This window comes from Nelumbo nucifera, chromosome 4 (genome assembly GCF_055504915.1).
Source record: "Nelumbo nucifera cultivar China Antique chromosome 4, China Antique-T2T, whole genome shotgun sequence".
NCBI classification, from domain to species: domain Eukaryota; kingdom Viridiplantae; phylum Streptophyta; class Magnoliopsida; order Proteales; family Nelumbonaceae; genus Nelumbo; species Nelumbo nucifera.
The window spans coordinates 43,026,293-43,092,381 of record NC_142652.1 but is presented as its reverse complement, the minus strand read 5'-3'; the positions used below and the strand labels follow the sequence as shown (position 1 = coordinate 43,092,381).

Genomic DNA, 66,089 nt, shown 5'->3' with positions numbered 1-66,089 from the left:
AAAAAATAAAACTTATACAAAATACAAAGCAATAGTTCACTTAATTTACATGGACTTTATGCTCAAAGAGCGCTTACTCAATAAGGACAATAAAATATTCTACACAGAATTACAATGCTATTACCCATAGCGCACAACATTGGCTGCATCCAAACTAATTAACTAAACCTTAACCCTTTTTGCACACTTTATATTGAACATTGAGACCAACTAGACACATTAAGTAGACCACAAAACCCTAAATCCATAACCGACTAAATAGAGCATCAATGAGAAGACAGCAAAAGCCCCCTTATTAATTGGCATTGACTACTTTATCTCCATTATGAAAAAGGTTTTCAAGGAAATAACAAATAAACCAAAGAAACTATTTGAGATTTATAGTTCTAAGGTCAAAAGTCCCATAACAGAAAACCAATTGACTTGATTGGGATAATTATAGAGTACGTTTCTGCAACAGAAGTCCTCTACTGTTTTGGTTATATAAAAGCTTGGAAGAGATGGACGTGCACATGCAGATATCGGATTTGAAGTTTCAGATCAAATACAAATTTGCCTTGAGTTCAATTTGATATAGTGTTTATTCTAGTTCAATCTCAATGAAGAAGATAATGAATAGTATCTTCTTTCAAAGGGTAGTTTTGATATTTTTAAAAGTTTTAAGTTGTACATGTCATGGTGTGATACAAATAATTGATGGACTACCAACAACAGGAACTAAATTGACAGTTTTTAAGAGTTCAAGTACTATAGTGGCACATTTTGAAGTTTTGGTGCTAAACTGAGACTATCCCTAAAGTATAGGGTAGTAGTCTAGAATTTTCCCTTTAGTTTTTCAAAAGGTTTTCTCTTGCTAGCTACAAAGGTAAAAATGGGGTCAATTGATAATAAATAATAACAATATATACAATCAAAGATAAGGTGTTGGTACATTGATTGGTTTGAACCTGCTAGAGGCTAAGGCTCTTAGCCTTAAAGGAAAAAGGTTTAGATAGTGGTGGAATAGACAAAAAAAGTTCTTATGCTTATGCTTAGAGGTAATATGGAGATGATTATATAAAGAAAATAAAAATGTTGTTTTTCTAGGAAATTATCAATATAGTGACAATTAAATAAATAGAAGTTGGGCTTGGGGAAATTATTTATAAATAAATAAATAATTTAGTAAATTAAATAGATAAAAGTTTATAAATAATAAGTTAGTTAATTTAATCAAATAAATAAATGAATAAATAAAAGTTCCTTAGGATAGGACTGGTGCAAACTACCCTAAACCAGACTTGTCCCATTAATAGTCCTATATATTGGGCTTATATATATAGAGAGAGAGAGAGAAGGAGAGAGAGAGAATTTAATAAAACAAATAAACAAATACATAAAGGTTTATTAGGACAAGAGTATTACAATCTATCTCAAACCAGACTCAAACTGTTAAGTAGCCCTAAATATAGGGTTATAGAGCCATGTTAGGCTTTCAACCTATGATAATTTCAATAGCCTAGGACCCACCTAACCCAGTTTCGAAGCCTAAAACATAAGCCATAGTCATACACTTTTTTACATATAAAATAAACACACACACACATATAGATAGATTGATAGATAGATAGGGTAATTTTGTCATGAAAAATACTTAATAAGCTTGGCTGGTCATTTAGGAGTAATTTGACCATGCAATATCTTTAAATGCTTATTAAAATTCTATCATTTTCTATATTTTATTGGTATTAGCTGAAAACGTGTGATATTTTTGATTTTTTATATTGTAAGTACTTTTCTGTAATTTATTATTTTTGGCTAAAATATGTAATTTTTGGAAAGTTTTATCATTTTATGTATTTTATGCATTTTATCATTTTTTGTTTTTCTACAATTTCTCAGTTGAAATATATATTTATTTTGATTTTTTATTAATTTATGTATTTTATGCAATTTCTACTTTTTTGAAATATATTTTGGAATTTTATCATTTTCTTTGTTTTTTTGTAAATTTTAATGTTTTTTTTTGCTATATTTTGTTTTTTCTTTGCAAACTTATGTCAAATTTTGTGTTATTATTTTTTTTTTGCATTTTTTTTATATATTTTGTAATTTTCTTGATATTTGTAGTTTTGTTTGGAATAATATTTATATATTTTTAATATTTACATTGGTTAGTGGGTCATATGCGTGGATAGTCAAGGTGGGTTGTAAGCCACTAATACCCAATAAATATGGGTGGCAATGGGTCAGTGGGTCAACATGGGTGAGTTGGTACTCGACTCACACTCAACCCACCCATTTGCCACCCTACTTGGGGGTGTATTCATTGTTGTTCCAGCTTGAAACAACTTAGGACCTCATTGCTAAGAGCTTGGATTGAGCCATCTATTCAGAAAAGTCATCGCCATGGGTCTCACCTCACCTAAACTCAGTAGCTAGTGGGACTTAAGGTCCCCTTATCTAGGCCTGAATTTCGTGTAAAGTCTCCCCTTCGGCTTAGGAGAACCTGAGTTAGCTTCTGCATTCGATGCTACTTACCAGGAGATCAAGAGTTTGGTGAGTTTTAGGTATTTAATCTTTACCTTGATTCTATAATTGGACCAACATGGTTTGAAATAGGGAGGGAAAACTTACATAGGCTCCGTGAGTGGTGATAATACTATCTTGGATAGAGCAATCCCAGTTGCAAGAGGGAGCTTAAAGGTGTTCAACATGTTTGGTGTTGTTTACTGTTCATGGTTGCAACCAAGATGAGAAGCCGAGCTTAAAATCAAACTAATTAGCAGTAACCAATCAATTGATTAGTCAATCAAATCAATCAAACTTTTTTATCTTTTATTTTTTCTAATGTCCCCCATGACACTCATCCTTGCCGAGAAGTTTTATTCAAGCATACAAATTTCACTTTTGCACAATATCGATCATTTCCAAAAATCCGTTTAGCACTCAACCACGATGAGAAAATTTTAGCACAGATAGTTTTGTAGCATAGATAGTTTTGCTTAGCATCTTAAAAGAGCGATTCAACCCTGTTGATCTCTTACATCCTTTCCATCAAGTATTCAAACACTATAATACATGAAATGGAAAAAAAGTTGGGTCCTTAAGTTTTCTTATGTTTTTAAAATGTTTTGCTTGTATTTGTGCACTTTGTCTCATTCCCTACTAACACACAATTCCATGGGGGCTAAATAGGTATACAACAATAAAGCCAGCCTTCGACCAATACTACCTATGGGAGCATGCTTCGCATAGCCCTCACAAAAATCTTATCGTGCTTTTTTTTTTTCCGTCTCTAGTGTTCCGTAGCTTGCAACCACACAACAAATTAAGAGGGGTAGCTATCAACACTTGATTTTTGATCGATCCCCCATTTGACCCACTTTTCACACTCTAAATGTTCGATCAGATCCCACCATTCTCTCTAGAACATATTAAAACCCCCAAAGACCAAATTTCGACTCAAATACTCTCAAATTCATTGCTAAAACAACAAGATTCCCTTCTAACGGTCATGATTATACCACATCACCACACCCGTGACACAACCAGACTCCATCATACGAAACAAAACCTTTGAATAATCAACCACACTAAATCTCAACTTTAAATTCATTGATTTCACCTTCCATACATTAAAGATTCCATTTTGATGAAGTAAATTCTACAACTTTAAATTCATTGATTTTACATGATCAAAATCTTCATCAACTTTCCGATCGAAGATCCATCAAATTTCAGACCATAAAATGACCATTTTACTGTTCGTATAAAATATTCTAAATAGAACATTCTTATTCTTATTAGACATTGCTATCCAAATTCAAGATCTCCATTGTAACACATAATTAGACACCTTTAAACCCATCAAAACCTTAATCAACCTCCCTATTGACTACCTTTCGAATTTCAGCCCCTAAAATTCTCATTTTATCCCTCATCTAAAAAGACTTCAGATTAGACCTGTTCATGGGCTGGGTGGCCCGAAGGGTCGGCCCGGCCTGACCCGACCCCCAGACAGGCTTGAACATGCTTATAGGCCCGCGGGCTTAAATTCGGGCCAAAAAGCCCGGCCCACAATAAATTCGAGCCGGGCTTGGGTTTTGTCAAAATAGCCCGGCCCGACCTAATATCAAACTTAAATTTAGTTATGTGATTATGTCCATTTGAATAAATTTTTTGATTTAGGAATGTAAAATTGTGTTTTAAAATATAAAAGAAAGGGAAAAATACCATCTTGTAGTTCCATTGTTCATTTAAATAGAAAAAAAATACTATCTGAATTTTTAATTCTAATTTGAATAGGGAAAATTGTTTTTTTTTTTCTATTAGGTCGGGCTTCAGGCTCGAGCTTGGGTTTCGGGCTTTTTACCAGGGCCGGGCTCGAGCCCAAGTTATAGGCCCATTGGTCGGGCCGGGCTCGGGCTCGGGCTCGGGCCTAGTATATTTTCATTAGTGACAAGTGAAAGCCTGGACCGGCCTGACCCATGAACATGCCTACTTCAGATTAAGCACCTTAATTGGACGAAATACCTGTAACCCAAATTCTCATGATTCCAACACCTTTAAAGCCATCAAACACTTTCACCATACTCCAAATATCCTAAGTTACCCATCCATTGAATTTCAGACCTAAAATTTCTATTTTGCCCATTCTACGGACAAGATTCTAATTCGAACCCTTTCATTATCCGCTACTATCCATATTTAAGATTTACATTGCAACATGCCTCCTAAGACACCCAGACCCTGTCGTCACCTTCTTAGACAACATGATTGACCATCCTCTAGTTTGTAGACCCAAAATACCCATTTTACCCCTCCCCAAGAAAGATGTTGATTCGACGGCTCTCGCTGCTCACAACTTTCTAAATCATGATTTCTCACCCCAACACCCCCAAGACTATTTAATCCCATTGTTACCTTTTATTAGATACATTAGAGCCCCTAGGAAAATTTTCATCACAAAACATTCTATTTTCTATTTCGAGCCATTTTATTGGTTGGACCACTTGTATCCTAAATTCCCCTAAGTTGAATACAAAAACACCATCATATTCCTGCTAATTCATCTAGGACACTTAGAAACACCATCCTATAAAATTTCAAGTAAAAATTCCTTTATTTGCTTATCTATCAAACAAAGATTCCATGTCTAACCTTCGCATTGATCGAACAACCCATATCCCAAACTCCCTTGATCTAAACACATTTGAATCAATCAAACCTCACCAATTCGTCAAAGCCCCTTGGAAACACCATCTTATGAAATTTCATCTCAAAATTTTTCCATTTGCCTATCTATTAGATAGAAGATTCCATATTGAACATTTTCATTGGTTGGACCACCTATACCCTGAACTCCCCTAATCCAAACATATTTGAATCAATCAAACCATGCAAATTCGTCCAAAACCCTTAGTAATGCCATCCTGTCAAATTTTAACTCAAAATTCCTCCATTTTCCCATCTATTAGATAAAGATTTCATTACGAGCTTTCTTATTGGTTGGACCACTCGTACCTTTGATTCCCCCAATCTAAACACATCTAAATTGATCAAACCTTGTGAATTCATCCAGGCCCCTTAGAAATCCCATCTTGTAAATTTTCAACTCAAAATTCCTCCATTTGCCCATCCATCAAAATAAGATTTCATTCCTGACTTTTTTTGCATATTAAATTGCTCGTACCTATATTCCCTTGATTTAAGCACTGCTAGGTTAATCTAACCCCACCAATCAATATGAAATTTGCAAAAAGTTCACCTTGCAAAATTTCAACAAAAAATACCCTTGTTTGCTTACTTATTTAAAAAGATCCCATTTTGGCCAATCTCATTGGCCCACACATACAAAACCTCCTTGTACACTTAGACCCATATCAACCCTTCATACTTGGAACTAGAATCCCCACCATCATATGACAATTTTAGTTTGACCTTCTTATCCCCAAATGACCAAACTACCCCCTCAAATTTTAGAAAATTACCAAAATGCCCTTGAATTTCTCCAAAATTATGAAAGCACCCTAACTGCCCTAATATAGATAGGACCGAGATTCTTGGAATGAGGGGCAGCATTCATCTCCTTCAACCTCTAGACACATCGGCGGCGAAACCCAATTCCTCCCTAAAAAACCTAAGTTTTCACCTATTTTTTGTTGGGAAATCGGGTCACTAAAACTTGGAGGAAAAGCTCTGAGGCGTGTCTGAATACACTGTCTTTAGAGCTATATTTTCCCCCACTCAGTTCCATTGAGTTTGTTGTTGGGTTACTGGCAAATCCATTCCCAGGATACAACAGAGCCTTGGGCGATAATCTGCAACCAGCAAAGTTGAGTCTCCGAAGAAACCTTTTGTGAGACTATAGCAGACCGGATTGAGAGAGAGAGAAAGTGATTTTCGAAAATGTTGTGTATGTGTGTAAATGATTGATATGTACTCCTTTAATAATCTCTGAAGAGTCATGAATGTGCTATTCCAGAAAAAGGCACATTGAACAATCACAATTTCAAACGTTGTTATTGTTTAAAAGGTAGTTAACAATTAATGATTGTTAACTTTGAATTGTGCCTTTTGATCACACCCGATTGAATCATGACCGTTGATCACATTAACAGTCATCATCACACCAAAACCAAAGCTGCCCTTCATAGGCCACACGGGTGCGAGCAAAGTGCGCCTCTACAGCGCCGCACACGTTGCACGTTAGCAAGCCTCCATACTCTCCTCTATTTAAGGATTATAAATCAGCTCCTATTAAAATACTTAAAAAAAAGACTTGTAATTTTCCAATGTGGGACAAGCTCAAAACTGGTTTTAGTAAGAGAAAAGCTATTTTCCAAAACAAGTGTGTTGGTGTAATTTCTCATGTAATTGACCAATCAAACCCATTGGTTTTAATCTGTACTGAGATTAAAATCCAACATTTTCTAAGACCCAGTTTGTTCTCTTCACTTCATTTCTCATTTCTACCCTTCACCTTAGCCTTTCTTGCATATGTAGCAACTTTGTTTATTTTCTTCTTCAATGCAAACAGAGCACACCGGTGGTGGGAAAACAACGTTCCTCTCTCATCACCTCATTTATATTCTACTTTTTTTAATATTATTCTCCTCTTATACCCTCCTCTCCTTGCCTTCTTCGTCCTTCTTATCCGCTCATTGTTCTCTATGGAATACACGGGTGTTTACTCCTCCTAGGCTGTCTTATCTATAGTTAGAAGCACGAGAGATCATCCTCCTTGTCGGTGGTGGAAAGAGGGGTATGCAACTATGAATCGACACAGTTGAAGGGTTACAGGTGCATCCCATCATACTAAAGGACTATTTATACTAATTCAATCAGGCTTCTTTGATTCGGAATGGCATTGTATTATGGAATGATATTTTTCCACTCTCAACTCCCCATTATAGCTAACTAGAATAGAGCAACCACTACTTTGGTTGCTGCCATTAAATCAGTTTGACACCCTAGTCATTGAATCCCTGCATCAAATCATCGATCTCTTCATAATCCTTCCACCTGACACTGGTTGCAGCTTTAAGTATCCAAACCATCCTTGCTTGGAAGCTTCCATTATGATCAATCAATCAATCATGCTTGATCTATTGGGGGTAACATCAATTGTTCAAACATGTCTTTATTCTTATATTTTATTTCGAGAATCATCCTCATTTTGCTTTTAGGGTTTTGATTTTGTATTGGCCTCCAAACCTTTCTTTTATTTTTCCTGATTTTCTTGGTTATTTCCTTTTAACTAGTGAATCTATGTGTTTTTGTATTCATGTATTTCTTTGTTTTTTTGGATTTACCTCTTGTTAGCTCCTATTCATTTTAATTGCTAGTGTTATTGGTAGCAATCCCATAGTTCATAGTTGTTTGTTGAACACCTATGATCTTTTTGTTGATAGGAAAAGTTGAGAGGCTACACAAGATGGGGGTAGCCCTTCCCCAGGAATTAAAAAAAAAAAGAAACCTGACTGAAATCCTTTAGGACTGAACCTAAATTAGTTGGACATAGGAAGGGGCATTGCATGTTGGCCAATAAATTGCCTGGTTTGCTTCACGATAGGTATGCTAGAAGGAGATGCTTGATCTAAACTCAGTCTTGAGGAAGTGACACTCGCTGATGATGCTTTCCAATCTCCATGGGGGCTTTACTCTTCCCTTGAGGTAGTCAACCATGAGCTTTGAATCTCCTTTAATAATGATAGGGGAATCTTTAAAATTCAAAGCAATGTTGATGGATTCCTAAGCAGTTGGGCCTTAGCAATGCACCCTATGGAGCACAAACTATTTGACTTTTAAGATGCATCAAAATTAACTTTGATAGTCCTAGGATTGGGATTATGCCATTTTATAAAATTCCCTTCTTTAGAAATCTCATTGGCACCAGAAGAAAAACAAGATTTGATTTCTCCCCAATAAGCAAGAGTCCTTTCTACAATAATTTGGGGATGAGCAAATTTATTGTTAAAGAACTTATCATTTCTATTCTTCCAAATAAACCAAAGCAACACTACGGCCTTTTCTTTAACAAATTGTTCGCTAATAAAATATTGGTTTCTCAAAGCACTGGACCACCAGTCATTTATCGAATTATCATTAGAACTTGGGATCGATAGCAAGGATCCCACCATTAACCAAATTTGCTTAGTAAAGGGGCACATAATAAACAAATGCTTAGATGTTTCATTTTCATTGCAAAATTCACATTTGGGATTCAAATTCATGCCTCTAGAAATGAACTTACTTTTAGTTGGAAGCTTGTCATTGAATAGGAGGAATAAGAGTACTTTAATTTTTGGAGGAATCTTAAGATTCAAGGCAAGAACACCTCTTCAAGCCCAAGAGATACCACTCTTAGACTCCACCTACATAAAGTCTAAGTTATTTAAATACTTGGTTTTGACCACCTTAACCGATAAATTATCTTTGCTTGTAACAATCTTCCTCCCTATTTTAGTAAGGAGGGCCTTGTTAACCCATTTCAGGTTTTTCAATCCTAGACCCCCCATATTCTTGGTCGTACAGATTCTCTTCTAGTTAACATGATGAATAGGATTTTGACTTCTAGAATTGGACCAAATAAAATCCTTTTGGGGTTTTTTCTAGCTCTTTAATGACATTATTTGGGATTTTGAAGGATTTAATTGCAAATTAGGGGATCATAGAGGGAACAGAATTGACCAGAGTCAACTTGCCAGCAAGGAAGAGAGGATTTTTCTTCCAACTGGCAAGTTTACTAGCCATTTTCTCGCTAAGAGATCTAAGTACCTCTTTTAAGACTCTTCCATTAATAATAGGAGCACCCAAGTAACTTTTATTTTTTCTTCTAAAGGAATTTTAAGAATTTTGGCCATAATCTTCTGAAGCTTACTAGGAATATTCTTGGAAAAGGAAATAGAAGACTTAGAGTAATTTGGATGCTGACTCGAAGCCAAAGCGAAACTATCAAAGATATTTTTCACCTTAAGACAAGCATTAGTTGAAGTTTTCATAAAAATCATACAATTATTAGCAAATTGCAAAATAGGGATGATGGGCCCATTTCTTGATGCCTTAACAACTAGGAATGGCAATGGGGCGGGGTGGGGACGGGGAGCCTCTCCCCATCCCCATCCCCATGGGGATCCCTATCCTCGCGGGGATCCCCATTCCCCATGATTCTTTTATAATGCTAAACATTTTGTTTTTTTTTTAATTTTATTTAAAAAATAAAAATAAAATAATTGACATTTACAGTCCTATTAGATAATATTCAAATATATTCAACCATATTTTTAAAAATATTAATATAGATGTATGTTTACATATTTACATATATAACATATGCATACATATATACATATATATTAGTGGGATCCCATGAAGCGGGGATTGGGGTCCCCACAGGGCGGGAACGGGGAGAGCACACCCCATGGGGCGGATCCCCACGAGGATTGGGGAAATGGGGAAAATTGACATCCCTATTAACAACCAACAAGCTTATCCTCACTTGTGGCTTCTTTCACTAGCATACTAGTGAGGGCTTCAACGCAAAGCACAAAGATGTAGGGAGATAGGGGGTCCTCTTGCCTGATTCCCCTATTAGCTCTCACCTCATTAAAAGGAGAACCATTAATAAGAATCTGAAAGAAAGTAGATTTTATGCATTCCATGACACAATTTATCCACTTATTGTGAAAATCAAACTTGTTTAAGACTCTTTCAATGGAGTCCCATTCTAACCTATCATAAGCCTTCTCCATTTCAATTTTGCAAGCCATGATTCTTATTTTACCTTTCTTCTTTTTCATAGTATGAATCATCTCATGGGCTAGGCCATATTGTTTGAAATATGCCTATTTGGAATAAAAGCACTCTGATAGGGAGAGAGAATATTATCCAAAAAAAGGCTTAATCCTATTCAAAAGGATTTTTTAGGTGATCTTATATATCACATTACAAAGACTAATGGGTCTAAAGTTATTGACCACTTCAGGGTTATTGACTTCAAAATAAGAGTGATAAAAGTTTTATTTAAGTTTCGACTCATTTTCCTTGAGTGAAAGAAAGTCTTTATAGTCCTACAAACCGTATCTCCAATAGTGTTAGAAAATCTCTTAAAAAACAAACCATTAAGTCCATCTGGGCCAGGGGCTTTGAGATCCTTCATGGAATTCAGGGTATTAAAAATTTCCTCATTTGTAACTTCTTTAATTAAATTATTGTTAATCTCCTCATTATCCCTGTAACTAATATTTGATATAAAGTTATCAACATTTCTAACCCCTTCAAACTTGAAATATTCCTCAAATTTTCTCCTCAAGAACTCCTTAATTAAATCTTCCTTCTCAACCCAATCAGCATTCTCATCTTTAATTCTACAAATTTTATTTTTGTTCCATCGGATTGCAGCAATAGTATGAAAGAATTTATTAGTTTTGTCCCCCAGATTCAACCACTCAACCCTATATTTTTTAGCCTAGTAAACCTCTTCTCGGATCAAGATGTTATTAAGAAGCTTGTGTACAGCACTTTCATGATTCAAAAGAGCTAGATTGTTGGGATCTACCTACAACTTTTTCTGGACATCAAGTAAATCCTTAACTATCTTCTTTTCTTATCCTAATATTCCCAAAGTGGTTTTTATTCTAGTGCCTTAGCTCTCTCACCAAATTATCTCTTTTTTTACTAAATTGGTAGGCTCTGGAACCATGAACCTCAACTTCCCATCCTTTCTTAATGATTTCATTGAAAAGGGAAAACCCTCCTACCCCCTCTCTTATTATCACTATTTCGGATTGAATTGAAATACCCCATGAGAGACACCAAGGACCATTAGTGTTTTCAGCAATTTCTCTTATGAAGTTCTAAACTGAATCAACAATATAAGAATTGTCAAAATGAAAAAAACTACAAATTCTTTTTTCTTTAATAGGATTCACTCTAGAATAAATGGTTTCTTTTTTTTTAATTTGTCTTGGCTGGTAGTAATCATTCCTTCGAGCATTAAATGGGATTCGATTAGTTTATCTAGTTTACATACACGTAGCTTGTTTCATTGGGGTTTTTGGCAATCATCGATCTAAATCATCTTTGACTTCTTTTTATGATTAACTTTTGTTTAGTTTATTTTGTTAAATGACTAGAAAAATAATAGAATTTTTATTTCTTTGAGAAAATTTCACTTTAGTACCCTTAACTTTGGGGATAGTGTCAAGTTAGTATCAGAACTTTAAAATGTATCACTGCAGTACCTAAACTTTCGAAAACTATCAATTCAATCCCTACCGTTAATACTCTCTTAAGTTTGTCAGTCACCTGATGACACGTGATGACTTAAATTTTCCAATATGTCCGAAATACCCTTTAAGCATGATTGAAGACCATTTTATCCTTTCAAATCGGTTTAATATTTCGGAGAAGTATGGACAGGTCCAATGCTAATTTCTAATTTCCATTGCAGAGCTATAAACATTTAAAAGGTCAAAAATCCACACTCTATGCAAGTGTACCCCACCCATAAATTGGCATCAATTCCGAGCTAACACCTACCCCAAATTTACTTTGAGCCTACAAACTCTGAGTTTCTAACCCTGGGCTGAACCGTCATTCTTGCTTAATATTTCTCCAAAATATACAGTTGGTTGAAGCTGAACGGTGAAGACTGAGTGCAGCCGCCATCGCTGTAGCAAAAGCTGCGGACTTTGAATGGTCCCGACAGAGAGTATCACCTCCCCTCCGCCACACACGACGTATTTCTGGTGGACATGAAGCGGATCAAGCTGGTGAAAGACATCGTGAAAGCGATCATGATTTCGGTGGTGCTGTTGGAGTTGCAGCACTTGGCGCAGATAGCAATGGGAGTTCAAAGGTTGATGGGGGCAAAGAATGTGAGGATCAAGACACTGTTGTTCTGTCGTTTGTTGTAGGGTGTCTTTTCAAGTGGACTTCTAGATTCAGAACATAATTGGTTCTTGTGATGTGAAATTTCCTGTCAAGCTTGACGATCTTGCATATTCCCATGGTGCCTTTTCAAGTTAAGGACTTCAAAATGTATGCATTCACGTTTTTGGTGGTTGAAAGAGAAGCCCAAACTTGGAGACAGGAAAAAGAATTTGTTCTTAAATGTAAACTCATTGTTTAATAAGAAATTAGTTTGACATACCTGAAAGAAAAGGTGTATAAACAGAGATTGAAAAAGAGAATGGCTACTCTGCCAACTAATCTGGACCAGTAAATCTGCGGGTGCTATGTCTCTGGCCGGAGTTGTGAACCACCAATTTTGTTTTAATGGTTGGGTGTTGTGTCTCTGGCCAGGAGCTGTCTCTGCACCAGCGCTATGTCTTTGACCCGGCATTGTGTCTCTACTCGGCTGTAGAAGTTGGCATTAATGGCGTTGCTTCCCCAAGAAGGCAAGAACTCTACCTCCGCACGCCGTCTTCTGAAGTGAAAGTCTAAACAGGGGATTCGTGGGCATCCACCTGGGTGAGCGCGAGCAAGAACTCTTCTTGGGTTAGAAGGTTTGGGGCTACATAGCTATGCCCCCTGTTCCGGTAACACGACTTTGTATTTTCAAATAAAGTGGATTGCCGAAGAGAGGCTATTTTATGCGAATACAGAGAATACATTACGGGTAAACAAATAAGGGTTTAAAAGGAGTAATTTCTCTCCGGCAACCATTTCCAAGATAAACTCACCAGTAGCTTACGCTGCAACTTCGAACAGGACCTTTGGTGTTTCTTCTACGGACTATTAGGGGTATTTGTGTCATTCCACTTGTCTGGTAACATCAGGTAACGGTTCAGGACCAAATTGACAATTTTCGAAAGTTTGGGCACTGCAGTGATACATTTTAAAATTTGGGTACTAACTTGACATTACCTCCAAACATCAGGGTACTAAAGTAAAATTTTCTCTATTTCTTTCTTTTTCCTTTTCTATTAGTTTACCTCCAAGTGATGCTGATTTAAGGCCTTACATGATGCTTGATTGATATAATAGGCAATGATTTTTTCATAAATTATCAAATGTTTTTTTTTTTTCCTTTAGGATGCTAGTTAATTTTGATTGCACTTTATCAAATGATCACATTTCTTCTTACCCATTTATAAAAAAGAATAAATGGATGAATTGTCCAATACCCTGATTTTATATTTCCAATCCTATCCCCTCTTAAAATGCCTAAAGAGAGTGGGACAAGTAGAGTTTGGGGTTTCCAATCCTACTCCTCCCTGATTCCATATTTCCAATTCTATCCCCCCTTAAAATGCTTGAAGAGAATGGATTCGTCTAACACCCTGGTTTTATAATTCCAATCCTACCCCTTCCCTAATTTCATATTTCTAATCCTATCCCCTCTTAAAATGCCTAAAGAGAATGAGAGTATGGGACAAGTAGAGTTTGGGGTTTTCAATCCTGCCCCCTCCTTGATTTCATATTTCCAATCCTATCCCCTCTTAAAATGCTTGAAGAGAATGGATTCGTCGAACACCTTGGTTTTATATTTCCAATCCTACCCTTTCCATGATTTCATATTTCTAATCCTATCCCCTCTTAAAATGCCTAAAGAGAATGAGAGTATGCGACAAGTAGAGTTGGGGGTTTCCAATCATACCCCTCCTTGATTTCATATTTCCAATCCTATCCCCTCTTAAAATGCTTGAACAGAATGGGACAAGTAGAGTTTCGACGAACACCCTAGACTACAAATGTGTGGTTCATTTTTAGAAGAGGTCTAGTCCAACCAGATCAGTAAATGAGATAATTAATAGATTACTAATGCATTAATTAATAAATAAGTATATTACAATAATCTATAATTAATATATTAATTAGCGAGGCAATAATTATTACATTAGAACAATTAATGCATTACTATTATTAATAAATTTATTATTTATAATTGTTAATCAATAACATTCATTTAAATTTACACAAATAATAAAAGGAATTTCTGAAAATAAAAATAATTAATTTATTAATAAATTACTATAATATTTATCAATAAATCATTGGCAATAATTTCTAAAAATTTTAGTAATTGATTGTTGGTAAAAGATATTGAAATAATTACATTTCTAAAAATTATAATTATGATTTCAGATAATTATAAATTATTGGTCAATTTCATTCGAAAATGAAATTATTGAAAATTTATTGATTATTCAATAGATTACTGAAATTATTGAATTTATTGATTATTCAACCAATAAATAATTATTGAAAATTAATAATTGATTATTCAAAAATTAGCGTAATTCTCATTATTACATTTTTCAGAAAATTATTGATTAATTTTAATTGAAAATAACAGATAAGTTAGTGCAATTTTCGAATTTTATGACATTTTTAAAAATTTTGATAATTTTGGAAAATTAATGTAATTATTGAAAAATTATAATTATGTTATCATAATTTATAATTATTGAAATTTTTATTATTATCAATGTAATTATAATTGTTAGTGTAGTTTAACTAATTCCTTTTTTCATAACCTCAAGTAGTAATTCCCATTATCTAATAATTTTTGAAAAATTAACAATAGAGAAAAACTGTGAATCTTGATTTAAATTAATGAAAATTAATAGTAATAATTATTTTTACATAATTAACCATTTTTCATTGTGTACCAATTCCAACAATGTAATTATTAAAGTACGCAAGTTTCCATTATTTAAAAATAATAATTACTACCGAATTATAAATTACAATAAAATCTGTTATTTGAAATTAATATAATTTCAGTAATTTTGAAATATAGAAATTCCAATAATAATTATTAGTGTAATAATTACTGTATGTTTCAAAATAATTTTATTACACTAATAAATCTTATTGGAATTTTATTGTAATAATTCTATTACAATAACCATTGTAATAATTCAATTAGAATAATTATTGTAATAATTCAATTACAATAATTATTGTAATATGTAATAATTCAATTACAATAATTATTATAATAATTCAATTGCAATAATTATTGTAATGAAAATTTTATTTCTATATACATATTTGTTTTTCATATTAACTTAATTACAGAAATAATTATCTTTGAAAATTTAGTATAAATTATTATTTTATGGAAATTTATAACAATAACTATTATTGGAATTTTATTACTGATAATAATTACTGTAATAATTATCATTGGAATTTACATTTTTAGAAATTTATTCATGTAATTTTATTATTAGTGTAATAATAATTATTAAGTTACACAAATTATTATTGTAAAATTTGTTTTTTTTCAAAATATTGTAATTACTGTAATTCCAATAATAATTATTAGTGTAGTTAAATTAATTATTTTTTCAAAATAGTTATTACACTAGTAATTGTTGATGTTACGTAATCTAGGAGTTCCCTCGCAGCAGATGACTCTGACTCTATTGTAGAAGTAGGCTGAGCCGAGCTGAGTTGAAACTATGGTCGAGTTAAATTGAAGTTTAGTCGAGCTGATGTTGGTAGTTCTGAACTGAAGTATACTGCAGACGACAGAGAGAGGTGAGAGTGCCTGGGTGTCATCTACCCAGGGAGGGCACTCCGATGCTTAAGTTAGTGATTGTTTGAAAATCTCTTTGTAAGTGTGAGAGAGCTGTTGAGTATTAGTGCACGTACCTTTCTAGGTGAGTTCGGATACCTTTTTATAGAGGTCAAAGGGTTAAGACCTCCTTAACAATGGTCCTGGGCTTCTGGTGGAGCTGTTTCCTTAATATTAGGCGCTGTAAAGTGTTGGTTGCGAGATCCTCGCAGGGGTTACAATTCGTTTAAGTAAAGTCAAGGCGTGTGACATGGCGAGTCATTCTAACAGTCGCACTATCGGCATCTTCCACAGCGAACTACTGGGTGTGGTTAGAGAGCTCTTCCTCGTAGGTTGCCTTAGGACCTCTCAGCTCGGTCAGCTCCCAGGGCAGGTCACCGCAATCTTACGGGATCTGCCAACTCAGCCGCACCGAGGTGGAAGTCGGCTCAATCGAGGTGGAGGTCGGCCCTAGTGAGGTGCTCCAAGCTAACTTACCGAGCTAGTTTGTTGACTCAGCACCAAGGTGTCATCAAGAAGCCACGTGTCGTCATTTTTTTGGGAGGACCAAATCACCCCTCATCAATTGCCCCCACTCTCGAGCTAGCGCTAGCCTTGCGATGAGAGTAGTCTTCGATGGGGTGTTTGGTCTAGTTGCTTTGTGAGTTGCCTAACCCGCGTGAACTCAATCTGAGGTCACTCGATATGTGTCCCTCCTCTTTGAAATTTGAATATGGGAAGAGGGGGTGTGTGCGTGAGAAGTTTTTCAAGAGGTGTGTGCAAATTTAAAGAGCGCACGCCCGTCAAATTTCAAAATTTTTGAACTTGAACGCTCATTGTGCGCGTGCTAGTTCAAATTTTGAATTGGCATGCACTCTTTTCCATTTGTAGTCGGGCTAATGGTGCATCTGCGTCGTCAATTTTCATGAGCTACACACCCCGCCAACTCTCGCTGCATCCTCGCCACTAATTTCCCCTCTAGCGAGTTATAAGTATGGGGTCCCCATGCACACTGTTGACTCTTTGGAATTTTCTAGGAAAGTTTGAGAAAGAGGCATGTGAGCTGAGCTAGTATGCTGAGACAAGCTCCATTTCCTGTTGATTCGAGTTCTGCCGCTATTGCTTTCGGTTCTCTTCCCTTCCTTCGGTGAGTATCCTAGTTTTCATCTTGTCTGGTAGTCATTCCTAATAAAGTCAAAAGGTGGAAGAAGAGATTCTTCTTTCTTGCTAAAGATGGTGGCTGGGGTTTGGACACTGTCTAGTATAGTAATTGTCGGAATGTTGCCGAGAGTGAGGATAGTGAGTTGCGAGCTGCTCTTCAAGAGTTTATCTATGAGGAGGTTCAAGTTGAGAGGGTTTTAGCTAAGCCTATGCTTGTGCAGGTAGGATAGAGTCATATAGGTAGGTCAGTTGATAGGTCATGCATTTGTATCTTGTATTCCTTCTATCTTTAGCTCGGTTGACTGTTCCACATTGGCAAGTATGGCGAGCTTAGCTTCTATGATGGTGGCCAACAAGGAAAGGAGGTCTTCCCATAAGAAGAGGAGGGTCGAGCGTCGTTCTTCCATGGAGGGGATCTCAGCAGGTGCCGAGGTGAGCTCGCCTCCTTCTATGCCTCCCGTTGTTGACCTCAAGGGGGATTACGAGCCGATGTGCATGGATCAGCTCTCGACTCAGCCCCTATTCAGCCAAGAGGAGTGGGAAGCTGGCCCCTATGTTTCGGACATCCTGCCTTTCGTCCCTCACATTCCTGATGTTTCGGTGATCGACTGCCTGAACAAACCTCGTGTCGCACTTCGGGTTGCTAGGGGGATGCTTCTCCCTGAGGATGTGCGCCATTACTGTGACCTGGACCCCATCGATGTTGGAGCCCAGATGACTCATTGTATTGTCCAGGTATGTCATTGTACCCACCCCTCTTGTCTTTATTTCTAGGGGTTGTTAGCACCCAATTTTTGCTCAGTCCCTTCACTCTACTTCTTTGTACTCCCCTTTTGCACTCCAAAAACTTAACACACAACCAGATCAACTTGAGACTTTCCAAATCCGAAAAAAACCCTCCTTTGACACAACCCACAAGACAAACAAGACAGTTGATCAGACATCATTCCCAGACTTAGAAAACTACAACTTAGTTACACATCAATTTTCATGACTAAACTCCAAAGATCCACCGCTCATCATACTAACTTCCTTTCTAACGGCCCGATCTATGTGATATCCAAATTCCAACTCCTCTAAAATCAAATCCAACATATCTACCACCCAAGATCACTAGGAAATAATCGACTAGTAAATCCCATCATGAGTCTTCAACTACCAACCACAAAAACATCAAGATCCCATTCGGATGGCCAAGAATGATTACCAAGACCGACTATATATTTCTCAAATCCGAACCGTCCACTTGACTCCTCACCCTAATCCATGCCTACTTACCAAATTGTAGCTCAAAATTCCCTCGTTTAACCCCTCATCAAGCCCAGATCCTATTCAAACAAATCTCATTAATTAGAGCCTACCATCCATCACCCCAACTTCACATGTCAAATCTTACGACTATGTTCAGAGACCCAAAAAACCCTAGCATGTCAAATCTTACAACCAAACACCTCCGTTTGACTGTTAAAAATGTAAGATTCCATTTCGAACCCTCTCGTTGATTGAAAAAAACATAAGCTAAGACCATGATCTGAACTAAATCAATCAATCTACACCTCTGATCAAAGATCCATAAATTCCATTAGATTTAGGATGATCAAAAGTGCCAACCTGCCAAATTTCATCCCAAAATTCCCCCGTTTGACCCTTCATCAAATAAAGATTTTATTTTAGCAAATCTCGTTAATCCAAACTTATCAGCCATAGATCTCAATCATCCCGACCCCATTTGTCCGATCAGACCTTTCCACTGTGTTCAAAGACTTAGAAAATCCCAGGACGCCAAATTTCATGACCAGACTCATTTATTTGACCATTAAACTAGAAATATACCATTTTAACGCACCAAATTAAATTGTCTTGTCATCTAGCCCAACCTGAAGCCTTGAAAGGGTGATGACTGATGTCAAATCCTTTCTTGGCCCCTTAGAACACCTAGACCAATCAAACAAAGCCTAATAGACCCAAAAAGCTCAAAATACCAAATAAACCCCTACTTAAGACCAATAAAAGACAAAATAGCTTTAAAAAATTCATCAAATTTACGTTTCTTGCCACTGTCAGTCCCAAATACGGGACTGTAATGTCTGGAACGCCCCAAGCTCCCATTGAACACACAAAACCCATAAAAACCACCCCCAAATCGAAGAAAGAGTTTCACCAAACAGGAAAGTTTAACTGAACATCTATTTCTTTGAAGAATCTTTGCCTATTTTGTGAACAACCCTCTGTTGAATCCTAGGCATTGTAGCTGGGTGAATGTCCGGCCCATCTCCCTCCATTTTCTCTATAAATAGAGGCCCAATTCAATCTCAAAGAGGAGAGGGGAACCTAGGAGGGCATAGACTAAAGGGAGAGGAAAGGAAACCTGAGATAGGTCCTTAGAGAAAGAATCGAGAGTTTTCCAACTTCTATAACATTCCATTAGTTCATGCCCCATCCCCTATTTTTCTAGCATAACACTAGGAACATTCAGCTCAGCTCCTGCCTTGCCCAAGTTACGTTTGAAGTCCTTTCAGTTGTTGGAAAGTTGGTTTCAAGGTTGTACACGAGAGGTAAACCTCTCATTCCATCATCTCTTTGCTTTTAGCTTAGTTTCGGATTGCTTAAAGCCGTGAAATCTTTGGAAACTTACACTCCCAACTTCCTCCAGATTGAGAAAAAGAGGTAAAGAGGCGTGGGTCTTAGGGAAAATAGTACCTAAGACTCGATAGCATCACCTTAAATCAGTTCTAGGTGAAGTTGGGAACGTTTTCACCAGATTTTAGAAGCTTTGAGCAATTTTGTTAGTTTTTTTTTTGGAATCTGAGCCTGAATAACTCTTGTATTGGGCTGTTATAGCAACTTGGGGAGAGGGGTGCCTAATACCATCATCCTCCCAATCCTTAGAAACCAAAATTTCTTGGTTTTATGCCTTTCCCATGGAAAACGAAGTCACTATCAAAGACTTAAATCGGAATTTTCAAACCCAAAAATGAGGGTTCATTTCCTCTAAAAAATGGGTGGTGACTCCAACTCTTTTGAGCCAGCCATGAGCTTCCCGGAGCTCATAGGGGTCTCTCACCTCGGTTTTGTTCTATGCGGGTGAACACCTTTGGATAGGTTATGCCGGATCACGTCCACTTGGGGAAGAAGGAGAGGGCCACCCTTCATGCTAACGTCAGCTTGCTCGAGGCTGAGATGGAGAAGTTCTGTGTCGAGTCTAAGGGGGAGCGCCACCACTTTTACAACATGAACCAGTAGATGCAGTACGAGCTAACTGGGATTCAACACGAGTTAGCGGAGGCCCATGCCCAGTTGGAGGAGTGGCGTTCCAAATATGCCCAAGACATGTAGCGAGTTGGGGAGGAAGCTTTTGCCCATTATTTGGCATCCCCTGAATACGAGAAGTAGAGGGCGAAAGACGGTATCCCTTCGATGAATAGGGGTTTTAAGTTGTGCCGTTGGTATCTGAGGGCACAGCATCCAAACTTCGAGTTCGACTATGTTTCTGTGTGTGATGTGCCTGGCGACCTTGTTATAGTAGTGGACGAGGAGCTTTGACGCCTTAGGAGGAGGAGGATGACGAGGAGGAGATGGATGAAGCGGCTTGCGATGACGAGGTCCAGGGTGGTGACGATGATGAGTAGCTTGTTTTGTTGGCTATGCTCTTTTGTTATTTTTGGTGGCTTCATGCTCCCGTAATCTTTCTGGGGTTTGCATACCTTATATGTCTAACCCAATGAGATCCTTTTTTTTTTACTTGTAAATGGCCATTGGTAGCTCTCTATTAATGCAATAGCGGATTCTCGTAACTTAGCTTTCATTGCTCGTAGCTTTTACTTAGCTCGGTCAAGTTGTCATCATGCTTCTTGTTAATCGTAGCTCACATATGCCTAGCTTGTTATTTTACATTCCATGCCCGGGGTACCACCTTCCCCTCTAGTATCATGAGCTCGTACGTATTTCCTCCTATCACTTTGGATACTCTTTAGGGGCCTTCCCAATTTGGCCCGAGCTTTCCCACACTAGGCTCTGGTACCATAACTTTCATGAGTACCAGGTTGCCAACCCTAAATTGGCATCTCTTAACTCTGGTGTTGTAGTATCGAGCTATGTGTTGTTGGTATGCTGCGGTGCGAATGTGGGCCAGGTCTCTTGTCTCTTCTACTAGGTCGAGATTTGCTCGCAAGTTTTCTTCGTTGGTTTCTTCGGAGAATGTTTCTGATCGTAGTGTTGGTACTTCCATCTCTGTTGGTATTACTGCTTCGGTTCCATACGTTAAGTTAAAGAGTGTCTCTCCTGTCGCAGTTTTGATTATCGTTCAGTAGGCCCATAATTCACTGGATAGCTTGTCCACCCACAAACCCTTAGCTCGGGAAGCCGAACCTTGAGGCTTCAGGGGATGGCTCTGTTAGTTACTTCAGCTTGACCGTTTGCTTGAGGGTGAGCTATTGAGATAAAGTTCTGTCTTATTCCCATCCGCACACACCACTCTTAAATTCGATGTCCTCAAACTACTTTCCATTGTTTGAAAATCAATACCCTCGGTAGTCCAAACCTGCAGACATTGCTCCTTTAGAAGAAATTTTGGATGTTGCGAGCTGTTTTGGTAACCAACGGCTCGACTTCCACCCATTTTGTGAAATAATCCACTGCCACGACTAGGAATTTTTTTTGGCCTTTTGTAGGTGGGAAGGGGCCCAGCAGGTCTATGCCTCACTATGCAAACGGCCATGGGCTTGTCAAGTATCTCAGATCGGAAGCAGGCTAGTGTAGAATGTTGGCATGTCGCTGGCATTTATCACACCTTTGGACTAGCTCGACCGCATCTGCTTTCATGGTGGGACAGTAGTACCCTTGCCATAAAGCCTTATGAGCGAAGGCCCTACCCCCCAAGTGTCCACCACAAAGGCCTTTAGGAATCTCATATAGCACTTGATCCACTTCATCTTGTCATAGGCATCATAAGTACGACAATGTGAAAGATCTTCTATAGAGTAGTTCGCTCACTATCACGTAGCGAGCTACTTGACGTTCTATTCACCGAGTTGCATTTCTTTCTGTCAGTTATGCCCCCTACTTTAGGTAGTTGAAGATTGGGCCTACCCAGCTTAACTCTACATTTGTTATATGGGTGACCTCTTCTGTCCCATTTTCTATTGATGGGCAAGGTAGCTCTTCTATGTAAACTGTTCTTTTTGTTGAGCCAATCGTGCTTGCTAGCTTGGAGAGGGCATCAACCTCTGTGTTTTTCAATCTTGGAATTTGCTGGAGATACCAGGAATGGAAATTGGGTACAAGTTCTCTCACCTTAGCCAAGTAGGCTGCCATGGAGGGTTCTCGAGCCTCATATTCCCCATTCACCTTATTCACGATGAGCTGTGAGTCACTGCAAACTAAAAGGTGTTTGGCCCGTACTTCCTTCGCTAGTACCAAGCCAACTAATAATGCCTCATACTCGACCTCATTATTTGAAGTTCGAAATTGGAACTGGAACACATATTCCAGCTTTTCCCTGCTATGTTCATAGAGTATTAACCCAACTCTGCTCCCGCTCTGGTTAGATGAACCGTTCACATGAAGTATCCAGGGCTCCTTATCCCAACTTGCTATCTCACGAGCTGGGGGTAGTGCCGTGCTGGACAAAGCCTCTGATGTGGTTTCAAGCTCTGTCATTTCAGGGGTTGGTGAGCTAAAGGTACACTCGATAATGAATTCTGCCAGAACCTACACTTTTATCGCTGGTCGTGGCTCGTACCGGATGTCATATTCTCTAAGCTCTATTGTGCACTTTGTCAGTCTCCTCGAGACCTTGGGCTTTTGAAGAACTTGCCTCAGAGGTCGATTAGTTAGGAAAACAATGGTATAGGCCTGAAAGTATGGTCTTAGCTTTCGGGTAGCTAGTACTAACGCGAAGGCGAGCTTCTCTATGTCGAGGTACCTCATCTCAACAACATTCAAGACCTTGCCCACATAGTACACTGGTCGTTGTATCTTGTTGGCTTCTCTTATTAGGACCAAACTAGCCACCTCGTCACTCGTAGAGAGGGAAAGTTTGAGTTCGTCCCCAGTCTTGGGTTTGGTTAACAAGGGAGGCAAACTAAGGTATCATTTCAGCTCATCGAAGGCGAGTTGACACTTTTCAGTCCACTCAAAGGCCTAATTTTTCTTTATAGCCTTGAAGAAGGGAAGGCATTTCCCAACCGATTTGGACATGAATCGGTTCAAGGCTGTTACATGTCCTATTAGTCTCTGGGTTTTCTTAACCGAGCTTGGCGGTTGCATGTCTAGAATAGTCTGGATTTTTTCTAGGTTGGCTTCTATGCCACGCTGGCTAACGATGTAGCCTAGAAACTTACTTGAAGTTACACCGAAAGTGCACTTGTTTAGGCTTAGTTTTAATTTATGCTTTCTTAAAACATTGAAGACAATATTCAAATTAGCAACCAAATCCTTTGAAAAATGGGTTTTCACTACTATGTCATCAACATAACATTCCATTTTGTCTCCAATCAAATCAGAAAAAACAGAGTTTACAAGTTGTTGGAAAGTTGCTCCAGTATTTTTCAGTCCAAAGGGCATGACTTTAAAACAGTACAAGACCGTCTTAGTTTCAAAAGCTGTCTTTTCTTGGTCCGAGGGTCCATCAGGTCTAGTTATAGCTAGAATAGGCTTCCATAAAGCTCAACAGCTCGAACCTTGAGGTCGCGCCCACCAGGCGATCTATCCGAGGCAGAGGAAAGCTATCCTTCGGGCGGGCTCGATTTAAGTCCGTGCAGTCGACACACATACGCCACTTGCCATTGGCTTTTTCCACCAAAACTAGATTTGCTATCCAACTCGGATACTGGATTTCCTTTACAAACTCCGCTGCTAATAGCTTCCCCAGCTCCTCGTCTACTAATTTCCACCTTGTAGTTGTGTATTGTGAACATCTCATTATGAATGCAAACATTTGAATAGGGAGGAGAAATTCTTGATGTGTGGCTGTAAGTTGTGGTGGGTGTGAGGTGAAAAAATAATAAAAGACTATTGTTATATATAGAAAACTGCTATTTTTTTGGGCATAATTGATTTGATAGAAAATAAGAGAGAAAGGAAACACTTTTAAGGTTTAGTCAGGAGTAAAAATATCAAAGAAGTGAAATATTATCCAAACTGGAGTGAGAATGGGGTAAAATGATTTACATTTTCTTTCAAACTAAATTATTTTACCTAGAATTTTGGATGAGATATATGCTTGGTTTCGCTTCAGAGAATTCTACCAATAACTCTCCTTAAATCATTCACACTAAAGAAATTAAACCTTTGATCTCATGATAAAAGCCTTTGTCCTCCTTCTGAAAAAGTATGAAGTCTAGTCATTCAATCCATTAATCTATCTTTCAAGTTTGTTTGAAATTACAATGGTCAAACATCAACAACTTTGTTAGGATAATAGGAAAATCTATGATATCAGAAAGACATGGTATTGGAAGGACCAATGTTTTAAAAATCGACCTAGAAATATAATTGATGTGGCCACCGGTTCCCGGGTTAGCAATTCGATTGTCCAGGTCAAACGGTTTGATTAGATTAGGGAAAATATTTGTGGTTGTCTTTCTTTTATGAGAAGAGAGGTTGAGACAGAGGTGGTTATCGACTGAGAAAGAAAGAGGAAAAAAAGGAAAGAAAGAAAAAGAAAGGAAAGGAAGGAGAAGGGGAAAGAAGGAGGGGGATCTGGCATTCACCAGTGATGGCGATGGCTGCAGAGGTGGAGATGGCAGCGATAATAGAATGCAACAACGAGTCAACATCCATTCTTGTCCCTCTCTCTCTCTCTTGCCTAAGATCTCACCGCTCCCATCTTTTTTTCTAGCATCTCTCTCTCTCTCTCTCTAGGAAGTGGGATCTTGGTGATCTCTGACATGAGAGACCCTCTCCATCTTTCAACATCTTGTTGTTAATAAATAGTGAACCACTGTCCGGGTCGAATGGGTTGATGATTCGACCGCCCAGGTCTGTGGTTCTTTGACCAAACCAACAAATTTTGGCCTAACAACGGGTGAAGGGTTAAACAAAAACCGGTTGCTTGGATTGTTTATGGGCCAAACGGTTCGATCACCAAGGTCAATGGCGGTTCAAAAACATTGGGAAGAACTTTAAGCTATCAAAGCACCCCTATGAATTATAGTAAACACCACCTGGTTGGTCCCCTCTTTTATGACATTTGTTGATTGGATGTATGTTTTTACGGTATCATAGATGAACGTGAACCCCAAGATAATTATTTCTCTCTAGCTTAAAAAATTTTGCATGGAAAATATTTGTTGAGGATTCAAAAGCACCCTTAATCCTAATTACTTTTGGGTGGATTATTTGATCTCCACTACCAATTAAATGCACTTAGGCGTTGGAGAACAACACCATTTTCTTAGGAACTACAGTCAACAATTTTTGCATCTCCCTTTGTTTTTCATGGTTATCAAGAATGCTCTCCTAGTCATTCATGCCCATACCCAAACCGGATTTCCTGCCCACTGCTCTCTACCCACATTCTACCCATCATGAATTCCAACTACACATTGCCATTTTTTATTATAAGATGTACGACTGCAATTTGCATGTGGGTAGGGCACGGGGAGACAAAGTGAGTAGGAAATTTGGGTTTTCCCTAGAGCTATAAATTAGGTCATGCTGACCCATCATTGTAGCACGTGGGCCATGCTATGCTTGGGTTTTAGGCCCATGGGCCGGCACGTGGCATAGCTTACCAGTCCTCTCACAACAAATTTCCCAACATGTTCAACTTTGACTATGTTCAGTCACAATATGATAGTGTTAGAATTGATGTGGTTGGAGTTCCCACCCCTAGTACTATAACTAGGGGAAAGAAAAAGAAGGGCAATTAGTTGACTAACTTGGTCTGGAAATTATTTAGCATAGAAGAGGTTGACAAATTGGGCATGGGTTTCCTGATGATTTTAAATATTCTCAAGAAAAATTAGACAATAATTAAAAAAAAATATATAATGTATATGCTGGACAACCACTTTTTTAATTAAAGATGCTAAGTTTGAAAGATTTGTACATCATCCTTTTTATCCCCAATTAGAAAAGCTTCTTGAAATATTCTTAGATATGCTTTAAATTTTTTATTCATATAAACAAAATTTAATTTCTACTTTATCAATACTTAATTATAATGTTGCAATTATTTTTTTATATTTAGACTTCTAAATATAGTATAAGTTATATTTGTGTGACTAGACATTTTATTGATGAAAATTGGTTTTACAAAAAAGAATTTTAAGTTTTACTAGGCTTGAATGAGTATTTACTAGCCCAACAATTTCTACAAGTGTCTTAAATACTTCACATAATTATGGAATTGAAAATAAACTTTTTCTATTAGTTTTGATAATGTTAGTAATAATGATTCAGCAATAAGTATTTTTGAATCTCAATTAAAATCTTGTTTAAATGGTAAATTATTTCATATTAGATGTGCATGTCACATCTTCAATTTATGTGTTCAAGATGCTTTAAATATTATTATATATATATAGAAGTTTTGAAACAAGAAAACAATAATTTAAATATTTATGTCAAAAATATGGTTTAAAATATAAAATTTTTGTATTAGATGTTTAAGATAGGTGGAATTCTACCTATTTTATGTTAAAAATTTTAACTAATTTTTATAATGAAAAAATGCTAAATGATTTTATAACTAATGATGACTAGGGAATGATAGTTTGTATAAAAGTGTTTTTACAAATTTTTTATAATACAACTAATGAATTTTTGGGTGTTTATTACCCAACCCTTTGTATTTTAGTTAATTATTTATTTATGATTAGTGAATATTTTGAAAATTGTAAAAGTATTTAAAATTTTTAAAAGTATTATTGAAATAATAAAAGTTAAATTTAGAAAATATTAAAAAATTTCTACTCTTTATTGCTTAACTACAATATTAGATCCTAGGATTAGGAAAGATTGTTTAAATGTCTTGAATCTTATTATGAAAATATGGATGTTGATATTGGAAATAAAAAACTGAAATTAATAATTTATATGAATCTCAATTATTAGGGCATAGGAAAACTTGTGCATGTGCAACTTCCACTCCTAAAACATATAGTTCTAGTAGTTGAAGAGAAAAATTTTGGTTTTTAATAAATAAAAGACAAAAATCAACTACCACTTCATCATTATGTTTATTCACTGAACTTAACTTTTATTTACAAACCAAATTTTCTAATTTAAATGATTCATTAATATTTTTGATATTTTGGCCTAGTGGAGTAAACATGGAAAAAATTATCTTGTTCTTGCCACCATGGCACAAGATTTACTAACCCGTTTGGTGTCTATAGTTCCACCATAGTCTTGTTTTATTGTAGGTACTACATTGTTAGATGACAAGAAAAGCTCCATGAATGATGAAAGCTTGGAGATGTGCATATGCTTGATGAATTGACTGGATGATGGGGATGGATTGCAAGATAAAGGAGGCCATGGCGATTCACCTAATGTTTTACTAGAAGAAAATGAAGTCAATATTTCTTTTTGTATACTCAATAATTGTGTAGCATTTTTAATTTTTAAAATTATTATAAATTTTGTTTTTCAAATTTAATTAAATAATTTGTTATTTTTTCAATAATACCATTGTAATTCTTTTTATTTTAAATTTATATTTTGATTATATTGTTTTTATAGTTCATTCCATTCATCCATTGTACTGTTCAAATTCAAATTAAATAAAATATCTAATATTTTTTCCAATTTGTTGTTTATTTTGTATTTTGTTAAGAATTTTTTGTTAAATTTTTATTTTTTCCAAAATTTGTATCACTTTACTTAACAAAAAATGAAAAAAAACACTAACCTGGTTTGGCCCAGGCCCAAGGCCTGACCTGTAGCCCAGCCCGGCCTGGCCCAGGTCCATGGCAAGGCCTGAAGCCCGCTCGGACCAGGCGTGTATGGGCATGTTCTGTGGACCATGCCGGGCCTGACTATCCTAGAGGAAGCATGCACGACACTCTACCCTTCCCTCACATATTTATATTCGAAGGATAATTCAAGTTTATTGAGTCAGTTGTACAGATTTAATTATCTCATTCGGTTTTCATTTTCCACGAAACCATTCAATACAAATTCTATGTATTTTGGTAATAAAACAAAAAATGTATTAAAAGAAAAAGAAATTGATCGACTAAAAATTATATTTGTAGTGGCAGTTTTCGAACTAAAAGATCGATCGACTGCCCCAATTTGAGTCACACACTCGCACCTCTCCCTCTTCACGATTCGTCTTCTTCCCGCCCTCTCCTCTCCCAGCCGATTCTCTCTCTCTTAGTCATCTCTCTCTTTCTCTCTCTCTCTCTCTCTCTCTCTCGCACTCTCTCTCTCTCTCTGTTTGATTTAAGAAAGAGCAAAAAACTGAAACTCGAACTGAAAAGGAAGATCGACAGGTAAATCTCTCTCTCTCTCTCTCTCGCACATTGGCATTTGATCCTAATAAAGTTCCTAAATGTTTAGATTTTGCTGAAACCTCATCAATAAATAGAAAACCTAGGTTATAACTTAGTAAAATTGCTTGGAATCATTTCTAAGAGTTTGACACCTGTGTATTTTTTTGTCGATTTAATTAATTGATGCATCTGAAGAAGGTGACATTTTCTAGTAGATGTGCACCCTCTGCATTTAGGGTTGGAATGTTGACACAAGTGTTTGTTAATGATAATATATATGTACTGTTTTTACAACATATAACCTGCAATAATCGATCGGCTATGGACTAGTATACTTTAGTATCCATAAATTCTTAATTAATCATGCTACATTGGTTGTTTCTGTAACTCCCAAACAATGGATTTGGAGAATTAATTTTATTGATAACCAGTTGAACGAAAGTCTATAAAAGTTTGATTGCCACCAACCCCCTTCTAACTAAGAAGAAAAATTCATGATTCATAAACCCTAGCGAATGGCCCACATGGCGGTCCATGTGCAGTTGGTAGTTCTGAATCCTCCAATTTGTAGTTTTGTACCTTTTTCAGCCACACCTATTAATTTGCTCATACTCATATAGTATGGAATAAAGTTAGCGATCAGCTATCAGGCCTCAGGCTCAGGGAATAGGAATCACTACCCAGCCCATTCACTAGTGCATGCATCAAGATGCATCAGAATTTCAAAGAAATTGAAAGGGAGGAAGGAAAGAAAGGAATCATTTGACTATCCCAAAAAGTAATCCAAGGCAAGGTGGCTGAGCACGCCGCTGAACCTTGATATTTTTTTTTGAACTTACAAGCATTTTTGAGATATGATAGTAGCAGATTGTGTGTTAATTTTTCTTTATTAGTATTTCGTTGATTCTAAATTGAGTAAAAATATCAAATCATAGAGTATAAATTCTACTAGCAATAAAAGAAAATTATATGATCGAATATGGACACTATGGAGAGGAAATTAAATGTACCAGCGTAGTAGACAATGAAATGACACAAGTGTTTGGGCATCATTATATATTTCTGTCAAAATATGCCTTATATGACTAGATTTAGTTTTCTAATAAAAAAGAACACTGAAATGGTTGTGGGTGAATTAAAGTAGCTTCAGATTGGATACTTTTTGTTATTAAGAATTAAACTAGAAACCAAAAATTTATAAAAGTCAAGGAATTGCAAAATGCAATAAAAATCTAGGTTTAAATTTGAAAAGTTCTGGCCTGTGGGCTTTTCCCCCTTCCCAAATCTAGATTGGAATTTGAGTGGACTCATAAATGGGAACAATATCCGGTCCATTTTAATATAGGTAGCATCTTAACCATCCATTTTAACAGGTTGATTCAGATCCGTTGTATGCCCAATTAACAATTCCCATTCTTCCATTCCATTCTATTCAAAGTTCAAACACATACATACATATATGCATGTATATGTGTGCATATATGTGTTGTACATGTATGTATGCATATATAGTGAATGGATCAATGAATTTACTATTCTGCATCTACATTGAAAGTGATACCAAACTTATTTGAAGGTACCGACCATTTTTAACCCAATTTGCTGACTAGTAGAGGAAAACCTACCTGTTGATTCCATGGACTCATCCTAACACCATATGTGGTCATCATCATCAGCCTTGTTCCAAGGTCAGCTATCCTAACATTCTCTTCAGTATGAAACAGAATCAGAACTCTTGGAACATTCCTAAGTCTGGTAAATGATGTATCGAACAGTACAGTCTACATGGAAGACTGTCTGGATTGGAAATGTATGCACAGACTGGCCTAGCCACCTGGGACTCACTCATGCAAGCAAATTAGTAAAGTTTTGATCAGGTCTGTGTGGCACCATCCAGAACTGGGTTTTCCTTTCCAAATAAGACAATCTGGTAGCTATGTGTTCAAAACATGGAGTATGAAAGCTCACAATTCATCTGTTTTCAAAACATGGAGAGTCATGCTATATAAGCATGTCAAGGCCATTATCTTGGTCACTAGGTCAAAAGGAAGTAAAAATCTTGATTTGAAATATGCCTGTGGCGAATGGAATTGATCAACCCTTAAATGTATAATCCATTAGTTATAAATTTTAAGGAATTCAAGGGTATTTTTGGCAAGTAATTGAATACCTTCTTCCCCTCCCCTCTTCTTCTTTTTGACTCAAGGCTGGACCAGAGTGCTGATTCAGCTAACACAACCAGAGTTCTTGAAACCTTTAATGAGAGTATGAAACCATTGAACCCACTTCAGCTAAAATTGGGTGGATACCAATAGAGTTAGATGCTGTGATAGATGGGCTTGCAAGATCAGGGGCACAAATGTTATTTTTCTCTCCCCACAGTAAATAGCTCTTTATCTCCTTGGTTTTAATACTTAAGGAGGGCTGTCTTTTTCTCTTTGTATAGCTATGAAAACCTTCTTAAATACAACTTGTTCGGCTCTAGTATAATATAGACAGCTATCTTCTTCAAAAGAAAAATGCCAATGCAGTACAGTAATGAAATAACAACATCATATTGATGATTTTGACTGCTTTTCCTGTACATGGACTTGGTTTGCTCAATTCCTTGTCCATTTTGATTTACACCTTAATTCAAACATAACCTAAAGGAATGCTAGTGGGTTTTAATTTTCAAGTTATCCATAATACATTGCTTGGGTATCCAGGTCATTAAGTCTCCTTAGACATATTACTGCATGCCATCTTCTAGAAAATCAAAGTAAACTCGTGGTTAATAATTAATTTGTAAAGTCTTCTATGTGATGTTTACTTTTAGATTTGCCATCCTTTTGTTCATTGTCATTGTTTCTTGCTTTCCACCCTTTGGATGGCAGGGATCTTATTCTTTTTTATGCTTGAATAAAATTTATTCTGTTGCTACAAGAAATTTTCCCTTTTCTTATGGCATTGTCCAAGAGTTTCAAAAGCCAAAAATCTTTTCATTGAATTCAGCTTGGTGCATCATCAGCGTGTGTAACAAGAAGTGCTATTTCAAGTGATATGTGTTTGCATGTTGTCCATGTGTTAGCATGCTAGACCCACTAGTTTTGAGGTGGGTTTATAACACTGTTGATCTCTCCTTTTTGTGCTGGTTGAGTTTTTATTAAATTTTGCTGAATGAAGTTCTTGTATACATGGTTTAAAGTATTGGGCGTATCGTATTGTATCTTTTGAAAAAAATACGCTCCGAAATGCCTGTTTCTAGGTGTTTTGAAACCCCAACTTTTTTTAATAATAAAAAACATGCTTTTAGCTTCCCAAAAAACCAAAATTTGAAAAAAATCTAAAAAAGAAAAGAGTTTTGGGCGTTTCTAAGTACCAATATGATACTGCCGATATGCGTATCGTATCGATACTTTGAACCTTGCTTGTATATGGCCTTCTCATCCTTGGAACCATTCATGTAGTCCAAAGGACCTTGTAAAGTTTGATTTTGTTGAGCTCCTTAATAGTGGTTCATTTTGCCAAATCCTTTCTTTTCTATCTTTTAATTTTAGTAGTAGAATAAATTATCAAAAGCAAATTTTTAGTTGTAGAATATTATTTTTAATTATTTTGAATTTTTTATTTTTATAATGATGACACCAGGGGTTGACCTAGATGGCTGAACTGCTGACCTAGGTGGTTGTTTTGTTGTTTTGATTATGTTCAAACTGTTCCTTGTTTTATTTTATTTTTTTAATGGTTCTACTTATACCATTTTATCCTTTAATAAGATTTGGTTTTAAATATTCTCTAGGACTTTGTTGCTTGCTAATAATGTTTTTTTTTTTTTTTTTTTTAACTAAGAAGAATTTTTTGCTTTCTATCTGGGTGGGGCCTGGATTACCTCATACAAATCTGCTCCTTGTCATGGATTACCTCATACAAAACTGTTTGTTGTTACCCCTGTTCAAACTAGAGAATCTGGCAAAGTATTTTTAGCTCTAGGGATCCACCCGAACAAGCATTTCGGGTTAGCAGTTAGAGCCTTTTTCTTATCTAACCACTTTTCAACAACAATGGACCCAGAGAAACTAAACTGAATGTTTCCCCTTTCATTTCCTATTATCCCTTTAATGTCCAAAGAACCTGGATTGCCCTAAGTTGCAACCATCAAAATTCAACTTTCTTCCTTGCTCTAGTACATGCCAATCACCATTCTTTGTTGTCTTCTAAGAGAGTATCCCACAATTGTCTGCCAACCTATAACTGATCCATAACGATTCCTCCAAGGTCCTCAATGACAAAACAAAAACAGCAAACTTCACCATAAAAGGGCTATATCAGATTCAGAGAGCATGATTCATATCTGGCCCAATTTAGTATAACCTATCCCAGATCCAACCCTTTAACCTGCATGTGCATCTACTTGCATCCAGATATAAACCTGATCTCTCTCTCTCTCTATCTGAAAAGAAAATAAAAGAGCTAATAATAGTTCCAACATTTCCTAAAAGTCAGTACTTGATAAATGTATAGTTGCAGATAGTACTTGATGATCTGAGCAATGAAGAGAAGTGCTTGATAAATGTAACAACATTGCCGATTGTAATGATACTATTTTAGGTATTAAGAGCCTTCTTTTGGTAAGTAATAGAAATATTTTATTAATAGTTCATTAGAAGCAATTTGTACAAAGAACTTCCCATAAGGTGGCATGGGATGCAGCCTCCCAATACCAAATAGAACCATATTACAATTGAGCCTAGAAAAGATGATCCCTATGCACCCCTTGCTTAGCTAAACAGTCAGCTATCCCATTAGCCGACCTCCTTTCCCACTGAATTCTTATTGTCATATTGGAGGTCAACCATTTGACTCTTTTCATAGCTTCCCTGTAGGCCCAAACAATAGTGTCTGGAATCTAGATTCCTTAGCCACCCAATTATCAGCTTCAAGTCCCCCTTAACTCCCTAGCAAGTTGTGCCCCCTGTAGAACAACTTGAAGAGAGTTCCACACACCAATAGGACCTGGACATAAAGCAACTATACTGCCATCTGCATTTCTTAAAACATCCCCAATTCATGTGGGTCCTGGATTCCCCAGGCTGCTAGCATCAAAGTTAAGCTTAATGAAACCTTCTTCAGGAGGTACCCAAGCTATAGCCATGGCATTGAGCACCCATTGTCCAGTCTAGTTCCTTTGTCCTCCATCAATATCTTTCCAGGCAAGCACATCACGACCTTCTGCCTCTTTTTTCTCATTGTGACCTTTGCCTTGGTACACTTTACCTGAGTTCATGGCCTTGTTGTAACAATCATTTACCAACCCTCCTGCCCTCACCTTTTATCCACATCATCCACCAACTAGTCCATGCCATCCAGCGCCATGTGTCACCCTCAAATTTGATTGACCCAGCCAATCATGCAGTGACTTAAATCTGTGGTCCCATCTCTACCACCTTTCCAATCATTCCAACTCCACGTAAGGAGGACATTTGGAACCTTGTATTGGTATAATTTTTTTTATTTAAGTCTGCTTATTTGTTTGAATTCATACATTAATCGCTAATTCATTGGTTTAAATGTGTTCTTTGTAGGGTAAATTTGAGATAGACAACAAAGGTAGAAAGTGGGTATTGTCCTCGATTGGAAAAAAATGGAAAGATTACAAGTCAGATTTGAAAGCCATGTATTATGATCTAGTTACCCCTGATGAGGCAATGCGGAATTGCCCAAATAAGGTTCCTAGCGATCAATGTCAGATTCTTGTCGCTTTTTGGAACTCTGATGAGGGCAAGGTATTATCTCTTAATTATATTGATTAACCTATATTGTTTGAGTGCCACAACATACATGGCCTTACACTTGTAGTTTTTATAAAATTGTAGAATGGAGTGCTATAGCCAGAGGAAATCGGTCCCAGCAAAAATACGCACACTTTGGGGGGACTAAGAGTAATGCAAGATTGCGTCATGAGATGGTAATATAATTAGTTAATTATACTACTACTTGAAAATGGTGCTAATGTCTAATGCTTAGTATGGATATAGATGTAGGAAACCGGTGATGGGGCACAACCAAGCAAGGGAGTTGTGTGGATCAAAACAAATCGAAGGAAAGATGGGGCGCCTGTAGATGCAGAATCAGGAAGGGCAATGGTTTGTTTATATAATGTTAATTATATGATTTAGTATAAAAACCCCATATTAGCCTCATAATTATATTGTCTTTTGTAGGAACAATTAGAGAACCTGGCATCACAACAGGCCATGACTTTTGGTGGGTCCTCAATCCCTAATGATGATGATTTTGATCAAATATTTGGAGCGGAGCGATAGAGTACGTGCAAATGTATGGATTGGGCGTTACTCTTTCCACTCTAAGCATGAGTTGTAGATATAGAGCATTAGAGTCTACATCAACAAGAGGAGGTTGTGGGCATGAGGATAGCAATGAACGATTCAAGTAGATAGAAGATAACCTTGAAAAGGTGACTAGAGCATGTAGTGATGTACAACACCGGGTGGGAAGGATAATATCCATACTTCCTCAAAATCTTCAAGACATGCTAAACGATGGTCGGGATTTACCTTCAAGAAGTGCAGAGGTAATACGTGTCTCAAAGTACAATTTGTGATAATTTCTTTTGATTTATTTTTAGTAATTTTTATAAATATTGGTAATTTATGTCTAATAATGGTAATTTATTTTAATTTATATTTGATAATTTTTATAATTATTTGACAATTGTTATTGTTACATTATTTGACAATTTTAGGTATAACAATTATAAAATTAAAAAAAAATCAAATAGCAATATTTTTAACTTATAATATGTAAAATCTTCAAAGCACAAAATCTATAAATGTAAACCAAAGCAATTCAAGGTTCAAAGTATTGGCATGTATCGGCTCGTATCGGCCGATACGTATCGTGTCGGTAGCTCCTCGATATGCTCCTACAAGGGTTGTATCGGGTCAGCCACTGGTTCAGAGGGTAGCTAGGCCTTAAACCGACCCCTCTGAACTGATTTGAAAAAAAAAGTAAAACATAAAAAAAGCACCGACACAGGGCGTATGTATCAACCCGTGTCGATATTTAGAACCTTGAAGCAATTCATTAAGCTAAATGCAAATAGCATTTTTAACTAATATTATGTAATCTTCAAAGCACAAAACCCAAAAATTTAAACCAAAGAAATTCAATAAGCAAAAAGACAAACATTATTTTTGCTGATTTTTGTTAACATTATTTTTAAATATTTAATTATTAACAGCATTTATCAATAATAGTAAGTAATTATAATATTTCATTAAATAATCAGTAATGATAGTTCTAATAATATTACTTAGTTATTTTTAATATAACAATAATTATTAAATTTATGAATAGGATTTATTAACAATATTCATTAAATTAATAATAACAAAATTAAATTAAATTAACAGTATTTATTAGTAATAGCCAGTAATTATAATATTTTATTAAATAATCAATAACAATACTTTTAATAACATTTTTAATTATTTTTAATATAACAATAATTACTAAATTTATTAATAATGGTTTTTATAATTTTAATTTAAAGTAAAATTAAAGTAAATATATATTTATTTTATTAAAGTATTTATTAATAACAGTATTTATAATTTTAATTTAAAGTAAAATTAAAGTAGATATCCATTTATTAACAATATTTATGATAACCGTAATTATTAATTATAATCACTAATCTTATAATTAATTATTTATCATAACATCAATTATTAATTATTTATAATAATGGGGCACTTGGTTATAATTAATTACTGATGCCACTTGGCGAAAGGGGAGACCACCCCTTTCTTATTAATATATATATATATTTAAGAAGGTTGTTTCTCCATAGACTAGAAAATCTAACATATATCTTTCTATTTTCTTTGATGTTCATCCTCACCAGATTTTCAATACATATAAACTATTTGAAAATTCACCATCTTTCTACTTTTTTTGATTCATTCATTAAATCATGTTAAAATAAATGCACCATTTCAAGGATATTATTGAAATATAGGATAGAACAAGCATTATGTTACCAACCATATGAATTGATTGGAGTATAAAAGATTCAGATGATGAGTTTTTTGATTGTTTAAACATGGATAGCAAGGTGTTTAAACAGAAAGTGATGCTACTGAACCATTTTCAATAAATTGGCCAGCAAAATAACTAAATATATAAACCATGAGCTTCTAAAGAGAAAAAGAATCAGCTTAATACTACTCAATGCAAATAGATTGGTGTAAACTAGTTGGTGCAAAGTACTTAGGGTAGACTGGTGCTAAATTTTGTACTCCTGAAAAAATGTTCATAGAGAGACTAGAGGCGTTCAATTTTTGTAGGATCTACTCACATGATCTGAAAATGATAAACATTTAGGTGGCGTTTGACAAATCTGAAATTTCAGATCTACAAAGTTAAAAAGATATTTTTCATGTCTGAAATCTGAAAAGAAGCATAGGTGCTTTTCTACTTTTTAAAAGCTCTGAAGCCATAAGTTTTGTGTTCGATCAATCCTTTACTAAAATTCACTAATTTTACTATTTTACCCCTACAACATAGTATTTGGAAATGTTGAGTTCAATGTGCATTATCTCATAAAAAATAAGTTTCAACCTCAAAATAGTATTGAAACAATACAAATAAAAAATAATAAGTTAATAATTAAAAATTACTAATTAATAAATGAAATGATTAAAATTAAAAAAAGAACTAATGACTATAAAAATATTAAACTACTACTACTCCCCGAACCATTGTTGCAACTTGCAGCGTGGTTAGGGGAGAGAGAGAGAGAGAGAGAGAGAGCCATCGTCGCTGCAAGTGTTGCAACTTGCGGCGACGGTGATAGGAAGATGGGGGAGAGAGATAGAGAGGGAATCGTCGCCGTTGTGGCGGGAAGAGAGGGAGAGAGAGAGAATTGTCGCTGCTGCAACTTGCAGTGAGATCAAGAGAGAGAGAGGGAGCCATTGCCACTGTAGTAGGAAGACAGGGGGGAGAGAGAGAGAGAGAGAGAGAGAGAGAGAGAGAGCTGCTGCTACAAGTTGTATTGGCGGTGGTGGCGGTGGAGTTTTGTTCAGGTCGTAGTAAGGGTTCAAATGACTTAATTTCCAAGTTTATATGAAAGACAAACCATGTCATATTTAAATTTCTTTGAGGACACTTATGTCTTTTACACACCTATGAATTACGTTTGACTGCATTAAGGACCCGCTCCACCTCTTAGGAAGTAAGATCTGAAATTGGATTTCAGATCTAGTAATAAGAAGAAATACCAAATGAAAGTGGTGTATGAAAAGCAACGTTTTCAGATCCCAGACATCTGAAAAGTGCAATCAAACACCACTTTAGTCCATATTTATTGAACCTATTAGATAGTGTATGCCCTCAACTCCATTAAACTGATGTACATTAATGATATTTATTAATGAGTAAAATCAATTCATTATTATTTCATGTGTTTTGGTTTCTTTCTCTATAATACTCCTTGATTATACATTTATGAAACTTATGTAAGCCTAAATGTTCTCAACCAATTTATAAATTCAAGGCATTTATGATGACAAGGTTGACACTTTGCTGTCGAACTAGTGGAATAGTTAGTCTTACCTACTTGGGTTAGGCCTAAGATACAATGAATGAGTGTTTAAGAAACACTAAATGAGACCATTTTTTGTTTAACCCTGGACATTGGAGATAGATGAATGAAATCAGAAAGTTGTATTTAATCTTCTGACTTGATAATGGTACTCTATTAAGTATTAGACTAGTTTGCTTTCAATATGCCAATTGATGAGATCTTTTTAGGGCCAAATACTTAGATATGTTGGAGTAGATTGGAATAACACTTAGTATGTGATCATTATGAAGGGTCAAGCTAGCACTTTGTCAAATTAACCAAGAAAATATCTCAAAATATACTCTCTTTGATGTAAGCCAAAAACTATTGGTAGTGGATTTCATAAGTCTTAAATTCATTTTGCAAAATGTATTTATATTAATAAATGATTTATTTTGAGTAGAGGGTGTTGCGCTGCCTTTTATAGTTAGAAAATACGTCTTTCCCCGTGGTATATGAGTCTGTCCTCATACATTAGCCCCTTGCTTAATGGCGGGTGTATCCATTATTGAGCAAAAAAAGGATTTACCATTTTGCCTAATTATTGGATATTACCCCTTAAAATTCTAAAGAATTTTCAAACACAATTAACCCCTAAAACAAGGGTCAAAGCGGTCTATAGGATGGGTTTTCTAAGGAACAATAAGCTTAGTCATCCAAGGAGTATGCTCCGAGGAACAACCCCTATGGACATCCTTCGAGGACAAGATGTTGTTGTTTATCAAGGGATGAAGTGATTACAGGTGGTATGTGAACCGTCAATCAAAAAATTATTCATGTACTACATGCATTGATAGAAAATTAATAGCTTGCTCGTTAAGTCTCAATTGAATGACTGAAAAAAAAATCCCTTCTCGCACCATGTTTCATTTGTGTCACACCTATAATTCAAGTATAGTAATTGTAAGTATAATTCAAGAATAGTAATTGTAAGGATTAAAGTATTGGTATTGGATATTGTATCGGGTAAGTCGGGTATGGATATGGCTACGGATATAGATACATTTTGGAAACGTATGGATACAAACGAAAGATATAGAAACACTTGGATAGCCTAGTGAAATGCATATAAATCATATAAATATATTAATAATAGTAAACGTAAAGCTGAATTATCTATGAGTAATATATAAAGACATGAGAAATGCATACTTCAATAGGTTATATAAAGAGAAATATTACAATAAACAATACTGGGGCTCTAGAGCATTCAAACATTGTATAATAATTATCATTATTTCAATTTTATAATTAAATTTTCAAATTTTATCAATTTTTGAGAATATTTATTATTTTAGTATTTTATTTAAATAACAACTTTTTTTAAATAGTAAATATGTTTTGATTTTTAGCATATAATATTTTTATTTTACACATAATTGTAAAATAAAACAAAAAAATCATTTAAGGTGGACAAAATAAATTATATTTAACTTTCAGATTTTATTAAATCTTTTGGGAACATTAAATAATCTTAAATTATCTATTTCAGTTTTTATAATTATAATTTTCTGTTTTCCATTAATTTTGTTGGGAAAATTTATTTATTTAGTATTTTATATAATAACTATTTTTTCAAATAATAACAATATTTTCATTTTTAACATATAAATATGTGTAAAATAAAATATATAAATCATATAAGGTAGATGAAATTTATTATTTTTATAATTTATAGTTTTTTTTTTTAATTTTTTGAAAAAATTAAATCTTAAATTATTTATTTCATTTTTCATATTACTATTTTTAATTTGTATTAAAAACAATCCAAAAGTACTCAATGTACAGTTTTATCAAAGTAGACATGGATACACTTCCGTACGGTGCAATTCGACTTGATACAAAGGCATATCATATTGATATGCACGACTAATGAGATACATATCCAATCGTAATTGATGAAGGGGAATTTGGCCCGACCTCGCAGTTACCCGACACGTGGCAGAAACAAGCAACTCGGGACAGTAGAGCGCCCGAAGCAAGCACCGAGAGCAAAGTCCAAGTTCGCTATTGAGCCCGAACTCCAGACCGCCCTACTAGGAGCCCGAGCTCCCCACTAAGGGCCCGAGCTCCCCGCCAAGAGCCCGAGCTCCCTACCACGAGTCCGAGCTCCCTACTGGGAGTTCGAGTTCCCTGTTAAAAGCCCGAGCTCCCCGCCAAGAGCCTGAGCTCCCTACTGAGAACCCGAGCTCCCTACAAGGAGCACACTTGGCCCCAAGCCTCACAAAGCTAACCTGAGCTGGCCCATGGCAGCTCGGAACACTCCAAACCGAACTCAAAACACCTCGCTCGCCACTCCAACACTTCGCTTCCAAAACACTAGGCTGACCAAACGTACCCGACACCAAGGACGTCCGTATCCAAAGGCGACGCACCTGACTGATTTGGGATTTGACGCCTAACATCCGCACTTCAAACGGCTTCTTGCTACTGCCACCTGCAATCGTCGTCACTAGCCGCAGAGAAGGCTCCGACAAAAGGAATAGTGGCGGTTCTGTCCGGACAGAAGAAATGACATCCGAACTGGCAGGAGTCCAGAAGTAATCATGCCCGATTTGACGGAAGCCTGGAAATGAGTGCACGAGGTGGTTATAAAAGGCTCCTACCCCTCCAGGAACGAGGTATGCTAACTTTGCGCTATCTGGTTTATCTTGCCTTTGAAGGATTCTAACTTGAGCTTCGGAGCCCTTACGCCGGGTTCTCCCCGGAGCTTTTCTTCTCCTTCCGTTTCAAGTCCTTGTTATTCAGTTTAGAGGCAAGATCATTGACAGCTAGACCGGCCAGATTGTGCATCATCAATTGGCGCCGTCTGTGGGAACGCTTCAAAAGGCCTCCCTCCAAAACTTTCATACCCTTTTCTTCTTCTTTGAAAAACTCAATACTCATGGCCTCATCCAGCAACGCCGGACGCGGCACAGAGACAAACACCACCGGGGAACAGCCCCAAGTTCCCGTGGTGTGCGTTGGGCAGTTCACCATCCCCCTCTCAGTGGATGGAATCCCCAATCTGACTACGCCACAAGCAGTGGCGCCTATAAGCCTACCTGCCGCAAACATCCCCTTTCCTCTCCCCATCGAAACTACCCTCACTGAACCAACCGCCGTCCCCCTAGCAGCCAGTCAAAATCGGTTGGACGACCTAATGCAGTGCATGCGGGCAATGCAAGCCCAGATGCAACAGTTCCAGCAACACCAGCTTCATCAGCACCAAGTGTTGCACAACCTCGCCCAGTACCACTGTCAACAGCAGTTCCCCCAACTGACACCGAACCAACCACTACTTCCACCTCGCCACCCTGCCCCGAAGCCAGTCAAGGCCTCTCCGCAGGATGGGCGCCTCCACCAAGGAAAGGCCTCTAGGCCCCAGAATCCCCCAAACAGCCAGGCCTCATCCCCAGGCCGGAGAGAAAGAAAAGTCATCCCCGCCTCGCGGCTCGCAGGCGGATCGGCACCTCGGGGCTCCAAACCGGAGTCCCCACTGGTGGAAAACCGATTCGGCGCACTGGCGGCAGCGGACTACCAGCACTCCGGGCCCATCGAGCTCGGCAACACGGAGGCCAGCAGCGCCAGTACAAGGCCCACTCAGCAGCGAAGGCGCCGTCGAGGTCGACGAACCGCCACCCGCGTCCTGTCAGAGCTCAGAGCCAAAGGCGAGGCGAGCTCGGACGAGGTAGGAGTTGCCCCGATTCTCTCAGTTCCTTCCCCCTTCGCATCAGAACTCCTGGCAGTCCCCTTGCCCAGAGATTTCAAGCTCCCACCCCTAGACAAGTATGACGGGTCCTTCGACCCCAACGACCACGTGGACGCTTTCCAGTCCCAAATGCACCTCGCCAGAGCCAGTGAATCATGCATGTGCGTGGCTTTCACCACCACCCTCAAGGGGGTAGCCCGCACTTGGTACAGGAACCTGGCCCCCGGATCGATAAAGTGTTGGTTTCAGTTCGTGCAGGTCTTCACTGCACACTTTGACACCAGCAAGCGGTGCCCCAGAGCAGAGGAAAGCATCTTCGGGGTAGTCCAAAGGGAAGGAGAACCCATACGGGGCTACATCAAATGATTCAACGAGGCATGCTTACAGATACTGCGGTTAGACCCCGCGGTGCAGCTCGCCGCAGCAAAAAGAGGGGTGACGCACAAGGAATTCAAGTGGCACATGGTAGCTAACCAGCCCGCGACCGTGGCCGAGTTCCTTAAGCTCGCGGACAAGTTCATGAAGACTGAGGAGGAAATCAACCAAAGAACCGAGGGCGGAAACGAGAAAAGAAAGAGGGACGGTGAGCCCTCTAACTCAACCGACCGAAAAAACCCGGCCCGGGACCCAAAACTGAACCAGTCGTTCCGAGCTCCCCTGCCTGTTCGGACGGATTACACGCCACTGAACACGAGGCGGACCGAGATCTTAATGACGATTAAGGACGCCCCGTACGTGAGATGGCCACCTCGCCTAAAGGGAAATCCGAACGAAAGAAACAAGAATTTGTATTGTAGTTTCCATAGGGACCACGGTCACAGTACCGAGCAGTGCAATAACCTCCGAGACGAAATAGAGGGGCTCATCCGTCGTGGATACTTAAGGAACTTTGTACAGCATAACAATAATAGCAATAAAGCGGATCGGCCAAGCGAGCACGAAAAGGACGCCCCCGAGACTAGCAGCAGGCCTGCCAAAACGATGCAGCGACAACCTCCGGCAGAGAGGCCAATTCGGGGAACCATCCATGTAATTGTGGGAGGTTCGGTAGTAGCAGGGTGCACATCGGCGGCGGCCCGGACTTCAGTTCGCGAAGCAGTCCTCGAGGAGCGGAACCCGCCGAAAAGACCAAAGACCGAAGAGCCAATTCTCTTCACAGAAGACGACGCGCGAGGAGTTCGCTACCCTCACGATGACGCACTTGTCATTAAACTAAGGATCAAAGACTTCGAGGTTAGGCGCGTGCTCGTAGATTCAGGTAGCTCGGCGGACATCCTCTTCAAATCGGTGTTTGATCGGCTACAGTTACCAAGGAGCGAACTAAAACCTGCAAGCACTCCCTTGGTGGGCTTCAGCGGGGAGGAAGTCAGGCCCCTTGGAAAAATAACGGTGCCCGTGGAAGTCGGCACGTGGCCTTGTGCGGTCAGACTCAACCACGACTTCCTGGTGGTTGCGACCCCCTCCCCATACAATGCCATAATAGGGCGGCCAATCACGCATATCCTGCGAGCGGTGGTCTCCACCTACTATTTGGCCATGAAGTTCCCTACGGACTTCGGTGTGGGGGTAGTGCGGGGCGACCAGCTCGAGTCCCGCAAGTGCTACGTTGCCGCCCTAAAGGGCAAGTCCAAGCCGGCCGGCGACCTCGATCTGGAGCGGCCTACGGAGCAAGGCGAAGAACGAGCCTCGCCAACAGAAGAAACAGTCGCGATCCCGACCTCGCCTACGGACCCAGCTCGCGCAGTCCAGATTGGTGCTTCTGTCAAAGAACCCCTACAGACCGAACTGGTAAGTTTTTTACTTCAAAATTTAGATATTTTTGCATGGTCCGCGGCCGATATGCCCGGTATTGACCCTGGTCTTATAACTCACAAACTTAACACTAACCCTTTAGTCAGACCCGTTAGACAGAAGAAACGGAACTTAGCCCCAGAGCGCTGGAAAGCGGTCGACGAGGAAGTCGAGAAGCTCCTCGCGGCAGACTTCATAAGGGAAGTCCATTACCCGAGCTGGGTGGCCAACCCTGTGCTGGTGAAAAAGGCGAACGGCAAGTGGCGCATGTGCGTCGACTACACCGACCTGAACCGAGCTTGCCCGAAAGACTGCTTCCCCCTTCCTAGGATCGATCGCCTAGTGGACGCGACTTCGGGACATGAATTGCTAAGTTTCCTGGATGCCTACTCAGGCTACAACCAAATCCGGATGGACCAATCCGACGAGGAAAAAACCAGCTTCATAACCGAGTTCGGTCTATGCTGTTACAAGGTCATGCCCTTCGGGTTAAAAAACGCCGGGGCGACCTTTCAAAGACTTGTAAATAGGCTGTTTCGGCCCCTGATCGACAAAAAGATAGAGTGCTATGTAGACGACATGGTCGTCAAAACACGGTTTTCACAAGAATTAATACAAGACTTAGATTCTGTCTTCCAAATCTTGCGTTAGTATAACATGAAATTGAACCCCAACAAGTGTGTCTTTGGTGTCACATCGGGCAAATTCCTGGGCTACGTTGTCAATCGATGCGGTATCGAGGCCAACCCGGACAAAATAAAAGCCATCCTAGATATGAGACCACCTCGGAAAATAAAAGAAGTTTAGAGGCTAAACGGCCGCATAGCCGCTTCATGTCCAAGTCGGCAGATCGTTGCCTACCCTTCTTCAAAGCAATCAAAGGCAAAGGGTTTGAATGGACCCAAGACTGTCAGCTCGCGTTTGACGAGCTAAAAGGCTACCTCGCCAGTGTGCCAACCTTGGCTAGGCCCGAGGAAGGCGAAGTCTTAGAACTGTACCTCTCGGCTAGCGACGAGGTGGTCAGTTCGGTACTAGTAAAGGAAGCAGACCGGGTCCAACGACCCATATATTATGTTAGTAAAATCTTGCAGGGAGCAGAGACAAGGTACTCGCAGATAGAAAAGCTAGCGTATGCACTGGTTGTAGCAGCACGAAAACTCCGCCCGTACTTCCAGGCTCACACCGTCATCGTCCTGATCGACAAACCTCTGAGACAAGTTTTACTCAAACCTGAGGTTTCCGGTCGGCTGACGAAGTGGGCCATCGAACTCAGCGAGTACGATCTCCAGTACAAGCCAAGAACTGCCATTAAGGCCCAAGCCTTGGCAGATTTTATCGCAGAATGCACGTTTAGCCTCGAAGCCCCCGAGCCGGTCGAGCCCGAGATCCCCAGTTCAGGCGAACTCGGAGCTCCCAAGCCAAACGAGTCCGAACCCCGTGAAGTAGCAGCCAGTGTGGCATCCCTCCTGGTTAGACCAAGCGCGAACTGGGATGAGGAGCCCTGGATCCTTCACGTAGATGGCTCCTCGAACCAATAAGGCAGCGGGGCTGGAATAGTGCTACGCGGCCCGAGCGGAACAAAACTGGAATACGCACTACGCTTTGAGTTCGCGGCGTCCAACAACGAGGCGGAATACGAGGCACTGATAGCCGGGCTAAACCTAGCGCACAAGGTCGGAGCAAAGCACATGGTTATCTGCAGTGATTCCCAGCTCGTGGTCAACCAAGTTACAGGCGAGTACGAAGCACGCGAGCTCACTATGATTGCGTACTTGGCAAAAGTAAAGGAAGCTCTGCTCAACTTCCAGTCACACTTCATCAAGCAAATCCCGAGGTCAGAGAACGCTGAGGCCGACGCCCTGTCCCGACTGGCTAGCACGAGCCACAACGCCAGGAGAACCGTGTACGTAGAGGACTTACCTCGGCCCAGCATTCTCGGTGGAGCAGAAGTGGTCGCTCCCGTCACCGAAGCAGAGCCGAGTTGGATCGACCCACTCGCGAGCTTCCTGTTAGACGGAACCCTCCCCGCGGACCGCAACGCAGCCAAGAGGGTGCAGCGCCAGGCAGCCAAATACGTCATGATAGACGAACGGTTGTACCGACGATCCTACACGCTCCCCTATCTGCGATGCTTGCGCCCAGCCGAAGCCGAGCTGGTACTCCGCGACATCCATGAAGGCTTGTGCGGCGGACACCTGGGGGGCAGAGCCCTCACCCAAAAAGCACTTCGACAAGGATACTACTGGCCAACGATGAAGACAGAGGCAATCGAGCTCGTCAGAAAATGCGACAAGTGTCAGAAGCATGCCAGCATCCACCATCAGCCCGCTGCCGACCTCAAATACCTCACCAGCCCATGGCCCTTCGCCCAATGGGGGATCGACCTCCTGGGGCCATTCCCACCAGCGACAGGTGGGAGAAAATTCCTAGTGGTGGCAGTAGATTATTTCACAAAGTGGATAAAAGCTGAACCCTTGGCAATAGTTACAGCCCGAAACATACAAAACTTCTTTTGGAAGAACATTGTATGTTGCTTCGGGCTACCTCGGGTACTGATCTCCGACAACGACAAACAGTTCGAAGATATCAAGTTCCAAGAGTGGTGCCGAAGAATGGGAATTAGTCAGAACTTCACATCGGTCGCACACCCACAGGCAAATGGCCAAACAGAAGTAATGAACAGAGCCATCCTCCGCGGACTGAAAGCGCGATTGGACCGAGCCAAAGGTTTGTGGGCAGACGAACTACCAAGTGTTCTATGGGCACACCGAACCACAGAAAAAATTGTCACAGGTGAGACCCCCTTTAACCTCACCTACGGCACTGAAGCAGTGATCCCGGCGGAAATCGAAGTGCCTACGTTGCGACTAGAAGCGTACGACGAACAAACAAACGAGGGCGAGTTACGCACCAACCTTGACCTACGGGACGAAGTGAGAGACCTCGCGCACATCCGAACTGCGGCCTACCAACAAAAGGTAGCTCGGTATTATAACGCGCGAGTAAAAAATAGGAACTTCCGCGTCGGCGACCTGGTTCTCCGTAAGGTCATGATGCCTGAACCTGGCGTAGGGAAGCTTGGACCAAACTGGGAAGGACCCTACAGAGTAATGAAAACACTCGGTGGGGGAGCATACGAGCTCGGAACCCTAGAAGGAAAACAAGTACCCCGAGCATGGAACGTTGTCAACTTAAGAAGGTACTACCTATAGACCACCAAGGCCAATACCCCGAAGTAATTTCATGTCAGAAAACAAACTGAAGGACCGAAATGGTCAGTTCGGCAAAAAACATAGCTCGAAGACAGGACAACCAGTACATGAACAAAAAGCCATTTCACTTCAGAATAGATGTGTACATTCAAAAAAAAAAAAAGCCATTTCACTTCAGAATATATGTGTACATTTCACAAGCCAGGGGCTACTTCATCGTTATCAGAAGCCACTTCGACAACGCCCGAAGGACTTGCCTCCCCCTCGGAGTCCAGTTCGGCATCTGCAGCATTAGCCATCTCTTGAGTGATGCGCGAAGTGGATATGGCGCTGGTATTGAGGTCGGGGTACGTATTCTGGATCATCCACCGGCTTAGCTTGAAACCCCTCCTGTAGGAGTCCACCATCAGATCATCGAAATCCGGCGAAGCAATGTAATCACTGACAGCTTTCTTCTTCGCGTCCTCGATGCCTTGAGAGAAGATCTGATTCCTCTCCCGGATATCCTCCTGAAGATACTCGACCTAGTGCTCCAGGTCCAGCTTTATTTCCGCCATACGCTTCACCACCACTCCCATGGCCTCGGCATCCCTTTGAGACCTCGCCTGCCTAGACCGCGCGAGGCAAGCAGCAGCCTCAGCAGCACGAGCATTCTCCTCGGCAGTTCGAGCAGCCTCCTCGGCAGCTCGCGCCTGCCTCGAGCATCTCTCCACCTGGTTCGCCAAGGCGTGAATGGAAGAGTTCACCTATCAAAGGAAAACGGGATCAAAGGAACGAATAGAAGAATAAAAGCCAAACTCTAAAGAAGGGAGCACTTACCACCATGGCATGAGTAACAGCACGACAGGCCACTTGGTGCAGAGGGAGCTCGGTCCACGCCGCAACTTCCTCGGGAAACATCGCCTCCTTACTCCGTTGAAGAGCGTGAACAGACGACAGCACGCTCCTGAAGTCACCTGGGGCCTTCGAGCCCGACGGCCCAGCTCGCGTATGGGCAGACTCGGAGTAGGCGGGAGCCCCCGTGTGTGTGGTTTCGGCATAAGGAGCCCCCGCCGGCTCCTGCATAGGAGGAACCATCTCGGGCTCCTCTGCCGGATAGTCTGGCACCTCGGGCTCCGCACCCTGGGATGGCTCGGCGCGAGCTCGCTTAGCCACCCGTTTTCTCCTCTTCATGCCCTGGAACAAGTGCCCACCTCGGGTCCCTCGGGAGTTCATCGTACCTCCGAAAAGGAGTTCGGCATCAGTAAGACACGTAAAAGAAGAGCAAGACAGGATCACTAGGGAAAGAACCTACCCGAACTCAGGCCCGCAGCAATAAGCTTGGCCTCCGTCAGATACCATTGACAATCCAGCCCAAGCCGCGCCCATTGCCGAAGGCCCTTCGCCGTTTCTTTATCAAGTGTGATGCCGGAATCGGGAGCGGCCATCCCCCAGCCGGTCTGAAATGGCCACCCCAGCGCACTTCGCACCCCGAAGTAGTCCCGCTTCCACGCCGGGACCTTATTGGGGAGTCCGTGTAAGAGCTTGAAGCCCGGGCGAGGAGACAGGTAGTATGCCCGCCTACGCCTAGGAAGGGGACCCGCTTGTTTTTTCAGCATTAAAATAGAGGAGAAAATCTCCAGATCCAAAGGAAAGTTCTCGTCACAAAATAAGGAGATCGTCCCCACTAAATTTTTAATAGAGTTCGGGTGAAGCTGGCCAACCGTCACACCGAAGTGGTTTAGAATCTCGACGAGAAGAGGGTGAAAGGGCAGTCGCAGCCCCGTAGCAAGCTGTTCCCAGAAAATCACGATCTCATTAGGACCATGTTTCCAAGGGAAGCTGCCCGTAGGGATGAAGTAACCGTGCTCCCCGGGCAAGTCGTAGTAGTCTACGAGGGATTGAAGTTCCTCAGGCGTCATAGTCGAAGGGCCGAACTGATCTACAACTCGGCCACGACGGGAGGTGGACGCCGACCTACCCGAAGCACCTCGGGCTGTAGGCCCGACCCCTTCCTCAGGACCTACATCGGGCTCACTCGAACTACCGGGGGACGCATACTGGTTCGTAGAACCTACATCAGACCCGCTTGAATAGTCTGAACCCTCCAAACTAGACATCGGGAAACGGAACGGGATTCCAAAAGCACTCACCCGGGAAGAAGACTGAAGCAGACCACGAAAGCTCGAACAAGCAAAGAACCTGGGATGCGAGCTGAAAAGCCTGGATGCGAGCTGAAACTTAGGCGCGAGCTCAAGATGTACAACAGTAGCAAGGATGCCCCCCCCCCGCGCGCGCGCTATTTATATCCACAACGGCCGGAAAGCGACGGCCCAGATCGAAGCCAATCCAACGGCCCACAGCCGCGGTAAACCGCACGTCTTCCAAAACCAATCAACGCACGTCTCTCCGAAACCAACGAGGCGTCGCGCACGTCTTGTCAGAGGACAGGTGTCGGCACGCGTCTTCCTGAAACCGACGGGGTGTCGGAGCACGTCTCCTCGCAATAAAAGCGTCTGCAGCGCAACTCCTGAACAACTGCCTTCACGACTCCCAGACGCGCGCCCTTTTTTGAAAATCAAATTAGAGGAAGCGCGCTCAGCACAGACCAAAACCCTCCTGCTACCTTGCAAACTCCCCGCGCCAAGACGGGACCCTTGTCGCAGGGAGTGGGGGGCAATTGATGAAGGGGAATTTGGCCCGACCTCGCAGTTACCCGACACGTGGCAGAAACAAGCAACTCGGGACAGTAGAGCGCCCGAAGCAAGCACCGAGAGCAAAGTCCAAGCTCGCTACTGAGCCCGAACTCCAGACCGCCCTACTAGGAGCCCGAGCTCCCCACCAAGAGCCCGAGCTCCCTACCACGAGTCCGAGCTCCCTACTGGGAGTCCGAGCTCCCTGTTAAAAGCCCGAGCTCCCCGCCAAGAGCCCGAGCTCCCTACTGAGAACCCGAGCTCCCTACAAGGAGCACACTTGGCCCCAAGCCTCACAAAGCTAACCCCAGCTGGCCCATGGCAGCTCGGAACACTCCAAACCGAACTCAAAACACCTCGCTCGCCACTCCAACACTTCGCTTCCAAAACACTAGGCTGACCAAACGTACCCGACACCAAGGACGTCCGTATCCAAAGGCGACGCACCTGACTGATTTGGGATCTGACGCCTGACAGCCGCACTTCAAACGGCTTCCTGCTACCGCCACCTGCAACCGTCGTCACTAGCCGCAGAGAAGGCTCCAACAAAAGGAACAGTGGCGGTTCTGTCCGGCCAGAGGAAATGACATCCGAACTGGCAGGAGTCCAGAAGTAATCATGCCCGATCTGACGGAAGCCTGGAAATGAGTGCGCGAGGTGGTTATAAAAGGCTCCTACCCCCCCCCAGGAACGAGGTATGCTAACTTTGCGCTATCTGGTTTATCTTGCCTTTGAAGGATTCTAACTTGAGCTTCGGAGCCCTTACGTCGGGTTCTCCCCGGAGTTTCTCTTCTCCTTCCGTTTCAGGTCTCTGTTATTCAGTTCAGAGGCAAGATCATTGACAACTCAAAACACCTCGCTCGCCACTCCAACACTTCGCTTCCAAAACACTAGGCTGACCAAACGTACCCGACACCAAGGACGTCCGTATCCAAAGGCGACGCACCTGACTGATTTGGGATCTGACGCCTGACAGCCGCACTTCAAACGGCTTCCTGCTACCGCCACCTGCAACCGTTGTCACTAGCCGCAGAGAAGGCTCCAACAAAAGGAACAGTGACGGTTCTGTCCGGCCAGAGGAAATGACATCCGAACTGGCAGGAGTCCAGAAGTAATCATGCCCGATCTGACGGAAGCCTGGAAATGAGTGCGCGAGGTGGTTATAAAAGGCTCCTACCCCCCCCCAGGAACGAGGTATGCTAACTTTGCGCTATCTGGTTTATCTTGCCTTTGAAGGATTCTAACTTGAGCTTCGGAGCCCTTACGTCGGGTTCTCCCCGGAGTTTCTCTTCTCCTTCCGTTTCAGGTCTCTGTTATTCAGTTCAGAGGCAAGATCATTGACAACTCAAAACACCTCGCTCGCCACTCCAACACTTCGCTTCCAAAACACTAGGCTGACCAAACGTACCCGACACCAAGGACGTCCGTATCCAAAGGCGACGCACCTGACTGATTTGGGATCTGATGCCTGACAGCCGCACTTCAAACGGCTTCCTGCTACCGCCACCTGCAACCGTTGTCACTAGCCGCAGAGAAGGCTCCAACAAAAGGAACAGTGACGGTTCTGTCCGGCCAGAGGAAATGACATCCGAACTGGCAGGAGTCCAGAAGTAATCATGCCCGATCTGACGGAAGCCTGGAAATGAGTGTGCGAGGTGGTTATAAAAGGCTCCTACCCCCCCCCCCCCCCAGGAACGAGGTATGCTAACTTTGCGCTATCTGGTTTATCTTGCCTTTGAAGGATTCTAACTTGAGCTTCGGAGCCCTTACGCCGGGTTCTCCCCGGAGTTTCTCTTCTCCTTCCGTTTCAGGTCTCTGTTATTCAGTTCAGAGGCAAGATCATTGACAGCTAAGACCGGCCAGATTGTGCATCATCCGTAATGTATCTTGTATCCATGATTATAAATACGGATGCGATATGCCTCGTATCAGGAGTACCGTATCGATAACATAATACTTGGGTAACTGTCCTGTGCATAATTGTCACACGAAGAGATGGATGTCCCGTGGTGTCGCAATTTCTAGTGAAACGCTAATTTGTCTCTTTGAAAACCAGGGAGAATTTGTCGCATGGCCTTGCATTTTTCGAGTAGAAAAGGCTGACATTATGTATAATTTGAAGGCAAACCCAGTAATTAGAGTGCTTAGAGATAGTGTGGTGTTTGAAATGCTGTACAATCACCCTTTGTCATTGAAATTCATCTACAATGGTAACATTTCTTTTATAACCAATTATTGACCTGACCATGTGATGTTTTAATTTGGGCTAGATCAGATGGCTGATGGCCCCTTTACCACGAATGTTTTACAAAGAATTGATTGTTATTGTTCCAAGTAAAATGGAGTGTTTCAAGCGGTTAGATAGATTCCCTTTAGTGATCAAGAATAGCATCTCTCGCTGAAACCATAGTGGACTTACTCTTTCAATCCTTTATGCTTCTCACATAATGGAATGACGTCAGCACTCGGCTTTTGTTCGGTTTATCACATAAGTCCCCAATTTATCCCCCTCTCCCCCCACCTAAAAAAAAGCCCAATTTTTGGTCCAAAAACCCTCAAATCCATCATTAAATTTGCTCATTACCAATTCAATGGCCTTGATAAACCCCCATTTACACTTTGACCCGTTAAATATAATAATAAATGTAAGGAAATAAACTAAAATAATAAATGAATAAAAGAAGTAATAATAATAATACAAATATAATGTAGAATAAAATAAATAAAAATTTATATATATAATAGAATGGTGATAGATAGGTAAAGTTATAATAATGGTGTTAATAATAGTACTTATGATCCTTTTGTTTTAGGATTTTAAAAGTTGGATACCTTTTCTTATTCAGGACTTGAAAATGCTTCTATTTTACATTAATATATGCTAGATTTTCTTATATCATTTTGCTTTGGATTTTTGTCTACTTAACCCTTCTCCTCTATGTGGGCCCCACCTATTGAACACGAGAGAGGGATGCTTAACCCCTTCCCTCTCCTATTCAAGTATATTGGGATTGGTTTAGTCGATGCCTTGGATTTGGAGTCACTATTGAGAAAAACTGATTTTAAACATAGCTCCGAGAGGTTCCATCACCTCTTTTTCTATCAATTCATGGGTGGTGACTCCAATCCAGCCCAAGTGAACCATTTCTTGACACTCACACCTTGGACCTAAGAAATCCTTAGGGTTGCAATATAATGGTCAATCATTCTAATATATTGGTGAGGCAACTATTGGATTGTGGTTGACATATTTTGTGTGTTTGGAGGATGAAAGGGATATGGCAGTATTAGAGATTACTAATAAGGAAATTGCACCCTCATAGCCAATAATAATAAGATTCATGTACAATTCTTTGGGTAACACCAAAATGAGTGAGTAATCCTAGTTGAACTTAAACTCTTGGGGAGGAATCTTAGTTGCACTGGAACTCTTGTATTTGTGCCCCAAAACATACTGATTGATTAGAGAATTCTTGATATGTAGAACTCTTGGATGAATCTTGATGAGGGTAGATTTGGCCCTCCGCTGATTTAGCAACACGTGGCACGACAGGATTGCTACATGACACCTTAGTGCCACATGAACAGATACAGATCCAACTAAGTCAAGGAGGCACACCTCGGAACTAGTCCGAGCACTTCATCCACAACTTAGGCATCTCAACATGGCGGCTAGCAGCACCTCGTCCAGGGTGGACCTATGGTACCTCGTTGTTTCTGGTCCAATGGACTTCGGCATGAGGAGCGACCTACTCGAGGACTTATTAACCTGTGGTACCTCGTTAGTACCGGTAGAAGTGACCTCGGTGTGAGAAGCGACCTCCCTCGAGGACTTGCCAACTTGATTGAGGTCTAGGTGGCGACTTACTAGACGTGCTCGCTGACCTCCTCTGCAAGCATCATGCCACTCCCAGGTCTCTCGGAAGTTGGCTCCCAAATTGAATGTTCTTTAGGAAACCGAATAATGATCTACGTGTGTGACTACCTTCGAGGACTTTGGACCGGTCAGGCATGTCTTCCTAGAGATCTTCGATGCAGTGCATGAAACCCACACCAAACAATGCCTATATAAAGGTCTCATCTCCTCCCTGAGAGAAAATGTATGCACAGCCTAACTCTCAAATACTAGGAATCTTGTTTTCAGCTCTCTCTAAAACTGTCAATTCATTAACTTGAGCATCGGAGTGCGCACACCGAGTAAAGCACCCCGGACATTGACTTGTCTTCTTACTACTTGACCAGGTGACCTCACTAGCCAGATGTTTGAGCTGTCCTCCAACAGGGAGCATCGGATCACGCATCATCAAATCCCATATTAATGGTAGTTAATCTAGACAATGATACAAATGTGGTTTTCCCAACCAGAATAGGACATTTTTGTATAGAGGGGTAGAATTGAATTCATCTGCGAATGAGAGGGCCTAAATGATAATTTTCAAGGATTTAAGAACAATGGCAAAGGAATTTCGGATCTAATTGCTATATTAGAAAGATGTTTTAATCCGGACCGCACATATTAGAAAAAAGAACAAAGATTCCAATCTCTAGGTAGAGAGGGGTTTTCTTCTCCTTTTCTTACTTATCTCTTAAGTTTTGGAAACCCTAAAAGATTCCAATCTCTAGGAGGAATGTGATTTCTGTCAGAGAACTTGTTGGGCTAATTGGTCGTTGCTAGGAAAGGAGAATTTCAGATTTCTCTTCAGCCAAATACGCGTGGATCAAGTAAGTATGAATTAGAAAAATTAAAATAGTCAAGTTCTAATGAAGATATTGGGTTAATGTGATCGATCGGTTCATTCTATTTCTTGCAGTTTTACTTAATTTCAATGAGATTTTCCATCTACTTGACTTTCATTTAGATACAAGAAAGGAAAAGTCAAGAAAAATTTATTACATGAAAGTAATGTAGAAATTGAAAGTGAAGTTTTTCTTTGATGTTCATTTGGAAACAAGTGAAAGTCCAATAAAATTTATTACACGAGAGTGACACAAAACAATGTCTAAGAAAACGAAGTTTTTCCTTGACGTTCATTTAGAAACAAAGGAAAGTCCAGCAAAATTAATCAAATAAAAATGACAAACAATGTATAAGAAGTTCATCAATTACAGTGATTTTGTTAGATTTGTCGAAGTTAATTTGGTAAAAAGTATGGATGATGCATGATGATGTTCCAACCTCCGATTGGGTCCAAATGTAAAACAGTGCAGATCTTATTGTGCTAAGTTGTAGGCTACACAATGAGAATTCATCAAAATTAGGAATGCAACTTGGGTGGGCCCAGCCGGAGCTTAGACTGACTTTAGTATGCAATTTACATTGGTTGGGCTCAGATTTTCAGTCACCGGGTTAGGCCTGGGCTAAAACGTTTGGGTTTTTTTATTTTTTTAGGGTAGGCCTGACACAGTCCATTTGCAAGGATACATGCATATATGTGTAAATGAACACATTAATACATATATTTATGTCAAATTTTAGTATTGGCTGATTGAATAACCCAAGCCTAACCCGAATGCATCAAATTTTAGTGCATTCGGGTAGTCCTAGATTGGACAAATTAGACTTGAACCTTGGCTTGGGCCTCAGGCCTAATTCTTAGGGTAGGGCCTGGGTTGGGTTGAGCTTAAACCCAGACCTACTACCCTGCCTAATTACACCTCTAATCAAAATTAGAATTCAGCCTTTGTCAACATTAATACAAATTCGGATTCAGCCATCACAAGACTGACTGTGCAATGAAAATATCTTTCTATGAATAAAAAAACATACAAATATGAAGATATTCTTAATAATGGGTTGCAAGTGGCTGTATAAACGGTGCAAACACGATATCGTGAGGCCGTGAGTACTGAATCTGAACTCCATTAATTTAGGTGTATTCCTTTGCGACTAGTCAATAAAAGATTCTTATGCGCCTTTATAAATATTCTTTATGGAAAGGCTTTGATCGCTATCCTTATCGACAGATTTAGATGCCTGCGAGCATGGCTCCTAAAAACAGTGATTTCTTTTTTGTGTTGCTCTTGTCTGCTATTTTCCTTTCGTCTTTGGTTGAGACAATAAGGGCACGGGAGATTTCTTCTTCAAACACCAATAACAATATTGCTCTTCCCCTTCATAAACAGGTTGAAATTCATCCTCCCTACAATTTACGGTCGGCAATACATCTTCTTCAAACTAAGAAGCCAGATAGTAACTCTCTCTCTCTCTCTCTCTCTCGTCTTGTTAATTTGTTTGATTTATTATGAATTTCTATTTTCTTGTCTATATGATTTGTAAGGAGCACCAAGTCTGGATTAGGAATCAGTAACTGATAACAATATTATTGAACGGTGGGTTTGATTTTCTTTTACGATGGGGTTTTAAGAAAGTCGTCTAGGGCTATTTTTTTCCTCCTATACTTCTGAAGCAAAAAGACAGTATGCACTATCTACGTTAGCATGCCTTCTTTGCACACAGATCTTCCCAGAAAATCTCAAGTAATTTCATCTGTTGGCTCAGCTTCAACTTGGTCATCATAACTGATAGGAATTCATATTTTATTTAAGACACACTCTGGAGCATCTTTCTCATAAAACTCCATTTAATTGCTTGAGTAATGTGTAAGTTCAAAATATGTTTAAAAGATTATAAATTCGTTTTTCTATATGTTGGAAAATCCCAAAGACACACTCTGGAGCATCTTTCTCATAAAACCCCAAAAGCACACTTTGGGGCAAGGGTGTCAATGGACCGGTTTTGGATTGAACCCCCGCCTAATCCAAAATCAATTTGGGCGGATTGAACGGACCAACAAGACTTAATGGATTGGACCAATCCAGTCCAAAGTATTTGTTAGATTGGATTGGACCTGGTCCATCCGTAACAAATTTACATTGGATTGGGTTGGGTCAAAGCCAATATCTAATCCATTGATATATTATGATAAAGAATTAAGGATATATGTCTCAATGGACCAGGTTTGGGTTGAAACCAATCTAAATCAAAATGAATTTGAAAGATTAATCCAAACATTAAAATGGACCAATCCAAATTGGTCTGAAATATTCATTGGATTGGATTGAACTTGGTCCATTTGTAATGAACCTTATTGGATTGGATCGGATTGGACCAAATCCAATCCAATATACACCCCTACTTTGGGGGTAGTAACACTTAGGTACCCGGTACTTTCAATGCAAATCCAGTCCAATACCCCGAACATTTAGAAATGGATATTTAGGTCTATTTCCATTAATTCACGTTAAAAATTAGGGTAAAATTACCGAGATGCCTATAATTTTTTTTTTTTTTAATTCTTTAAAACATAAAATTTCGCTGCCTGAGAAGATACCATTGCTACCGCGCGGAGAAGAAACCATTTCCGCTGCTAAGAAGAAGATCAACCATTGCGGCCGGCTAAGAAAAAACAAGGTGTCACCTCTGAGAGTTGTAGTGAGAAAGTACTCGGACTAAGAGTTGCAGTGAGAAATCTGAAATCTAAGAAATCATTCAAAACAGAGAAGGGGTTTCACTGAAAATTGAAACTCTGAAAATGACCTGGAGTGAGAAATCTAAAGAAGAAGAAGGACGCCTCGTTTCTTAGATTTCTCAGCTGAAGTGAGAAATCTAAGAAATCTTCATTCAAAACAGAGAACGGGGCTGGTTCAAAGAAATCTCCAAACAACCGCCTGAGCTGAAGTGAGAAATCTGAAATCTAAGTATAATAATCACGTGAGAATGAACGAAATCTGAAATCTAAGTATAGTGATATCAAAAAGTACAATTTCATGGAAAAAAAAGTGGATAACACTGTTTCAAAACTAAGAAAAAATCATTCCTGAGAGTGAAATCCTTTCTCTGTTATAATGATTCATCCACTTTTGCTGTAGTTGATAGCTAAGAATGAAGAAAAGGGAGAAAGGGTTTACAAATTGGGGTTTAACTGATGGAATACTAAAGAGTGAACGTGAGTGTCTATTTTTGAAAGTTCGGGATACGCAAGTGTTGCATTCGAAAGTAAAGGGTATTTATCTATAATTTTACCCAATCTTTTTTTCATAGGGTTCCTTGCAAATCAAAATAATCTTAAAAATTGGGGAAAATCGCTCCTTCACCATTTTATTGTAAGTTCTAAATAGGGGTAAAACGAGGGCAAAAGAGAGAAGAATAGACTGACAATATAAAGAGTTCATTTTTTTATATGTTGGTTGGTTTAATGAAGGAGGAGAGATAAGAGAACAGAGGTGAACAAATGGGTAGGTTCTATGTGAAACCGAATGGAATTGACTTTGAACTAACCCTACCCAATCAGTTACAGGGTAGGTAGGGTGTACTTTCAAATTCGTGAAACTAACCTCTAGAGATTTACCTATTCAAACCAATCTGATGAACCAGTCTTTATTGGCCTTAGTGGAACTGGCATTGGAATTGAATTTGCCTTAAAATAAACCTCAAAATACTTTTAAAGATATAAAGATTTCAACCCAAGAACACATGGTTATAAAGGCCATGATTTCATTTGACCATTACCTTATTGAAGTGATTTGATCATTTGTTTATATTTTAATATTTGAATGTTTATAATTAGTAATGTAAAAGGTAATATTTACAAAATTTAAATTATAATGTTAAGTTTTGAACCATGTATTGATATATCATGATTATTTAGATATCAAATTATTCAATTTAATCATTAAAGATAATATAAGTTTTAAACTATATATTATATTTATTGAAATCAAATTTTTAAAAAACTGCCAAGGTTATAGGGTAGGTTCTAGGTTTTTCCATGGAACCAAACTGAACTAACTCATGCTCACTATTAGGAGAGAGAGAGAGGTGTTTTTGTAGGCATGATTAGCTTCATATGATGAATCTTTCAAAGGGCATGTTTTGAAAATTTAAGAGTCCTAGGCACTTTTGACCATAAAGGGCAAAGTCCGTCATTGTTTTTCTTTTGTTGGAAAAGTAGGGACCTGTTTTGAAAATTTAATACATTTAAGGATACTTTGTCCTTTCCATTTTATCTTTTAGACCTTAACACTTGAAAGGTCAATAAGGTACTTTTAATTAGTTTTTTTAAACTACGTGTAAGTAGTTTCATTAAACTTCACGGTATATATTAGGAATGGCAGGAACAGTTGGACAAAGAGCCACTTTCCATTCTTGTCCCCACAAAAATCTCTATCCTTGTCCCCACCACTGGGTTTTCCCCTCCCCGTCCCCTCAGGGTGGAGATCCCCACTCCTAGTGATTTTTTAATGATACTAATCATTTTGTTTTTTATTCAATTAAAAAATACAAAATAAAATAGTTAAATTTATGTTCCTATTCCAATTATACTCAAATACATTCAACCATAGTTTTATAAAGCAGGGATCCCCATAAGGCCAAGATGAAGGGCCCCATGGGGCTGGGAGTGCTTTCTTCATGGCACCTCATTCCTGCTAATGAGTATGAAAATTTTCTCATCCCCATCCTCATAGGGAAAAATCATCCCCATCCCCACCTCGAGGTGGGTCCCTGACAAAATTGGCAAAATGGGGGAAAATTGCCATCCTTAATTATATAAGTAATTGACCCTAACTTTGATTATGGTTGTGATCGTACGAATATAAATATAAAGAGGCAAAACACTTGTTTTGCTCTCTAGGCTCAGTTTGGGAAGAGTACAAATGCAAATATATACATTGCAAATACATACAAATCAATACAAATTATAAGGTTTTGCATTCTACATATTTGCATTTGTACTCCTTCCAAACTGTTGTTTTTCTATTTATGGAAGGAGTACAAATATAAGTATGTACAGTTTAAATCCATACAAAGTATAAGTTTTTGCGGGCTCAGTTTGAAAAGAGTATAAATACAAATATGTACAATTCAACACTTTGTATTTTATATTTCTAAAACCTTATTTGTATTATAAGTATTTGTATTTGTATTACCACAACCACAATGAAGACTTTGTAGATGTCCAAAAGTGACCTATTTTCTCAAAGACTAGCAACCTTGTGTTTAACCTTGGAGAAGCCCTATTTATAGGTGTGGGATATCATTAACATTATAAAATATTATTGTTAGGAGAGTCCCAATAGTGATGAGGTCTGCTTGGATTTAGCATTTGTTGGACCTGTTCTGCCTGTTGGGTCAAGTATAAGTGCCCACTACATAAATTAAGTATCCAGAAAAATTTTAACTACCTAGCCAACCTATTGGCCTTTCCAACTAGGTTATGTTGACATGGCAATAGTGTTTTCAGCAGAAAAACAAGCAATCACATGAAAAAAATAATAATAATAATAATAATAATATGTTAAATATAAAAGACAATTTTACTCATTGGTGTAGGTTAAACCATCGACTGTAGGATTTATCCTTTGACCAAGGTTATTTTAATCGAGGACATCTGGCCGCTCCTATCAACATCTCCCAGTTGGTCATTTAGGCCCAAGAATTCAGGTAGCCCCTAAGAAGTAAGTTATACATCTACCTTTTGAAATTTTCACCTTTTATGGACTTACTAAATGGGTCAACTAACATGTTTTTGTAGGCACATAATTTACCCAAATTTCTTTCCTTTCGTAGATGTCAAGTAAATATCTGTAGTAAAGTATGCCTTCCCTTGGAGTCAATTTCACCATTATTTATTGTCTGAATCATAGTTTCACTGTCATTGTAGTATATTTGAGTTGGTCACCTTACAACTCTATTATGCTGAAGTCTTTTATAAACCTTTTCATCTGGACAGTTTTTGACATTGTTATACTATAGGTTATGAATTCAACTTCCATTATGAGATTAGCAACACAACTTTGATTTTTACTAGCCCATGAAACAACTCCTCCTCCAAAGATAAAAAGACATACCCAATTGTTTTTTTATCATCAACATACCCTACAAAGTTAGCATCACTATAACCTATAGTACCTTTAAATTATCACAACAATATATTAACTTAACATATTTAGTTCCTTTAAGATATCTAATGATTCTTTTAACTACTTGCCAAGGTGGCTTCCCTGAATTACTTTGATATCTACTAACTAAGCCAACAAAAAATCAGGCCCAATGTATGAACACCATAATATACACGAGGCTTCCCATTGATTGAGCATAAGGTTTCTTTGTCATTTCATCATTTTCTTGTATAGTCATGAGACATATTTTTTGTTAATTTGATGGATTAGATTAGATTGTTGGTGTGTCTACAACATTACATTCATCCATTATAAACTCCATCTCTTACTTTTAAGTGGACAGAGACGTTAAATGTCTATTATGATCATACTAATTCCTCCAATAAAGTTAGTACAATTTTATTAATTCCAACTTTACCCTTAAATTGTTAATATGAATTAATATGTTTTAGTACTTTATTTTTTATTGGCTAAATGAACCCATCTTTTTTCTTTTTTTGTTTTTTTTGGGGTAAGATAGGTTTAAGGTTTCCTTTTAGTTAAAGATTTATGGCTATTTTAGTCATCAAACATTTGATGATTTTATATGAGGGCAATTTTGGCATTATAATATGTTTAAATCCATGGCATAAGTTGTTGTAGTGAGCTAGATATCTAATGGTAAAGTAATAGAAATGGTTTATAAATTTCTTTTATCCCCAAAGGTCAAGCGAATTTTAAGGAGAGGTCAAAGTTGAGGGGAGGTTCAAGGAGATCACATCAGCACCTCATAGGGCATACCCCATAGGTGTCCCATATGCACGGTGGGGAGGTGATGTGGGGGCATTGATATGAACTCAGGTTCAAGTAGGAATGGCAATTTCACGGAAATTTTTGGTATCCGATACATCCTGACACTAATAGGACCCATTTATCAAAACCCTATAGGGTTTGGGTTTTGACTTTAGGGTATCCGATATATATATATATATATTGAGAAATAAAATATATGGTATGGTATAATATATAGTACAAAATAATTTATAATAGATAATATATTAAGAGAGTTTATTTTTCTTTCAAGTCAATCTCCAATCCTTCAACTTTCATGTTTATTTGTTTGCCCATTTGCCTTGACAATCCCAACAAGGACAACACACAAACCAGTTTTGCATAGTGCGTAGGACACCAGACTAAATCCTAGATCTATGCTGCTATTTTAATCTTAAATCCAACTAAAGTCCTTTTAGTGATTTGTTGAACATTGAATCAATATTCCAACCAGCCGCTTTACATATGTTACATGATTTATTTACTTTTTATTGATTCACATTTTACAAGAGATGTATTTTCATATTTTACAATATTAAAGATATCATATATTGTGACATCAATTTATCATTGATTTATTTATTTTTTCATTTTGTTTTGGTTCACGATTTCTCTAATGGATCATAAATTTTGCTTCCAATCTTTTGTTTCTTATGTTATCATCACCTTTCCTCTTGTAGGAGCTTTTGATGACAGCAAGGAATGTCCTTACAAGTGGTGCAAACCAGATGGAAATGGAAGGCATTAAGGGGTAAATCGCCCTTAACATGATCTAATTTGATCAGGTTTTGGTCAGCCTTAGTTGGGTATCAGATCTGGTTTGGATCAAGTTAGCGTGATCCAAATCTGACTTCTTTACGTCAGTAGATTACAATTTTCCCTTCTTTTTCCTATTCTAGGTATTTTGATGTTGTTGCTTATTTATAAGTGTTAGACAGTGTATGCCATCAGCTTCATATGTATGCTGACATTTATCGTTGAATAAAATCAGTATATTATTATTTCACGCGTGTTATGGTGTGTTTATATGAATTGCCCCTAATTGTACATATATGAAATTTATGTAAGCTCAAATGTTCTCATATTAGGGTTGATACTCCTATAATATCGATTTGGTGGGAGGGTGGCCACCATAAATTTTATTAATTTAGAAATAAAAAAGGCCTAGAAGGGAGGGGGGCATAATAACCTTACTCCAAAAAACCTATACAAGGCAAAGAGGGTAGCTCATATAACTTGTCTACCTTTTGCAAAAAACTAGTTTAACCTTAAATGAGGAATAAACAAACTATTATTAAATAAGCAGGTACTACAAGATCACAGGAGATCCCTCTTACGGGGTATTCTTTTTCTGGATTTTGAGAGGAGGGAAAGTTGGTCAATGGGATTTTGGTCTCCATTGACCAAGAATCCTATGTTCTTTTTCAAAATTTATGTGGGGACCAGGGAAATTTTATTTTCCTATGTATCACTTATCTGGGTAAGGTAGAGGGAAGTTGCCAAAACTTGAATGAGACAAAAATGCCCCGTTTAATAATGTATTTTTATGGCTAAAATGGAACTTAGCTTCAGGAAGTGCAAGGCCTATTCGAACAGCCTTTATGGCCTTGCATTGGGAATGTCTCCCCATGAAATAAAATACTTAGGTATGGAGATATTCCCAATGCAAGGCTGTAAAGACTGTTCGAACGGGGCTTGCACTCACTGAAGCAGACATCGCAAAAATGGTCATTGCCTTATTTACAAGGAAATAAAAGAACATGGGTAAATGTACTTACCCTGATAAGTAACTTACCGAAAAGTGTACATGGCCTTAGATCTAAAAAGAAAGTCACCACAATGACCACAAGTGAAGTTGGCTAGAGAATCCGCTGGAGTATTTCCTTCCCTGAGGATATGAACAAATTCAACCAATATATTCACCATTATACTATAAACCCCATCCACCAAATAGAAAGCTTGCCAAGGGGGAATGCAGTTGCTATTTGAAATGTTGATAGCCATTTTAGAGTCACTCTCCACCACGAGGTTTTGAAGGTGGATGGAACTAGCAACCTGGATCGCCTTATATATATCTTTCAACTCAGCAACCATGTTAGTGAGATGCCCAAAAAATCTAGCAAAACCAAGCATGAAGTTACCTCATGAATATGCCACCTCTAGCACTTTGGGCTTGGGTTAATCCCTTGAAGCCCCATCACCATTGACCTTCACCATACGCTTTAGAAGGAATCCACATGAACATTCTACAACTTTGGGTTTTGGGACGAAGGATTCTAACTTGTAGAATCTCCAAACTAACAGTGTCCCTCCAAGTGGGCTCGGTGGAGGGGAAGGAACAATGTAGTTCCTGTAGCCAATGTCATACCTTCTAAATGGCTATAAAAGCAGATTGAGAATCTCCCTCCATTTGATGTCTACAACTTTCTTTCCAAACTTCCTAGATGATTAACATAGGAGTTGGATGGATTATTTGGTTGAGTTGGGAATTGGAACTAGCATGAGTGAACCAATGGAGGATTCTAATCCAAACTAATTAGTGCCTTATTAATGGGACTTCAAGAATATTTGGAAAATACTCCCATACCTTTGGCTAGCACTCTCTCCACTAGGAGGTGATCTGTGCTTTCAATTGATTTAATGTTGCAACAAACACAAGTTGAGATGAGGGGGATGCCAAGTTTTTGTATGCTAGCATCAATGGTAATATCTTCATGAAGGATTCTCCATTTAAAAAACGCAATTTTGGTGGGAGCTCTTTAACTCCAGATGGGCCTAGCCTGGAGAACTGTATTACCATTGGAACGAAACACATTCAAGGCAGATTTACAAGAGAAGGTGCCTGAATTTAGGGGTGGAAAATGGGTGGGATGGTTTGTGTTGGGTAAGGGTTGAATACCAACCCACCATGATCCATCATCAATCTTTGTTAAAGGGTCATAACCCATCCTAATCCTAACCCATCCACCACTTGACCCATCCATATTGACCCTTAACCACCCTCACCTATACTAACCCACCTACCCTCACCTATAAATACAAAAATGGGTTGAGACGGCTTGTATACCCAAAATAATAATTAGGGTAAATCTCTTAAACTTCCCCTATTGTTCACGAAATTGACAAATTGTACCCTTATTGTTTAAATATTGTCTTATGCTACCCTTAAGTTTTCTTACAATTGTCAAAATCCTCCATTGCCGTTAATATTCTATCACACTTCGTTCACATGTGACATCATGTGAGTGGTAATTATTTTAAAATTCCTAAAATACCCTTATTATTTCAGAGATAGATTGAATTTGCCATTCCTTCACCCCACTAAGAATACCGCCTGAGGTGCGCCTAGATACACCGATCCGGTCACCAAGGTTGCAAAAGAGTGAGGAGCTAGGAGCTGATTCTGAATCTACCTGAAGAAATTGGTTTAAGTGTTTGTTTCGGTCACCCAAGTTTTCTACTACTTCCGAATCACCGCATCAAGAATGAAGGATGCACCTGAACAGATCTAATGGTTTGCATCCATGGATGTCTTGGGTTCTCCTTTGGATGCAATCGAATGACAAAGCTCTTGAATAACAAAGCAAAGAGAGATATTTTTTCCCTCTGCACTGAGATTTTGTACCCATCGGACGAAGGGATCAAGTAGAGGGGAGTCTCTTCGGGCAATGGGTAGTGATGCTCTCGGTAGAAGTTCATCTCTTGGCTAAGTTGATTGTTCCTTCTATGATCCTCATAGAGCATGTAATCAACTACATCGGCATGGTATGCTTCAACCGCCCTCTATTACAACCAGATTGTAGCAGATTAAGAAATAAAAATAAGTAGATTGTCTCCAATGTAACTTTCATATTCTTAGCTTTCCCTCCCCCCTCTGTTTTTCTCAATAACCCGAGCCAAGCAACAAAGACGATGGCCACAGTTGTGCCTTCTTCCCTCCCCCTTTTGCTTTTGACATCCATCTGATGAATTTCCCAGTGTTTAATTGCAAATATAGCCAACAATAGATGAACGGTGGTCATCTCAGCTACAGGGGCAAATGTCTCATCATAATTTATCCTGTACTCCTACTTATACACTTGTGCCACTAAACATGCCTTGTGTCTATCAAAACTCCCATCAGATTTGAGTTTCACTGAATATACCCACTTTCTTCCAATAAGAGAGGCATCTGGAGGGGCCGGAACCATATCCCAAGTATCATTATCTATAAGGGCTTGGAACTCAGTATCCATTACTTCTTTCCAATGCGTGACAACCATAGCCTTCTAGTATGATGTGGGAATATCTGTGGCATACAAAACAACAAAGAATGAGCTATGGTTTGAAGGGGAAACCATAATGGTCAGGAGGACAAGAAATTCAAGAAGAGCGACATAAAGGGGATTAGAGGATGGTTGAGGATCATGGATAGGTGCAGGTGTCCTTATAAGATCAAGAAAAGGATAAGAACTCGTGGCTAGAGATGATGGATCAACTTCTGTTGATGAAGGGGGCGGGGTGATAGAAGTTGGAGTAGCTAGCCTCTTTTTGAAATAGACATGGAGCAACTCTAGAATAGAAGGCGAATCTGAAGAACTTTTAGAGTCAAAAGAATGCAGTATCGAAATGGAAGTAGTAGGCAACTTAACAATGTGAGTAGAAAATGACATGTTCTCAAGGAAGATAACATTGCGAGATAAGCGAACTTGACGAGACTTCAGACCATAGCAAAGGAAGCCCTTCTGGTCAAGGCTATATCCCACAAAAGCACACATTGTTGATTGGGGAGTCAACTTTGTGCGTTC

The 66,089-nt window shown here is 39.2% G+C and overlaps 1 protein-coding gene and 1 long non-coding RNA gene across 2 annotated transcripts; one reads left to right on the top strand and one right to left on the bottom strand.

The window, feature by feature from the left end:
• Window positions 1-22,213: 22,213 nt before the first annotated feature.
• LOC148792233 (uncharacterized) lies at window positions 22,214-22,813 on the bottom strand. The gene has a single exon (XM_088903767.1). It carries the CDS (start codon window positions 22,811-22,813, stop codon window positions 22,214-22,216), a length of 600 nt encoding a protein of 199 aa, XP_088759893.1.
• A 5,509-nt stretch (window positions 22,814-28,322) lies between these two features.
• LOC104589556 (uncharacterized) lies at window positions 28,323-62,308 on the top strand. Its single transcript, XR_733977.3, has 7 exons — window positions 28,323-28,599; window positions 34,164-34,364; window positions 34,455-34,546; window positions 34,617-34,724; window positions 34,803-35,173; window positions 55,717-55,783; window positions 61,983-62,308. It is a non-coding gene; the product is annotated as an uncharacterized LOC104589556 (long non-coding RNA).
• The last annotated feature ends 3,781 nt before the right edge of the window (window positions 62,309-66,089 follow it).

Coding starts and splice junctions, on each gene's coding strand:
- LOC148792233 (XM_088903767.1), bottom strand. CDS start 22,813: ATGACAGAGCTTGAAACCACATCAGAGGCTTTGTCCAGCACGGCACTA.